Genomic DNA, 72,089 nt, shown 5'->3' on the forward strand with positions numbered 1-72,089 from the left:
TGGTTTCCACGTATAAGTGATGCCACACAGTATCTGTCTTTCTGTGTCCGATTTACTGTACTAAGCATAATACCCTCCAGATCTATCTTTGTAGTTGCAAATGGCAATATTTCACTCTTTTTTATCTAGGAGTAATAATCCATTGGGGCTTCCCTGGCGTCTCAGATAATAAAGAATCTGCCTGCAATGCAGGAGACCCTGGAGAAGGGAATGGCTACCCACTCCAGTATTCTTGCCTGGAGAATTCCATGGATGGAGGACCCTGATGGGCTACGGTCCATGGGGTTGCAGAGTCAGACATGACTCAGTGACTAACACTTTCTCTTACAATAATCCATGGTATACATTTACCATATCCTCTATATCCATTCACTGGTCAGTGAACACAGGTTGCTTATATAACTTGCTATTGTAAATATTGCTGCTATGAACATTTGAAAAGTTCCTCTTTTCAAATTAGAGTTTTTGTTTTCTTTGGATATATGCCCTGGAGTGGAATTCCTGGATCAGGAAAGGACAGTCTCTTCAATAAGTGGTGCTGGGAAAACTGGATAACTACATGTTAAATAAGGAAATTGGAACATTTTTTCATGTCATATACAAATATAAACTCAGAATGGATTAAAGACCTAAACATAAGACCAGAAATCCTAAAAATCCTAGAAGCAAACATAGGCACAACACTCTTTGACATAAGCCATATCAAAATCTTCTTGGATCTGTCTCTTAAGGGCTTCCCAGTTGGTGCTAGTGGTAAAGAACCTGCCCGCCAAAGCAGGAGATGCAAGAGACTCAGGTTTGATCCCTGGGTCAGGAATATCTCCTGGAGGAGGGCATGGCAATCCACTCCAGTATTCTTACCTAGAGAATCCCATGGATAGAGGAGCCTGGTGGGATCTAGTCCAAAGAGTCAGACACGGCTGAAGTGACTTAGCAAGCATGCCTAAGGCAAAGGAAACAAAGCAAAAGTACATAAATGGAACGTAATTAAAATTGAAAGGTTTGCACAGCAAAGGGAGCCATCAGCAAAATGAAGGGCAACCTACCGAACGAGATAAAATGTTTGAAAATGATACGGCTGAGAAAGGATTTACGTCCAAAATATATAAACACCTCATACCAGTCAGTACAGAAAAACAAACAATCCAATTAAAAATGGGCAGAAGACCTGAGTAGACATGCTTTCCAAAGAAGAGACACAGATGGCCAGTAGCATATGAAAAGATGGTCAACATTACTAATCATGTGGTAAACGTAAATCAAAACCATACTGAGATACCACCTCACACCTGCCAGAATGGCTATCACCAAACGGACCACAGTTAATAAGGCTGGTGAGGATGTGGAGAAAAGGGGACCCAAGTACACTGTTGGTGGGATGTGATCTGGTGCAGCTACTTCAGAAGGCAATATGGAAGTTCCTCAAGACATTAGAAACAGAACTACAATATGGTCCAGCTCACTCTTTATTGGTGAATTTAAAACATGAAAGTTGGGAATTAAAGCATGTGAGGAGAAAAAACAAGTAGTTTAAACAGTTAATGAAATCAACCAAGATTTCTTTAAAAAAAAAAAAATCTCAGTGGTTGACAAAGTGTTTATTTGAAATAGCCTTTTTTTTTTTTTTTTAATGAATGCCTTTTTGAAATGAATGCCTAGGCAGTTAAAGCTTAATCAGGCACTTGCATTACACACACATGCACACACACACCTGTTAGGACTTAAACTACAATTCACCCTGTGATGCCAAAACATCAGGGTCAATGGTGAGTACACTAACTGCCTGGGTAGTTGATACGTTGAAAGTCAAGAAGAGTAAGGTATGCTATAACTCAGAAAATACACATCTAAATAGATTACAACAGCAAATTCTGTAATAGTTATACAGGCAATAGCCTGAAATCCAGTCTGTTCCAAACTTGAAAATATTCAGCCATGAAAACTAACTTAGTGATTTTAGGGGCCCTAGAAATCTAATCAAAGATTTGAGTAACATTGTGGACTATTTTAACATCTTGGATCTTCTGGTATAAGTAGGTCTGAACCAGAACCAGTCCTGAGTTGGTGGATGACTCCTTATTTCATTGAACCAGTCTCTTAGTTACAAGAATAACTAGTTTTGTTAAGGTTGTATCTCATTTCAGGAGGCAGTGATGCAGGTGGCCTCCCAAAATTAGACACACAATGTATTTGCTTCAAGTTATTTTAAAATATTTATTTATATGGTTGTGCCAGGTCTTACCTGCAGCACACAGGATCTTCGATCTTCCTCGCTGTATGCAAGATCTTTAGTTAAGGCATGCAAACTCTTGATTGCAGCGTGTGGGATCCAGTTCCCTGACCAGGGACTAAACCCAGGCTCCCTGCATTGGGAGCTCAGAGTCTTAGCCACTGGATCACCAAGGAAGTCCCGGCTTCAGATTATTTAATAAGAGGGGTTTCTATGGAAATAAAAGGAAAACAATGGTTAGATGATTGGAGCAGAACATAATCCCAGCTTCTGAGTTCTGAAGGCAGGGAGTCAAGAAGATTTTTAGATGTCTGAGTTGAATAATTTTCAGATGGAGTGAGGACAAGAAATGACAGCTTGATAGATTTTTCTGATTTGCAGTTTGAATGTCTCTGGTGATTTTTCTGAGAGGTCCACACGGCAATAGCCATAAATATTGTTCACAGATGCGCTATTGTGGAGGGTGCTCTGAAGTTTATATCACATTGTTCAAGTTTACCTTGCATGACTCTGGAGAAAAGACAGTTTTAGCTTTTTAATAATTCTAAGTCAAAAATGAGAAAAATTAGTTTGGACAGTGGTAGTGAAATACTGCAGGGAACTAGAAGAATTCAGGATCCAGTCTCATTTATAGGTAGACAACATTGTCATTAAGACAATGACCAGAAGTAGAATCTGATATCCACAAATGTGCCTTATAATTTCTATTGAAACACAAGTTTTGTCTCTAAATGTATTTCTATCAAAGATAGCCATAGTAGGACTACTTTGTTTGCAAAATAAGTTTAGCTTCCAATAAAATTGGCCTGTTTATTTACATAAGTACAGCAAGGTGAATCTTTAATACTTTGGCCACCTGATGCAAAGAACTGACTCATTTGAAAAGACCCTGATGCTGGGAAAGACTGAAGGTGAGAGGAGAAGGGGACGACAGAGGAAGAGATGGTTGGATGGCATCACCAACTCAATGGACATGAGTTTGAGTAAACTCTGGGAGTTGGTGATGGACAGAGAGGCCTGGCGTGCTGCAGTCCATGGGGTCACAAAGAGTCGGACACGACTGAGCAACTGAACTGAACTGAACAGCAAGAATAGCCTTTGACCATATAGGCTCTTTTATTCTGCTTTGTTGATATTTTTCAGATTAGACTTTAAAATGCCTCTTGAGACTAGAAAGCCAGTATAAGGATTGCTATCAGACTCATCCACAATACCCAGATAAATTTCTCTATTCTCAGGGTCCCCCAAATATCCTGAGTTTTTTGCACCTGCCTGGAAGTGACCTTCCTCATTCACCTGGTAAGACTGCTGGGAACCCTGTAAGCAATGAACCAGGCTGCTTTTCCAAGGGGCTTTATGACTCCATGAAGTCAACCTTAGATCCTTAAAGCTGTCTGGTCATATCTTGGTCTATGCATGTCTCCCTGAAAAATGATAATCCAAGCAAAGTCTTGGTAATATAATCAATGCTTTCAATGGTGTCCTGTTAATGCAAAAGACTTTTAAGATTTGTTATCTGTTCTTGACCAATCTTAAGGAGACTTTGGTTTAGGATTTGGGCAAGAGAGCCCTTTTAGCATTTTGTATTTTAAAAGACCTCTTTCCCTCTTTTTCCCTTCAATTTCAAGAGAGTTTTAATTACTTCCTGGGGTGTTTACATCTCAAAAACATGATAAGATTTACATTCTCAAGGAACTGAGAAAAAAATGTAAGCTTTCTCTTAGGAGTTTTAGTGCTTTTGGGGTGGTTTTGGCAGTCCCAATAAAATACACTAGGGCTTCTCTGTGATTAGGGGAGTACCCTGTAAAAATGATTCTGTGAACACAAGGTCAACTGGGGCCTCTTCAGGGTTGGAAACGAAGAAGGGGTCACTATGAATATAGAAATGATAAGCCAAATTGAACCACATTGGTTCATGCCAATTTTGTGCAATAGAAGATGGGCTTCATCTTTAAGTTTTTCGTTCCCTGTGAGCTTTAGCAGTGATTACTGTTATGAAAGGATCGGCAGAGGCCAGGCAATAAATATCCAAGTGAAGAGAGGCAGGGCTCTGACACAAATATTAGTGGCTCATAGGGGCTTTGCTTTCTCATTTCCCTCATCCCCTGATAGCTCACTTGGTAAAGAATCCTCCTGCAATGCAGAAGACCCTGATTTGATTCCTGGGTCAGGAAGATCTGCTGGAGAAGGGAAAGGCTACCCACTCCAGTATATTTGGGCTTCCCTTGTGTCTCAGGTGGTAAAGAATCTGCCTGCAATGTGGAAAACCTGGTTTCAGTCCCTGGGTTGGGAAGATCCCCTGGAGAAGGGGAAGGCTACCCACTCCAGTATTCTGGCCTGGAGAATTCCATGGATCTTATAGTCCATGGGGTCACAAAGAGTTAGACATGACTGAGCGACTTTCATTTTTCTTCCTCCTCCACCTAGAGGTCTTGATAACACCATCAGCTTTTCCCTTAGCATCAGGCTTGCCTCTTGAGGTGTGTTTCTTAGTTTTGTACAGTTCAAGGGAAGGCTGGGCCAGGGTTGGGGGGTGGCAAGGGGTGGGGTTTGTGGTGGGCGCTAAAGATCTCTGGTATCTCAGAGACTGTAGCCTAGGTGGATTTTTTGAAGTTATGAAATTTAGAGGCTTTAGAGATACTGGCCAGTTGATGCATTCTGGCAGTTGTGAATAACAATTCAAAGCTCATAACAAACAAATCACCACCACCACCACCCCAAAATAGCCAGCTAATTCCCCCTCTATTTCCTGCTACATAAAATCTTTAAGAAAGGTCCAAATTTCAATTAATGCAGATTTTGATATTAGTTTCTGATTTCTGATTTTATCCTGTTACCTTTACCTTAAATAGTTACTGGAAAATCTTGGATGATGTCACTATGAGCCCTCTTTACAGGTGGCCAGTTTCCTTTCTCAGGATTCCCAGGATTGGGGCTTATCTGCACTACCAAGGTATACAGTAATGTCACACCGGGAATTGGGCCCACCATATCCCATCGGATCAGGAGATGAAGAGTGAAAGGAGAGTGAAGTCATGACACAGAAACCAGAGACCTCTGTTACATTTTCATGCTGCCTTAGGTTCTGGGCTGGTGTCTCAAAGAAGCCAATTCTGACTCCATGTTGGAACTGTTTCTTTGACTTCCTTTCCATTGCTTTTGTTATTACATCATACATAATGGGCTACCTCAAAGGACCCTGCCCTCTACTTGCCTATTAAATTAAAGAGCCTTTTTTCAGCTCATAGAGAGATAATCTGACCTTGCCCACCCATGAATGACTACAAAAAGATATTAACACACTCCTTCCAAAGGCTTGTCCTTCCTGGAGATGTTTTGCAAGACTGAAGATTCTTTTCATGTTACTTCCTCACTGCCTCTCCCTCTCTATTCTCCCTCTTGACTTTAGTTTCTCATTGCTTCTCTCTCTGCATCATAAAAGAACCTGGCATCCAGACCCCAACAAGATGGTTACTTTGAGACATTAGTCTGCCATCTTCTTGGTAAGCCGGGTTTCTAAATAAAGTCACATTCCTTGTGTCAACACCTCATCTCTCAGATCCATTAGCCTGTCGTGCAGTGGACTCAGTAACACCAGGACATATGATGTGACTCAGTCATTGCAGGTGGAGGTCTCCCATCCTACTTACCTATAAGAATCTTCTCCTCATGCCTTTTGCCCAGATCCTCTCCATAGGCAGCGACAATAGCTTTGCAATCCAACCCACCCTCCTTAGCTCCCTGTCCCTGAGGGGCAGAGGACACTTACGTACATTAATAGTCAATCAAGGAGTTTTAGACCATATGGTCTTGATCATGCTGATCTGGGGAGATTGTTAGATTATTGTGGCAGCTGTGACTTTTGCAGATTGGATACCACAGGCAACACATGACAGATAAAACATGTCAAAGCACAGAGGAGCACAACAGACACCCAGTAAGCAGTGCTCTTCTCCCAGATGGAGCTACCTGCCTGGGTTAGGCAGTTAGTAAGCAAGTTACAGGTAAAGGGCATTCTCCTCAGCTAACTGCAAGGGCAATCATGAAATCCTGTCAACTATGCTAATTGTTTTGTGCTAGTCTCAGCCTATCAGCAATCAGTGATGTGATTGGGCCAGCTGTGTAGTTCTTACTATAACTGTAAGATGCTCTCCATCAATAACCATCAGGAAACTTTTTTTTTTTCTTACGGGCAGTTTTATTACTTATAAACCTGAGTATTACAGAGCACATCTGAGGCCACATAGCAAGGTCATGGAGAAAGAGAGAGAGAATTTGGGACTGGGGTTGATGGTGGGTTCATAGTTAGTGAATTTTAAACTTTGATTTTTCAAGCATGAGAAGGAAAAAACAAACTGAGTAGTCCAGATGGTCAATTATTGAATCAATGTGCTCAGTCACATCAATGCTCAGTCACATCTGACTATTTTTGACCCCATGGACTGTAGCCCACCACACTCCTCTGTCCAAGGAATTTTCCAGGCAAGAACACTGGAGCGGGTTGCCATTTCCTGCTCCAGGAGATCTTCCTGACCCAGCAATCCAACCCTCACCTCCTGACATTGTCAGGCAGATCCTTTACCGCTCTGCCACCTGGAAAACCCATTGAAATCAATCAAGATCTCTGAAACAGAGGAACTTCAGTGGGGGAAGACAGCCCATCCCTTTATCTAGTTGTCTGGTTGCCTCTTTCAAATGGGTGCCTCAGCAATCAAAGCATATGTAAGACACTTGCATTACAAAACAACAACAGCAAAAAAGCCAACTGTGAGAGCTTACACTACATTCTCTTTAGGTACTAACTCTTGCCATGGTGCTAGGATGACCAACTTGTCCCAGTTGCCTGGGATTTTTCTATATTGGTAGGGACAGAAAATCTGGGAACTTTCTGTGAAATCTGGGGAAAATCTGGAAAATCAGGGACAGAAAACCTAGGAAATCCCTCAGTCCCAGGACTGGTCTTCATACCTGCTATTGATACCTCTTCACTCTCCTTTAATTCCTTTTTCTTCCTTTATTTTTTATCCTCAATGCCTCAGAATTCTTTTCATTTCTTAAGGTTTAGCAATCCTTGTGTTAGGTAGTTAGAATAGGAAAAAGGAGTCCAAAATGGCAGTGGCTAAAAGACAAAGAAAGGGAAAAGCCTGCAGAAATGAAACAAAGGAAAACCTGTGGGCTGGAGTGAGAACTTCAGGTGAAACATGCACACCCCCTTCTTGGTTGGCCCAATTTGCATCAGGCAGGCTCAGCGGGGAGGAGACAGAGGAATAGAAGGAGGAAGCCAAGACGGACTGAGGCCTCTCCTTTGGGGTCAGCCCATCCTCATGCCTCGAGGTGTTTGCTTAATAAAACTGAGCTGTAACCAGGCTGTAACCCTGGCCCACCATTTCAAATCTTTGCTGCAATGAGACAGAACTGAGGGAATTACACACTCCCCCAACACTTGTTTCACTCAAGCCCATCCAAGTTATGTCTAGGGCTCATCCTCAGAATAATTCCACCCATAATAATGTGGTTCTTAAGTTAGGAGAATTCCTACTCTAAAAGGAACTTTAAACTCAGCTCTGAAAATTAACAACTAACATTCCTGTTAAGTTTTTAACTATCAGGGAATGCGGGTATTTGGGTTCCCATTCTACATATAAGAAAACTAATCTAAGTAACATGTCAAGAGAAGTGACAAATAATAGTTGATTACAAAAATGGTGAGTATTTCAGTGCAAAAAAGAAAATGATAGGATATAAAGCTAAATTAAAGTAGATAGTTAAGGATCTTTTCTTGATAAAAAAAAAAAAAAAAACCCTCTTTTTTGTTAAAGAATTTGAACCCTACTGCTGAGGACTGAATTGTGTCTCCCCAAAATTTGTATGCTAAAGCTAAAGCTCTAACCTGGAATGCGGCTGTTGTGACCATAAGATTTTTAGGGGGTCTCACCAGAAGTTGACCATGCTGGCACCCTGATCTAGGACTCCCAGTATCCAGAACTGTGAGAAAGCAAATTTCTATTCCTTAAGCTACCCAGTCTATGGTATTTTCCTATGGCAGCCCAAGAAAATGAATACATTTACTTTACAGTGGTGGTGGTTTAGCCACTAAGTTGTGTCCAACTCTTGTGTCCCCATGGACTGTAGCCCACCAGTCTCCTCTGTCCATGGGATTGTCCAGACAAGAATACTGAAGTAGATTGCCATTTCCTCCTCCAGGGAATCTTCTTGACCCAAGGATTGAATCTGGGTCTCCTGCATTTCAGGCAGTCTCTTGCATTGCAGGCAGATTCTTTACAGACTGAGCCCCCAGGGAAGCCCACCTTATAGATAATGGTGAATTACTGAAAGATTTTAATAATGAAAGTAACATGATGAGACTAGTATTTACAGAGGGAGGATTGGTGGCAATGTAGAGGGTGAACACAAGTTTGAAAGAGTTAAAGGCAAGAAGATAAGTGAGTAGCCTAAACAAACCAGACACATACAAGATAACTGGGCTCTAGAATGACTCATTATGCATCTTTTTCTGAAATGTATCCTTAGGTAAGAGATCACTGACACCCCACATCCAAGTATTGGGGTGGTTAGCTAAGGTATCAGAACCCATCTCTTCAACACTTCTAAAGGGAAGATTTGTAATGATACATCTCATGCTCCCTGTACTGTTAATACAGATTCAGTTATCACAAGAGAAACTTTACAGAATTCACAGTATCATATGGTCAAACCTGTTATGTACAGTTGAGAGGAAAAAGCCTTGTTATAGGAAGGGACTTACTCAAACTTAGAAATTGGAACCAAAATTCTCTTTTAAGCTCATTGCTCTCTTCACCAAAATTTTGAGAAGCAAATAGGTCCACACCAACATTAACCAGCGGATGAGTGAGCCTGACCTACAAAGTACAAGGGAGGTACTTTAGAAGAGGCCAGGAGAGAAGCTGGTTAAAAGGCACAGTTTTTCAATCCTATCCTCACTCAAGACTAAGCACCCCATCATCTTTGCTGTAAGGGAGAGGGTGTCTAGAAGGAAAAAGGAGAGCGTTAGTCATAAAAAGGAACTTGCATTCCAGCTAATTCCATTCTCTACTGAGGTTCAAAGAGAATTAACCTTGGTTATGCACATAGCTTATAGCAGAGCTGAGAATTGTACTTATGCCTCTAGAAGCCCATACCAACATTCTATCTGCACGTGCATTCTATACTCCTCTTTTCCTGTCTGATGCATGAGGAAGAGAAGCACATTGGGCTACTCTAAATGTGACTGGCATTCAATTTCCCCCAAAGAGACTCAGTCTCTCTTCCCTCTTCATGTTGCAGTTCCTCATATAACACACACACACACACACGCGCACACACCCACATTCACGCACACTCACACCATGAAGACTGCCAGTTATTTTCTGCTTGCAAAGAGTTTTAGGGTAAGAGCTTTCTGATTGGGGAAAGCATTAATCTATACACAAAACACAAATTACTGGGCTCTTTGACTTCTTTGGAAGTTTTCTGAGTGCATTTAAAAATATTTCTCTATTGCTAAGTCACTCCTATACTATATCACATAGCAAGAAGGTGCAAAGGAGTATGAGTTCTTGGTGAATCACAGCTGAATTGAAGACCATCTTGCTGGGCATCTCCCTTCACCAGAGACAGTACCATAGGTGGCTAAGCACATGGGTTATGGTCAGTGGAAACAAAATGCCTGGTTTCAAATTTCAGCATCACAAGTTACTAGATATGACTTTGGACATGTTACCTAAAATATCTGTACTTTAATTTTTTATCTGCAAATAAGAATGACTTTTTAAAACAGCCTGTCTTCTAGGACTGTTGTAAGGATTAAATAAGATAACCCAAGTTATGTAGGCACTGTGTACAGATTCTGGCTCTCAAGTCAATAGCTTGTTTCACTTTAAATGTAAAAAAAAAAAGCAGAGACAGCTTCCCTTTGATAAGGGCAAGAACCAAGACTGAGTTTCTGTAAAATACATTGCTTAAAGAAAGATGTCATGGCAATAGATTTAATACATTTGATTTTAAAGTAGAAAATTATAGAGGAAAAACATTTATCTTCTAGTGTTTAGTCCTGAAGCTCACATCTTCTTTGAATACTCTCCAACCCTTAGTACAGGGGTTATTGCCAGGGACTGGATTCAGTGATATCATCTCTCATTACCATGGTAACATCAAGGCCAATAACTTGAACTTGGGTCATAGCAGCTAAAAAGAAGAGAAATCAATTTGGAAATAATTAGACTGAAACCACAGCTACTTTAGACTTGACCAAGATTCTTGAGGATAGTTTGGAATCAAATTAAATCAAGATATATCTCCATAAAGAAGACAGAGTTAAAAATTGAAAACAAGAAAATAATTAAATTATCCTATCTCTTTGGTTCATTTAATATTCTTGTGAGTCATAGGAAAATAGTACTCCAGAGCCCAAAGACATAGGCTAAAATCCTTTCATTTAATGGACTTGTGATGAGTCTCAAACCTTTTTTTTTTTTTTTTTTTAGTAAAACAAGACAAAGTCACTCATTTTTTTATGTTGAAAGCAAAATATCAATGCATTATATTTTCCTTCTATAATATTATAAATCTCAGAATTATAAAATGTTAAAATTAGAAATCTTCTAACTTAATTTTACAGATCAAGTAAAGGCTAGTATTCAGAAAGGTGATGTGACATGACCAAGGACACAGGTGAAATTAGAACTCAAGTAATTTTCAAGTCATTATTGTCTGCCTTTTCTATTACACTGAGCTAACTTTACTGAGAATCTGACATTTTGTCATGTTCTGCTTCAATAGAATTTTTCTATGTGATGAGTGTGTAGAATTTATTATTGACTTGCTTTCAGCTGTCCCACATCTAGGGAAAAACAAATAGTGATGTGTGGGAGTTGAGAGCATCTCAGAAGTTTTCCAAGATGCCTATGATCTGAGGGAGGCTGTAATCCTTGTTATCTTTCACTCCAAAGCATATTTCCATTCCCATTCCACAATTATCTCCTCGCTGTCTAACTTTTGCTGATGGGGACCCCTTTGTATATACCATTTTCTTTCCAAATTTTCTCTTTTCCCCCATTGCATTTTCAAGCATCTTACTAAGCAGAAATCCTGATTAAGAGAGTCCTGCCTGTTTCAAAGCAGTTGAAGGGTTCATGCTTGATTCAGGCCTCTCTCCTCTTGAGCCACAAAGGATCCCTGGAGCTTTCATTCTGATTCTTCATTATGTTGCTTACCTAGTTCTGCAAACCTCAGATTCATTGATAGATACAAAGGAGACCTTTCTGGAAACCTCTGTTTGCACAATATTCTTGGAATGGAATAAAAACCAACATAGGCCAGGAAGGAATCTCAGTCTAACTCCCAACGACCAGTCCTGCCCCAAATCCAGCCAGGGTTCTGGCTGCTTTATTTTCATGCTTTAGAACTAATGGCAGTATCTTCCCTTATCTTACCGTTTGCAGTCTCTTATTGTTCATCATCCCTACAATTCTAATCCATCTTATAATCATTAAAATAGTTTTCATCAAGCCTGGTTTTTCATTGTCTCTCTCTTTCCTATTTTCTCTATAACTACAATGCTGCCCAACTCTGTTTAATAAAATCCAAACGTCTCCACCTTGAGACACTCTTCTCCTCTCCAGCCAAGCTAACTGACTTGTTCGTCCCTCCTACATGGCTCGCTGCAACACTCCCCTTTGCTCTTAGCATTCCTTCCAGCTACAAATATCTCCCTACTGGGCCCACTTCCTTGCCTCAGTCTCTCTCTTCAATTGGGCCCACTTAGCTCCACACCAGAAGGGAAGGTGCTCACAGTGAGGCAAGACAATATTGAAACAGCTCTATCCCACTCCTCCCTCCCCACATAAATCCCAGAAATGCACTCTCTGATGTGGGCTGGTGGGTCTGCCCACACATCACAGCTTCTTAACTGCCATATTGATCCCATCCCTAGAATTGATCATTTGTCTTGGTCCTTGCTCTTAGGATCTGGCTGAGTCATCCTGCTCACAAGGTTTTGCCACCCCTCATTTTTCCCTATTCCTCAACTTCAACTAATACCTAAAGCTCTGCTCTCTGTAGACTGATCTTCTAGGCCCCAAGTTCCTGCTCAACCTGCACACGCCACCTACCCCAGTGTACTTAGGCTGTTTGATGCTCATTATTATAAGGGCTCCCGTGTATTGTGCTTCTTAATTTAATATTTTATTTGTACTACTTAATTTATGTGTAGATGTTCTTTGTGCATTTGTGCTTTTAATACATGCTCCTTACTAAGTATGTTACCAACATTATCCTCTTCAAGCCGCTTGATAACACTGATCAGAATATATTCATATTTTAACTTTTCCTATGAAGAACTCAATACTCAGAGAAGTTGAGTAATTTGCCCTAGGTCACATAGCTTATGAGTTTCCACAACCTCTTTTCAAACTTAGCCTAAAGTCCACCTCTCAGGTGAAGGCTTTCTCAATTAATACTTTAATGCACGCCCCCTGTGCTCAGACTATGCTGCAACTTTATGGCCTCAGTGCTTCAGGTGCTTTTACTATCTGTGTCTCAGTCCTTATGGGTCCTATCCCCAAGGACAAGTACCTTTCCAAAACAAGATCATGCTGATTCCTATGAAAAACAGAGAATAGATTCATAGGAAGTGGTGTTGGTTAATTCATTCTACCCTCATGCACCCCTGGATGAATTGGGAAGCAGAATGATATGGTGTTCAGAAGGAAAGACTAACCCCCAGGGGGGCCTCTCTGATCAGTGACTCAAGCTTTATTTCTGGGAGCCAGCACAGGAGATCCCACCCATGACAAGGTCATGAGGAGAAGACCTGACAAGCAAGGCAGATCAGGACTTCAGGAATTTCAAAAAGCTGCCCCGGCGCTCACCTTAAAGATGATCTCTGTCTTTCTGATACTTGCTATATTAGACTACTCCCTAATTTCTCTGACACGGGTAGAAGGCCTTCCCCAATTTCTCTCCAAACAGAATCAACTTAGAACTTTAATTAATATGTCTGCCAGACAGTGGTATCCTATAAGATTATCCAGGATGAAAGGAGTGTTTCAATTTAGACCCCTTTGCTGGCATTCTAGCCTTGCTTGGCAAATGTGTACTAATGTACATGACTGCTCACAACACCTTAATCATAAGCAGCATAAAGAACCTGATCACATAAAGGCCCTAATAGGCACAGAGCCCTTCGGGGGTGAGGAAGCCCTATTAGAGAACATAAAAATATTCTTCTAAAAGTGGTTATAGTTAAAGATTTAGAAAAATAAGAGTTTAGAATTGTTAATTTTAACCAGGAATGCTAAACAGGGGCTGCCTCACTGGAGCTGCAGTCTTTGTGTGGTAAACCTTTTAGATAAATTTAACTGATAACTTCTGCAAAAGGACTGACCTTTGTGTTCATTAAAGAATAGATTAAGGAAAACAGCTTTGCATTCACCTGACCTGCATAAAATGTTAATAGGCCCCAAGGCCAGAAGATAATGTACAAGACCCTCATAAACAAAAAAGTATGCAGTAAACACCCTGGTTTCATGAAGGACAAGCTGACGTAATGTCAAACTATCTTCCCCTTAGAAATGTACTAACTTAGGGTATAAAAGCCACGGTAAAAAATAAAGGATTGCCAGACTCTGCCAGACCCTGAAAACACCCTCGTCTGGTCATTCTCTCTCTCTCTCTCTCTTTCTCTTTCTCTCCCTCGCAGACTTGGCTCTATCAAGGCTGGTCTCACGTGTCTTCTCTCTCTGTCTCTCTCTTGCCAACGCCGTTCATCCTGAGGGTACCCCCTGGAGCCTGCCGAGGCTGGACCCCGGCACTTTATCATTTGATGGGCACAGTAATGCCCAAGGCCTTGCTACCTCGTATGCACAGAGGGTATCCCACGAGAAAAAGCATGACAGGAGAGAAGAGTGCTTCACAACCCCAAAGAGGGAAGCATTTTGATCCTTAAAACAACTTTTTGTAGAGGGCAAACATGTCATTTACCACTTATAGAAAACGAAATGGAATTTCATGGCATTTAAGTAATTTGTTTGAGTCACTCATTAAGAAAAACGCAGAGGGACTTTCCTGATAGTCGAGTGGTGAAGACTGCACCTTCCAATGCAGGGGGTGTGGGTTTGATCCCTGGCCAGGGAGCTAAGATCCCACATACCTCATGGCCAAAAAGCAAAACATAAACAGCAGAAGCAATATTGTAACAAATTCAATAAAGACCTTTAAAATGATCCACATTAAAAAAGAAAAATCCTTAAAAATGTTCTAAAAAAAGAAAGAGGCAGAATTAGTTATCAAACCCAAATCCCCTTACTCACACCCAGTGTTTTCTGTTACATCATGTGGCTGCCTCGTCGCACAAAAGAATTCAGTGATGCATGATCCAGATATAAGAGGAAATCAGCAAAAGAATTTTCCATTTCTAAAGATAAATAGACGCCAACAACTTCCAAATTCCTAGCTAAAAACACTCTGGAAAAACTGTGACTGGACCACATTCTAACACAGTCTTCCTGGAAAACTCACATTATTCTTCAGGTTTCTAAATCCTTTTGTTCCATCTAATGCGCATCTCCCTTTTCCTTACTTCCCCCAGTTCCCAGGAATTACACAGACAGTGGCTAAATGACTGAGGCACCAGGGATCTATAATAACTCAAATACACAAATACAAGACCTAATTTTAGATTTTCCCAGGATAGTGGGCATTCTGGGGGTCTAAAGTGTTTCTGTTTTGGTTGCTGGGTCTATGACTTTTTGCTAATTATCAGCATTGTCTTAAAGGTCTCCCAGAGTAGTCAGTCCCATTATCTGGAATGTAACAAGGGCAGGGTAGTAAAAATAACTCAAGCTCAAATAATGAATTGTATTTGGAAATTGCATGTTTACTAACAGATGGAATCTCTCTATGTCTTTCTGTCTGAGCTCTGACAAAGATGTTTCATTTGCTGACCTTTTCAAGGACAAAGAAAACCTCTTTCTTAATTGCAGAAAGGGTAAATGAGTATCTGCTGCCCTGCAAAGGGGCAGGCAGTCTATCACACTAAAAGTATCTTCCTTACCTTCACATTAGTCACTGGCATTCTACCTCTGGTCTTTGCAACCTTTGAAAACATTTCTCTATGGACCCAAGGACAACAATGATCTTCATGCATTTTGACGGGGCTGCTACAACATAAGAAGCCAGAATGTTAGTGGTGGGAAAGTCTCTACTAGAAGAAAAGAACCTATATATACTAAGATACCTCTATATAAAGAGACTTTCCAGGGAGGGAACATACAGCGAACAGAAGGGAAGTATCCACAACAGTCACCAGCAGCACAGTAAAATAAATACCCCTGAAGAGAGCCAACTCAGGCCATGATAAGAATCTGTTTAACACATTTTGCTAAACCTCCCTTGTATGGCAGAAACTGTAGTTGTTGTTGTTCAGTTGCTAAATCGTGTCTGACTCTTTGGGTCCCCATGGACTACAGCACACCAGGCTCCTCTGTCTTTCACTATCTCCTGGAGTTTGTTCAAATTCATGTCCATTGAATTGGTGATGCTAACTATCTCATCCTCTGCCATCCCCTTCTCTTTTTGCCTTCTATATTTAACAACATCAGGGTCTTTTCTAATGAGACAGCTCTTTCCATCAGGTGGATAAAGAATTGGAGCTTCAGCATCAGAACTTCCAATGAATATTCAGGGTTGATTTCCTTTAGGACTGACTCATTTGATCTCCTTGCAGTCCAAGGGACCCTCTAGTAGGGAGCGTGAAAGCAAAAACAATTGGTCACAGCCTCTATCTTCATAGGTGGAATGGTCTAAGGGAAAAATTAGATATATACTTCCAAAACTTATTTTAATGTTATTTATAAAATGCTCTGGGAGTACAAAGCCAAGAGCAATCGATTTCTATATGGGGTTGGATGGAGAAGTCAGAAAGTCTTCGCCAATAGAGGGTCATTGGAACATGGCATTTAGAAATGAATATAAACTCATTCCAGGCACAGAAGAACAACAGGAAAGGCAGATCAAACAAAGGAAAAGTATGAACAAAGGCAAAAAGATGCAAAAGTACATACTTGGAAGATAATGAGCACTCTGCTAATAGCTTCAGCCAACAAAGACTAGGTTTTAGGAAGGGGATTCTGATGGTAGTGTGGGAGGGAAGTGGGTTAGAAGAAGTTAGCATATGAGCCAGGGGTGTCTATTCAGAAAATTGCTCCAATAGGCTGGATGAGAGGAGATGAAGCCTGCACCAGGACAAAGGCCATGGGGATAGGAGGAGAGAACTGTCTGCTGTAGACACCGGATTCTTTGGATAGATTTTTTTAAATCACATTTTAAAAATGAACTAAATGTATTATGGTTTCAAAGTTTACAAAGCAGTTCACCTTCATGATTGTGAAGCTAAACAAGACCCTGAAGGGCCCTTCCAGATACAAAAGCTCCTCTGTGTCTCCTGTTTCTTTTTTTGTAGGAAAAGAACCTTTAGTCTGCTAAGCCTTCTCTGAGTTCCAAAGAGCAGACTCAAGTAGTCACGAATTAGGGAAGTGAGGGAATGCAGAAACACGGGAAAATATCAAGAAATTATAGTTCAGCCACCTACTTCCTCCTCAAAGGATATACATACAATTGGCACATCTTTGACTTGTTCTGCAGGAACTAAGATCCTCTACCCAGGTGGAGGATAATGACTATGTGCTGAGTACAAATGCTAGACCCCAGGCTGGTTGGAATCAGGAGACTGAAGATTAAAAGTCCTAAAACATCACCTTGTTACCTCACCACCAACCAATCAGAAGAAAGCCATACACCCTGCAGCCCTCACCCCAAATGTTGCCTTTAAAAACCATTCCCTGAAAGCTATTGAGGAGAACAGGTCTTTTGAACATAAACCACCCATTCTCCTCTCCAGATTCTGCAATAAATTCTATACTTTCCTTCATCAAAACCAAACATCAGTAAGCCAACTTTACTGCACATTGGCTGAGGGGACCCAAGTTTGGTTTGGAAAAAATTTGATGTCAGTCATTCTTAAACTTTTTGAGATAGGCAGAGAAATTATCTAATGATGCTAATTTAGAGAGAATGCTCAGAAGAAACTGAAAAAACAAATAAAAGGAAGTGGTAGTCTAATGCATGGGCCATTTATCCAGATAGTCAACCTAAGAGATAAGGATAAAGCAAGGATGCCTCAGTAAGGGGATGTGGAAGAATCAGGATAGCAAAGAGATAATCAGAAAAGGAGATGGGATTAACTTCTTCTAATCATTGCATCAGTAGATAAAGATGCTGCTATGTTTCCACCTATTAAAAAAAAAAAATAAGAAGAAGAAAGAAAACCTCTTTTGACCCCACTGTCCCTTTGTGCTATTTCATTATCTATGCTTGCTATCTCTACATACTCTTCCCATTTTCTCTTGAACCTGTTCTAAAAAGGCTTTCTTCATCAGCACTCCATAGCAATTCTCATCAAGGTCATGAAAACACATGTTTCTAAACCTAATGGTCAATTCTCAGTCTCCATTTCACCTAAACTATCTGAAGTTTTTAAAACAACTGATCACTTTCCCCTACTTTGCTCCACTTTCTTCACTTGGCTTCTAGGATCCCCTGCTCTTTTTTTTTTTCCTCCTACCTCACTTGTTACCCGCCCCCCTCTTTTTTTTCTCTTTTTTAAATTGAAGTATAATTGCTTTACAATGTTTTGTTAGTTTCTGTTGTAAAGCGAAGTGAATCAGATGTATGTATACATATATCGCCTCCCTCTTGGACCTCCCTCCCACCTTATCCCCATCTCACCCCTCTAGGTCATCACAGAATACTGAGCTGAGCTTCCTGTGTCATACAACAGCTTGCCAGTAGCGAGCTATTTCACCCACGGTAGTGTTTTAATGTCAAACTTAATCTCCCAATTTCTGCTGATTCTTCTTCAAAATCCAACCATTCCTCACCAGGCCCCATGGTCTGAGCCTCCATCACTTTCTACCAAGATCAATGCATATTATAGGGTGAATTTTGTCCCCACTCTGAAAAAAAAAAAAAATCAAAGTCCTAACCCCTGTACCTCGGAACATGACCTTATTTGGAAAAAAAGCTCCTTGCAACTGTAATCAAATTAAGGTCATTTGAATGGGACCTTAATTCAATATGACTGACATTCTCATTAAGAAGGGCAAATTTGGACACAAAGACTGACGCACACAGAAGGAAGATGATGTAGAGACACACACAGAGAGAATGGTCATGTGAAGACAATCAGAGACTGGAGTTATGCTGCCATAAGCCAAGAAGCACACAGAGCTACTAGAAGCTGTAAGACACAAAAGAAGTATCCTGGATCCTATTCTTGAAGTTACAGAAAGAACATAGTCCAACGTCTTGCTTTCAGATATCTAGTCTCTGGGACTGTGAGAGAATACATTTCTGTTTAAAGTCATTCCATTTGTGGTACTTCATTACACTAGCTCTAGAAAATCAATGCACTGCAATAGTAGCCTCCTAACCCATCTCCCTGATTGTTACTCTTTCCTTAAATTTATTCCCAATAGAGCAGCCAGGATAATCCTTTAAATGTAAATCACACTCTGTCATTCCTCTATGCAGAACCCTCCCATGGTGCTCCATCTTTTTTTTCTTTTTTTATTCTATTCTTTTGTGTAGACCAATCTTGGCTATTTTTGTACCAATTTTATGCTATTTAAATTAATATAGATTTATATCTTGATTTTGCTAGCTCAAGCAACCCTTTATGATTTTTTTCTTAAATAGTCTTGTCTATTTTGATACTACATCTTACTTAGAAGAATATTAAGTCCTCATAATGTAGTGATCTCTGTGTCTCTTTATGTCTTATGTTACCTCTGACCTCATCTGCCTTCTCTCTTATGTACTCTGATCCAGACACCCTGCTGTTCTTCGCGTGTGTCAGGCATTTTTGACTTTACAACCAGGCTGTAGATGTTTCCTGTGCCTTAAAGATTATTTTTCCACATATTCACATCCTTCAAGCCATATCCTAAATCTCTCCTTAAAGTGTCCTACCCTGACCATTCTACTTAATACTGAAATCTGCCCTGCCCCGGTGATCCTAATTCCCTTAATCTTAATCTAAATTTACCTCTCCCTTTATTCTATTGCACTTGCTATCTCCTAGCATACTTTACAATTTTTTAAAATTTATTTTTAATTTTTAGCTAATTAATTAATTAATTTTAATTATAACATAATTAGTTTACAATATCATGATGGGTTTTGCATATTGGAGAAGATAAACAAAATAGACAAACCATTAGCCAGACTCATCAAGATAAAAGGAAGATTCAAATCATTAAAATTAGAAATTAAAATGGAGAAATTACAGCAGACAACACAGAAATACAATCATAAGAGACCACTATGAGCAACTACATGCCAATAAATTGAACAACTTGGAAGAAATGGACAAATTATTTGAAAAGTATAACCTTCCAAAACTGAACGAGGAAGAAATAGAAATTTGAACAAACCAAGCACAAGCATGAAAATCAAAAATGTTATCAAAAATCTTCCAATAAACAAAAGCCCAGGACCGGATGGCTTCACAGGTGAATTTTACCAAAAATTCAGAGAAGAGCTAACACCTATCCTACTCAAACTCTTTCAGAAAATTACAGAGGAAGGAAAACTCCCAAACTCATTCTATAAGGCCACCATCACCCTGACACCAAAATCAGACAAAAATGCCACAAAAAAGAAAACTACAGGCTGATATTACCGATGAACATAGATGCAAAAATTCTCAACAAAATTCTAGCAAACAGAATTCAATAACATATTAAAGAGATCATATATCATACATAATCAAGTGGGCTTTATTCCAGGGATGCAGGGATTCAATATTTGCAGATCAATCAGTGTGATACACCATATTAACAAATTGAAAGGTAAAAACTAAATGAGTATTTCAATAGATGCTGAGAAAGTCTTTGACAAAATTCAGCACCCATTTATGATAAAAACTCTCCAGAAAGTAGAGCATACCTCAATATAATAAAAGTCATATACAACAAACCCACAGCAAACATTATCTTCAATGGCAAAAAATTGAAAGCCTTTCCTCTAAAATCAGGAACAAGACAAGGGTGTCCACTCTCACCACTACTACTCAACATAGTTTTAGAAGTCCTAGCCACAGAAATCAGAGAAGAAAAAGAAACAAAGAATACAGATTGGAAAAGAAGTGAAGCTCTCACTGTTTGCCAATGACATGATCCTCTACACAGAAATCCCTAAAGATGCTGCCAGAAAATTGCTAGAACTAATTGATTACTATAATAAAGTCACAGGATATAAAGTTAATACACAGAAATCCCTTACATTCCTATACACTAACAATGAAAATTCAGAAAGAGAAATTAAGGAAACAATCTCATTCACCACTGCAACAAAAAGAATAAAGTACTTAGGAATAAATTTACCTAAAGAGACAAAAGACCTGTACACAGAAAACTATAAAACACTGATGAAAGAAATTAAAGATGAGACACATAGATGGAGAAATATACCATGTTCTTGGATTGAAAGAGCCAATATAGTGAAAATGAGTATAGTACCCAAAGCAATCTATAGATTCAATACAATCTCTATCAAATTACCAATGGCATTTTTAACAGAACTAGAACAAATAATTTCACAATTTATATGGAAACACGAAAGACCCTGAATAGCCAAAGCAACCTTGAGAAAGAAGAATGGAACTGAAGGAATCAAACTTACCAACTTCAGACTATACTACAAAGCCACAGTCATCAAAAGAATACAATGCTGGCACAAAGGCAGAAATATAGATCAATGAAACAAAATAGAAAGTCTGGAGATAAATCCATGCACCTATGAACACCTTATCTTTGACAAATGAGGCAAAAGTATACAATGGAGAAAAGATACTCTCTTCAACAACTGGTGCTGGAAAAACTGGTCAACTACAAATAAAAGAATGATACTAGAACACTTTCTAACACTATACACAAAAATAAATTCAAAATAGATTAAAGACCTAAATGGAAGGCCAGAAACTATAAAACTCTTAGATGAAAACATAGGCAGAACACTCTCCTACATAAATTATCATTTCTTTATTGCATTTATTTTTGCTATCTATCTTTACCCACTGGAGTATAAGTTTCAGGAAGCAGAGATTTTTGTTTCTTTTGTTCACTGTTTTATCCCAAGCATCTAAAACAGTACATAGCACATAATGGAGCTAAATAAATAGTGCTTGAAATCAAGTGAAATTTTTATCTCATTATTTTTCCTAGAGATAGCCCTAAGTTGAACATTGACAAAAACAGTGGTGTGAGTGTGTGTATGTGTGTGTGTGTGTGTGTGTGTGTGTGTGTTGAGGAAGAGATGCAATTTACAATTGGGTTTAAATCCCAATCCTGCCAATTTCTAGCTAGATAATTTAAAGTGAGTTATATGAAATGACTCAATTCTGTAATAGAAGGCATAGAATAATCCCTATGTCACAGACATTGTTGTGTGTTTAGTCGCTAAGTCATGTCTGACTCTTTTACGACACCATGAACTATAGCCCACCAGGCTCCTCTGTCCATGGGATTTCACAGGCAAGAATACTGGAGTGGGTTTCCATTTCCTTCTCAATATCACATAGCTACAAAAAGTAAATTAAATAATATATATGAAAGTACATTAAAAATACTTTAAAAATACTGTATTTTGTAGCATTTTGTGTGTTGATTTTTTTTTTCTTTATAGTTCTATTTGTAGTCAACATGCTCCTATTAACTTTGGAATTTAATTAGGCAAGAAGACATGATGTGCAAGAAATATAATCTGGATTGGCATTAGGCCTGTTCTGACTTATAGACTTGAACTTGTGGACAGAGTATTTAAAGCCCCTTGACATAAAGGAAGGCAGTGAGGAGCCTGTAGAACAAAGCTAAGTAACTAGGCAATGTAATATTGCTTCCTCCTACTTTACCGCTGACATGCATAGCACAATTATCTTTATCCTTCTATTTTTTATAGCACTTTTGACTAACTGGGAATGAACCTAAGCAAACGATTTCTATTTGTGTTTTTTATTTAGCTTCAAATTCAAACATTCAGTCTAAAGAAACCTTGGCTGAAGTCAAAGAGTCATTTAAAATCATGTGTTCTGAACATTATTTTGCTCAACTATATTCTTGCCAGACAAGGGAGAAAGTCAAACTGATAAGGAGGAGCAGTGCCAAAGAATTCCAAACTCATAATTAAAAATCTGGTACTAGTTCTGTTTCCAGTAAGTTGTCTTCAAATAATTTGCCCTCTGAGATTAGGTATGTTGAATCTTATTTTTATGGAGGGGAAAAAATGTTATTTTCATTTTCTCTAAACCTTAAGATTGCCATGCTGGCAGTAAAGTCCCTTTTTGGATTTAGAGTCTTGGCAAATTCCACATGTATATATTTCAGGAATAAGGGTTGGATAATAGGAACTGTAGGAGTACGGTCTAGGCAACCAGCTTTGAGAGGCCATCCACATTTAGTTGATGGATGTCTGAGCTGGATGACCTCTTGCTCTAAAACACAGTTCATTCTTACGTAAAAGAGAAAAATAATACACACCTCATGACAGAAGGATCAAACAATGCAATATGTGTGACATATCCACTATAGGCCTTAACCCATAGCAAGATTCCCTAGAACGTTAACAATTACTGTAACTGAAATGACCTTAGCTCATATTTGTTATCACCATTAACCAAGTTCAGTTCACTTCAGTCACATAGTCGTGTCCAACTCTTGGCGACCCCATGGACTGCAGTACACCAGGCCTCCCTCTCCATCACCAACTCCTGGAGTTATTCAAACTTATGTCCATTGAGTCAGTGAAGCCATCCAGTCATCTCATCTTCTCTTGTCCCCTTCTCCTTCTGCCTTCAATCTTTCCCAGCATCCAGGTCTTTTCCAATAAGTCAGTTCTTCATATCATGTGCCCAAAGTATTGTAACTTCAGCTGAAACATCAGTACTTCCAATGAATATTCAGGACTGATTTCCTTTAGGATTGACTGGTTAGATCTTACAGTAAAAGGAACTCTCAAGAGTCTTCTTCAACACCACAGTACAAGTGCATCAATTCTTTGGTGCTCAGCTTTCTTTATAGTCTGATTCTCACATCCATACATGACTACTGGAAAAACCATCATTTTGACTAGATGAAACTTTGTTGGCAAAGTAACGTCTCTGCTTTTTAATATGCTGTCTAGGTTGGTCATACCTTTTCTTCCAAGGAGCAAGGATCTTTTAATTTCATGGCTGTAGTAACTATATGCAGTGATTTTGGAGCCCAAGAGAATAAAATCTGTTACTGTTTCCATTGTTTCCCCATCTATTTGCCATGAAGTGATGGGATGAATGCCATGATCTTAGTCTTTTGAATGTTGAGTTTTAAACCAACTTTTTCACTCTCCTCTCTCACTTTCGTCAAGAAGCTCTCTAGTTCTTCACTTTCTGCCATAAGGGCAGTGTCATCTGCATATCTGAGGTTACTGATATTTCTCCCAGCAATCTTGATTCCAACTTGTGCTTCATCCAGCCCAGCATTTCACACGATGTACTCTGCATATAAGTTAAACAAGCAGGGTGACAATATACAGCCTTGACATTCTTCTCCTTGCCCAATTTGGAGCTATTGTTCCATGTCCAGTTCTAATTGTTGCTTCTTGACACGCATACAGATTTCTCAGGAGGCAGGTCAGGTCATCTGATATTCCCATCTCTTGAAGAATTTTCTGCAGTTTGTCCTGATCCACAGTCAAAGGATTTGGTGTAGTCAATAAACCAGAGTAGATGCTTTTCGGGTATTCTTTTGCTTTTTCAATGATACAATGGATGCTGGCAATTTGATCTCTGATTCCTCTGCCTTTTCTCAATCCAGTTTGAACATCTAAAATTTCTCGGTTTATGTACTATTGACCTGGCTTGGAGAATTTAGAGCATTACTTTACTAGTATGTGAAATGAGTGCAGTTGTGCAAAAGTATAAACATTCTTTGAATTGCCTTTCTCTGGGATTGGAATGAAAACTGACCCTTTCCAGTCTTGTGGCCACCACTGACTTTTCCAAATTTGCTGGCATATTGAGTGCAGCACTTTCACAGCATCTTCTTTTAGAATTTGAAATAGCTCAACTGGAATTCCATCGCCTCTACTAGCTGTGTTCATAGTGATGTTTCCTAAGGCCCACTTGACTTCACATTCCAGGATGTCTGACTCTAGGTGAGTGATCACACCATCGTGGTTATCTGGGTCATGAAGATCTTTTTCATATAGTTCTTTGGTGTATTCTTGCCACCCCTTCTTAATATCTTCTACTTCTGTTAGATCCATGATGTTTCTGTCCTTTATTGTGCCCATCTTTGCATGAAATGTTTCCTTGGTATCTTTAATTTTCTTGAAGAGATCACTAGTCTTTCCCATTTTATTGTTTCCCTCTATTTCATTGCAATTATCACTAAGGAAGGCTTTCTTATCTCTCCTTGCTACTCTTTGGAACTCTGCATTCAAATAGGTATATCTTTCCTTTTCTCCTTTGCCTTTCACTTCTCTTCTTTTCTCAGCTATTTTTAAGGCCTCGTCAGACAACCATTTTTCCTTTTGCATTTATTTTTCTTGGGGATGGTCTTGATCCCTGTCTCCTGTACAATGTCACAAACCTCCGTACATAGTTCTTCAGGCACTCTGTTTATCAGATCTAATCCCTTGAACCTATTTGCCGCTTCCACTCTATAATCATAAGGGATTTGATTTAGGTCATAGCTGAATGATATAGAGTTTTTCCCTACTTTCTTCAATTTAAGCCTGAATTTTGCAATAAGGAGTTCATGATCTGAGCCACAGCCAGTTCCTGGTCTTTTTTTTTTTTTTTTTTCTTTTGCTGATTTTCATCTTCTGCAGCAAAGGACGTAATCAACCTGATTTCAGTATTGATCCCATAGAATGGTAGCAATTATTGTAATCGAAATGCCCTTGAGCTCATATTTGTTATCATCATTAACCAATAATTAGCCATCATTAACTGTGTTGTTGAAGAAGACTCTTGAGAATCCCTTGGACTGCAAGGAGATCCAACCAGTCCATCCTAAAGTAGATCAGTCCTGAATATTCATTGGAAGTATTGATGCTAAAGCTGAAACATCAATACTTTGGCCACCTGATGTGAAGAACTGACTCATTTGAAAAGACCCTGATGCTGGGAAAGATTGAAGGCAGGAGAAGAGGACGACAGAGGATGAGATGGTTGGATGGCATCACCAACTCAATGGACATGTGTTTGAGTAAACTCCGGGAGCAACTGAACTGAACTGAACTGATTAACCAAAAAGAACCATATTAACTAAAAGAGATAAAATGGTTAGGAATATATATTTTTAAAGAGGTGAGTCTTGTGTTAGACCTGGAGGTTATATAGGACTTTTACAGGCAGAAAGAAGAAAAAATGACCTTTCAAAGTCAGATAATCACCGTGAACAGTGCTATGAAGGTAGAAAGGATAACAAGGTCTTTCAAGGGAAAAATGTAGAAAATTTGAAGAGTAATTAATAGAATCATTTGGTTCAGTTCAGTCGCTCAGTCGTGTCTGCCTCTTTGTGACCCCATGAACCGCAGCACTACAGGCCTCCCTGTCTATCACCAATTCCCAGAGTTTACCCAAACTCATGTCCATTGAGTTGGTGATGCCATCCAACCATCTCGTTCTTTGTCGTCCCTTTCTCCTCCTTTTTATTTTTTCTGTTCCCCACCACCACCACCCTTCTCCTCCTGCCTTCAAATTTTTCCCAGCATCAGGGCCTTTTCAGTGAGTCAGCTCTTTGCATCAGGTGGCCAAAGTATTGGAGTTTCAGCTTCAACATCAGTCCTTCCAATGAATATTCAGGACTGATTTCCTTTAGGATGGACTGGTTGGATCTCCTTGCAGTCCAAGGGACTCTCAAGAGACTTCTCCAACACCACAGTTCAAAAGCATCAATTCTTCAGTGCTCAGCTTTCTTTATAGTCCAACTCTCACATCCATACATAACTACCGGAAAAACCACAGCCTTGAGTAGATGAACCTTTGTTGGCAAAGTAGTGTCTCTGTTTTTTAATATGCTATCTAGGTTGGTCATAACTTTCCTTCCAAGGAGTAAGTGTCTTTTAATTTCATGGCTGCAGTCACCATCTGCAGTGATTTTGGAGCCCCTAAAAATATAGTCTGCCACTGTTTCCACTGTTTGCCACCTATTTACCATGAAGTGATGGGACCAGATGCCATGATCTTCATTTTCTGAATGTTGAGCTTTAAGCCAACCTTTTCACTCTCTTCTTTCACTTTCATCAAGAGACTCTTTAGTTCTTCTTCACTTTCTGCCATAAGGGTGGTGTCATCTGCATATCTGAGGTAACAGAATCATTAGAAGACAATATCTGATATTGTGGTAGGTATTTTCTTTTATTGTCTATCCAGCTCTCATCCTGACCAGTTAGTCAAGTAAAATAACACTGGTTTATTTGTGAAAAACCCATTTCAGACTATTCAGGAAGGAATGACACCTCCCTCAAGTTAAAGAGAAATTCTAAAATGCAAAAGTGCAATCAGCTACCAGAAAACACTTGAAGAAACTAAAACCATTAAAGAGAGAAAAAGATCCCCACTCTGAAGAACTAAATACTTGGCAGAATAAAAGCAAACTGAAGTAGTTGTTAGAATAAATATGAATATCTCCAGAGAAACATGAAAGGGTTTACATTTATGCCAAATCAAGTTTAGAGAAATCAGATATTACAGGTTAAAAATGAAAGAAAAATACCAGTAGAGAGTTAAAGAGTTAGAGGATTAGAACATTAAATGACTCTTAAGGGACCACACAAGAAATGGAACAGAGGACATAAATTGGGAACGTTAAAAAAACCAGCAAACTAGAATCATCATCAGAATTTTTCTTTGGAGCTTATAAGAGAGAATTTCTGATGAATTTGGATTTGGGGGAGGATGAAATTCATAGCTTCCCACTGTCGTTTGATCCATCACATGGAAGATGAAGCCAAGCAAATAAAAGCAGAAATATAAGCAATTAGAAAGGAAAACACTAGGGAGACAGTTCAAGATGGCAGTATAGGAGGATCCTGAACTCACTTCCTCCCACAAACACAACAAAGCTGAAACTATATGTGGAAAATTTTCCATGGAAATAAACCTGAAAAGTGAATGGACACAGCTTCTACAGCCATAGGCAGAAGGACAACATCGAGATGCATGGGAGATGTGCTTGCCAAAGGAAAACCCTAGAGATAGCAATCCACCAACAGGAGGGATCACAAAGATATGAATCATTTCCCTGAGGAGTGAGGGATTCAAGCTCCACATAAGGCACCGCAACTCCCTAGAACCTGCATAGGAGAGATGAACCTCCAAAATACCTGACTTTGAAACCCAGTGAAGAATACACCCAGGAAAGCTATAAAACTGCAGAGAGCAACAACAAAAACTGCCCTTAAAAGGCTTGTGCGTAGAATTACTTGACCTAAAATCAGAACAGAAACACTGTATTAAAAAGTGTAGGGAGCCTATGTGAAGGCAATCTACTTATTAATCTGGAAGTATCTACCAGAGAGCCATGAATCAGTTAGGAACCTCCCTGGGGACTGAGTCACTGGTGGTAGTCTTTTATGCAGTCTCAGGCTACCTTGCTAGTATTGGCCCTGTTGGGCACTATTTTTGACTTCTCCACCTAAAATTTCAGCACCAGTGGGCATGCTGGGCTGAGAGCCCTGTCCACCTAAGCACTTTGGCTGGGCTTAACAGCCCATCAAATGATAGCCTTACCCACCAGCACCCTGCAGCAGCTTTGGCTTACCTACAATGATCGGGCACACTCGGTTTACATGGGGGATGGTCTTTGAGTGCCTGGCTCTGGTAATTAGGTGGGATTGTGCTTCTGAGCCCCACAGAACATCTCTTAAACAAGTCCTCTCTTTGAGGACTGGGAGGCAGAGCTGATATACCTAACACAGAGAAACAAATACAAAGAGCTAGGCAAAATAAGGATACAGAGGAACATATTCCAATCAAAAGAACAAGATAAAACCTCAGAAAAAGAACTAAACAATAGGGAGATAAGCAATCTACATAATAAATGATCCAAAGTAATAGCCATAAATGCTCACCAAACTCAGGAGAAGAACACAACAAAAATATCAACAAAGACATAAAAAATATGAGAATATTAAATAAAAGTTATCAATAAACAGAACACACCAGATGACTTTTTAAAAATTATAAAGTTTTTCAAAAAGGCAGTAGCAGAGCATTCAACCAAGTGCAGGACCCTCTGAGTATTATGCCTTGCACACCCATGACTTGCACACCCATGACGTTGGCCCTGCTTCCATACATCGCTTCTCTTTTAAATCACTGTGCTTAGCAAGGAAACATTTGGTCAACAAGGATGTGACTGGAGGAGAGAAACGGAGACCATCAGGGGAAATTGACCCACAATTCTGGGTGACACTTTGCCAATGCTTACTTCCGTTTCTATGTGTTTGTATCACACAGGATCTCAGAAGAAACAGACAGAATCCTCCCAAAAGGGTGGTATAAGAAAACGTAATGAAGGGACTTTACACATGAGTAGGGCAGAGTAAAGAGAAAATGGGAAACCACTACCCTTCTTGGGCCTGAAAGAGCAGAGGGAAGGCATGGTTAGTAGAGCTCAGGGATGCCTGTAGCTGTGAGTGAGGACCAAGGACATGATCAACTGTATTAAGTAAAAGAAATCAAGCCCCTGTCAATCAAAGGCCCTGGGAAGTGGGGTCATGAGAAAAATATCCCAACTACTCTCTCCTCCTGCTCTCAGATCTCCTGCCAGGGCTTCCCACTGGTGGACTTAGAAGCTGGAGGGCAAGGGACCTGGACAACGCTGCTCATCACAGTCTGCCTTCAGGGCACAGAATACAGTAGAGAAGGGCTCTGGAAAGACAGATGGATCCGGTGAGACAGGAAGGACAAAGGTAGCCCTCTGAAGCTTCTGAAAAGAGCTAGAAAAGAATACCAAAGTTACTTCTAGGCCTTCATAGGCATAAATATGCAACACATTCTCTTTCCTATCTTAAATTATACCCAATATCCTACTTAGTTCACTATGAAGGTTATACACTGAGCACCAAATGGCACAAGAAATCAAATAATATAATGCCAGCCTTGTAAAAATGCCTCAGATTTAGACAATACAAGCTCCATTCCTGAAATAAGGAAGTCAGAGTCTAGAATATAAAAAGCATGGTGAGAGGAAGTAGTAGCATGGGGACATTCATCTGAGAAAAGGTGAATTTAAGGGATCGCTCAGTGAGCATGGCCTCTTTAAGAAATATTTAAGATGCAAGGATGGCAGAGATTCCCAGTAGGTGATTTCAGAGAAGAGCAGTCAATTAAGCAATTCCAGGGGCTTGGCATCATTTTGCATCCTATAAACACTGTCAATGTTCCCCTATGTGGTAACAATCTGTGCTGAAAATCTAAAGCAATTACTTTTGTCCTCTGAGCATTTGAACATTTACTTCAATCAGATGAAAAGGTTAAAACAAGGGCTGAATATGCCCCTTTGTCACCACGAGGGCAGTGTTGTACTTGAAGGAAGCATTCATGAAGTCAATTCATTCGAGCCTTTTTGGGGACAGGTGACAGAGATGGTCAATTGGGATACTCAAAAACAGTAATTGCCCAAAGAACTGGGGACAGGAACATTTGCAATCAATATCCCTTGAAAAATAAAGTGCAGTGCATTGCGTTCCTATTATAATTTTACTTTGCCTTTACTTTAGCCAGGAAACAGTAATGACAGTTGAAAAACATTTATTTACTCATTCTTTCCCTCATAATATTTTGTTTTGTTGGTTTCATTTTGCTGCCGTTTCATCTCTAGCTATATATGGGACATTTTTATTAAAAAAGCCAAGGGAAAATATTTCACTGTAATGTCATCCTTTAGCTGTGTGACCCCAGGCAAATCAATTCACAGAAAAGTAGCCTTTCAAAGCTGAAATAAATTTTTAAAATTAATTTTTCTTGAAATATAGTTGCTTTATGATGTTGTTAGATTCTACTGTACAGCAAAGTAAATCACCTATGCATATACATATATCCTTTCTCTTTTTTTTTCTTTATTTTTATTAGTTGGAAGCTAATTACTTTACAATATTGTAGTGGTTTTTGTCATACAGTGACATGAATCAGCCATGGATTTACACGTATTCCCCATCCCAATCCCCGCTCCCACCTCCCTCTCCACATGATCCCTCTGGGTCTTCCCAGTGCACCAGGCCCGAGCACTTGTCTCATGCATCCAGCCTGGGCTGGTGATCTGTTTCACCCTAGATAATATACATGTTTCGGTGCTGTTCTCTCGAAACATCCCACCCTCGCCTTCTCCCACAGAGTCCAAAATTAATTTCCTGCTCATTTAGTTCACCACAGAGCACTGAGTATAGTTCCCTGAGCTATACAATAGGTTCTCATTAGTTATCTATTTTATGTATAGTATCAATAGAATATATATATATATTCTATGTATAGAATATATATATATGACTTATATATACATACATACATATACATATATACATATATATATGACATACATTATATACATATGACATATATATAGACATATATATATATGACATATGTATATATGTCAATCCCAATCTCGCAATTCATCCCACCTCCCCCTTTCTCTCCTTGTTGTCTATACATTTTTCTCTGCGTCTCTGTCTTTATTTCTGTTTTGCAAATAAGACCATCTAGAAAAATGGTATAGATGAATTTATGTGAAATGAATTTTAGCATCATCTCCAAACACTCACTTTACCAATGGACATGGAGAGATAGAGAATATCAAGATCTTCAGGAAGAAGAAGATAGAACTTTATCCCCTCTAGAACAACCCTCTCTTAGTGATGGCTCAATTCAATTCATTTTGGTCCAACTCAATTCCATTTGTTTCAATGAAATTAACATCTGAGGAGTGTAAATCACACACAGGATGCTCTTTTAATTGGCATAGAGTTTAAATAAGTGAAGCAATGCCTATCATAGTGGAGTAGAAGATATGTGGATTTTGACACTGGAATAATTTCTATTCCCAACTCAGCTGCTTATGAACTGGAGGATTCTGGAAAGTTACTGGGTCATTCTTAGTTCAGTTTTCACATTTGTAAAATGACATTCAAACAACCTACCTCATAAGAGTTGCAGAAGGTGACTGCAGCCTTGAAATTAAAAGACACTTGCTCCTTGGAAGAAAAGTCATGACAAACCTAGACTGCATATTAAAAAAGCAGAGACATTACTTTGCCAACAAATATCTGTATAGTCAAAACTATGATTTTCCCAGCAGTAATATATGGATGTAAGAGTTGGACCATAAAAGATGGTGAACGCTGAAGAATTGATGCTTTTGAACTGTGGTGTTGGAGAAGACTCTTGAGAGTCCCTTGGACTGCAAGGAGACCAAACCAGTCAATCCTAAAGGAAATCAGTCCTGAATATTCATTAGAAGGACTGAGGCTTAAGCTGAAGCTCTAATACTTCCACATGATGTGAAGAGCCAACTCATTAGAAAAGACCCCAATGCTGGGAAAGTTTGAAGGCAGGAGGAGAGGGGAAGACAGAGGATGAGATAGAGGGATGGCATCACTGACTCAACAGACATGAGTTTGAGCAAGCTCCAGGACATGAAGAAGGACAGAGAAGCCTGGAGTACTGCAGTCCATGGGATCACAAAGAGTTGGACACGACTGAGTGACTGAACAAAAACCACCTCATCGAGTTGTAAGAATTTAAAATCCCAGCACCATGCTAAAATGATTGTTTTATGTTTAATCCCATTTTCTTCCCTACCAGTCTCCTGGTTGGTCTTCTGTGTTCCCGTAACACTTTGTAATAACTCTATTATAACATCAGTGAAACCATCTGCCAATAAAGCTGTAGTGCTTTAAGAGGCAGACCATGTCTCATTTATGACTGTTGATTGAAAGTGATAAGATATAAGAAAGTGCTTCATTATAAAACACCTGTGGTGGTTAATTTCATGTGACATGAAACCTTGGATTGGCAAATAGAAGCCTGAGGCAGGGCTGAGGTGGGGCGGGTGGTCAGTGTACCTTAGTTTCCTCCTCAACAACAACAGAATATTTATAGTGTCTGAAACCAGGGAGATATTTGATAGCACAAATGTAGACTTTGTATCCATCTCGACGTCCTAAAGAAAACAAGAAGAGGACAGGCAGTACCTGGTAAGAAAGATGGTTTTTCTCTCCTCGCTCCATCCCCTCTGGAAATCTTGGGCCTTCAGTGCCTGCAACAGTTCAGTTCAGTTCAGTTCAGTTGCTCAGTCATGTCCAACTCTTTGCGACCCCATGAACCACAGCACGCCAGGCCTCCCTGTCCATCGCCAACTCCTGGATTCCACCCAAAACCATGCCCATTGAGTCGGTGATGCCATCCAACCATCTCATCCTCTGTCATCCCCTTCTCCTCCTGCCCTCATTCTTTCCCAGCATCAGGGCCTTTTCAAATGAGTCAGCTCTTCACATCAGGTGACCAAAGTAATGGAGTTTCAGATGCAACATCGGTCCTTCCAATGAACACCCAGGATTAATCTGCCTTAGGATGGACTAGTTGCTTTCATCAAGAGACTAGTTCTTCTTCACTTTCTGTCATAAGGGTGGTGTCATCTGCATATCTGAAGTTATTGATATTTCTCCCAGCAATGTTGATTCCAGCTTGTGCTTCCTCCAGCCCAGCGTTTCTCATGATGTACTCTGCATGTAAGTTAAATAAGCAGGGTGACAATATACAGCCTTGAAGTACTCCTTTTCCTATTTGGAACCAGTCTGTTGTTCCTTGTCCAGTTCTAACTGTTGCTTCCTGACCTGCATACAGGTTTCTCAAGAGGCAGGTCAGGTGGTCTGGTATTCCCATCTCTTTCAGAATTTTCCACAGTTTATTGTGATCCACACAGTCAAAGGCTATGGCATAGTCAATAAAGCAGAAACAGATGTTTTTCTGGAACTCTCTTGCTTTTTCAATGATGCAGCAGATGTTGTCAATTTGATCTCTTGTTCCTCTGCCTTTTCTAAAACCAGACTGAACATCTGGAGGTTCATGGCTCACGTATTGCTGAAGCCTGGCTTGGAGAATTTTGAGCATTACTTTACTAGCATGAGAGATGAGTGCAATTGTGCGGTAGTTTGAGCATTCTTTGGGATTGGAATTAAAACTGACCTTTTCCAGTCCTGTGGTCACTGCTGAGTTTTCCAAATTTGCTGGCATATTGAGTGCAGCACTTTCACAGCATCATCTTTCAGGATTTGAAATAGCTCAACTGGAATTTCATCACATCCACTAGCTTTGTTCGCAGTGATGCTTCCTAAGGCCCACTTGACTTCACATTCCAGGATGTCTGGCTCTAGGTGAGTGTGAGTGATCACACCATCATGATTATCTGGGTCGTGAAGATCTTTTTTGTACAGTTCTTTTGTGTATTCTTGCCACCTCTTCTTAATATCTTCTGCTTCTGTTAGGTCCATACCATTTCTGTCCTTTATTGAGCCCATTTTTACATGAAATATTCCCTTGGTATCTCTAATTTTCTTAAAGAGATCCTAGTCTTTCCCATTCTATTGTTTTCCTTTATTTCTTTGCACTGATCACTGAGGAAGGCTTTCTTATCTCTCCATGCTACTCTTTGGAACTCTGCATTCAAATGGGAATATCTTCCCCTTTCTCCTTTGCTTTTCTCTTTTCGTCTTTTCACAGCTATTTGTAAGGCCTCCTCAGACAACCATTTTGCCTTTTTGCATTTCTTTTTCTTGGAGATGGTCTTGATTCCTATCTCCTGAACAATGTCACACACCTCCATCCAGGTTCATCAGGCACTCTATCAGATCTAGTCCCTTAAATCTATTCCTCACTTCCACTGTGTAGTCATAAGGGGTTTGAATTAGGTCATACCTGAATGGTCTAGTGGTTTTCCCTACTTTCTTCAATTTAAGTATGAATTTGGCAATAAGGAGTTCATGATCTGAGCCACAGTCAGCTCCTAGTGTTGCTTTTGCTGACTGTATAGAGCTTCTCCATCTTTGCCTGCAAAGAATAAAATCAATCTGATTTTGATGTTGACCATCTGGTGATGTCCATGTGTAGAGTCTTCTCTTGTGTTTTTGGAAGAGGGTGTTTGCTATGACCAGTGCATTCTCTTGGCAGAACTCTATTAGCCTTTGCCTTGCTTCATTCTATACTCCAAGGCCGAATTTGCCTGTTACTCCAGGTGTTTCTTGATTTCCTACTTTTGTATTCCAGTCCCCTATAATGAAAAGGACATCTTTTTTGTGTTAGTTTTAGAAGGTCTTGTAGGTCTTCATAGAACCATTCAACTTCAGTTTCTTCAGCATTACTGGCTGGGGCATAGACTTGGATTACCATGATATTGAATGGTTTGCCTTGGAAATGAACAGAGATCATGCTGTCGTTTTTGAGATTGCATCCAAATACTGCATTTCAGAGTCTTTTGTTGACTATGAGGGCTACTCCATTTCTTCTAAGGAATTCCTGCCCACAGTAGTAGATATAATGGTCATCTGAGTTAAATTCACCCATCCCAGTCCATCTTAGTTCACTGATTCCTGGAATGTCAATGTTTACTCTTGCCATCTCCTGTTTGACCACTTCTAATTTGCCTTGATTCATGGGCCTGACATTCCAGGTTCCTATGCAATATTGCTCTTTACAGCATCGAACCTTGCTTCTATCACCAGTCCCATCCACAACTCGGTGTTATTTTTGCTTTGGCTCCATCCCTGCTTTCTTTCTGGAGTTATTTATCCACTGATCTCCAGTAGTATGTTGGGCACCTACCGACCTGGTGAGTTCCCCTTTCAGTATCCTATCATTTTGCCTTTTCATATTGTTCATGGGGCTCTCAAGGCAAGAATACTGAAGTGCTTTGCCAGTCCCTTCAGTGGGCCACATTCTGTCAGACCTCTCCACCACGACTCGTCCACTTTGGGTGGCCCCACATGGCATGGCTTAGTTTCATTGAGTTAGACAAGCTGTGGTCCATGTGATCAGATTGGCTAGTTATCTGTGGTTGTGGTTTCAGTCTGTCTGCCCTTTGACGCCCTCTCTCAGCGCCTACCGTCTTACTGTCTTACTTGGGTTTCTCTTACCTTGGACATGGGGTATCTCATGTGGGATATCTGCAACAGTTGGCTTTAAGCAAATGAAAGATGAAGTTGTTTACTAAAAACAAATAAACTTTTAAAATTATAATATATTGATGTAATTAGTGTCAAAACAAGAAATACTGATCATAAAAGCTATAAAACTCAGAGAAGAAGTAGAGAAATGAGGACAAGAACGTGTATTCACTGAAGTAACACATGTATTGAATATGTTCTGTGTGCTCAGCAATGTGAGATAATTAATTCTGTGACTAACTGATGTTGGGAAAGATTGAAGGCAGGAGGAGAAGGGGACGACAGAGGATGAGATGGTTAGATGGCATCACTGACTCAATGGACATGAGTTTGGGTAAACTCTGGGAGTTGGTGATGGACATGGAGGCCTGGCATGCTGCGGTTCATGGGGTCACAAAGAGTTGGACATGACTGAGTGACTGAACTGAACTGAACAAGTAGAGGCTTCTATATGTGAAGGGTTTGAGATGAACTTGTAAAGAGATGTTAGGTTGATGAAAGGACAGTGACTTTCTGAAGAAGTAAAGATTTTAAACCAGCAAACTTATTATAGATTTAAACACTTAAAATACATTAATCATCACTTGGCTAGGTGATGATGGTACCCTGTTATTTAATTAAACATTAATATAAGTATTGGTGTGAACATGCTTTTATAGATATGGTTAATATCTTAAGTCAGTAGCAGCTGACTTTAAGTAAAGAGACTTACCTTCCATATGGATGGGCTTCATCCAATCAATTGAAAGGACTTAAGAGGAAAACTGAAGTTTCCCAGAAGTAGAAGAAATTCTTCCTTTGGGAGCAATGCTGGCTCTTCCCTTTAGTTTGGAATTGGAAACTATCATCTGCCCTACAGATTTAGGGCTATCCAGCCTCCACTATCATATAAGCCAATTTCTTGAAATAAGTCTTTTGATATCAATAAGATATGAATATAAATACATATGGCATTCTAATACATATACATACATACATACATACATGTGTACCTCTTCATACACCCACGTGCATATATATCCTACTAGTTTTGTTTCTTTATTAGAACCCTGGCTGATACAGATTTACCCTGACTGCTAACAACATCACACAAATATTTGTTGTTACCTACAGTCCTTGTCCTTATCCATGACCTAATCCTCAATTCAGTCTCTCTCCACTTCTCATTACTCCTCAGTAAATCTTAATAAGACACTCACTTTGTCTAATTACCCTCATTGTGCAACAAACTGTATGTGTGATTTTTAGCAAATTATTCAAACTTTCAAATCCTTAGTTTATGCTGTTGTTTAGTCACTAAGTCATGTCCAACTCTTCTGCAACACTGTGGACTGTAACCCACCAGGTTCTTCTGCCCATGGGATTTTCCAGGCAAGAGTACTGGAGTGGGTTGCCACTTCCTTCTCCAGGGCATCTCCCTGAGCTAGGGATCGAAGCTGAGTCTCCTGCATTGGCAGGTGGATTCTTTAACACTGAGCCACCAGAGAAGCCATATGCACACACATAAACGTGTCCAACACACACTAGGAGCCACCTAAACTAAAACAACAACAATAAAGCCATAAATTAGGCAGCTCCAAGCTCTACAGATAGTGACACAGACCAGATGTGGAAGAGCCCATACTGGAAATGAGGTAACCCAGAGAGGAAGGCAACTAAAAGGATTCCACTCTGAGCCACGGAAGGCAGCTCAGCCAGCTTGATTTCTAGAGTGTGTGATGCAATGGATTCAGGCAAACCACACCAGAAAAGGGCAGCAAGAGACACAGGTAGCATGGAGGTGGATAGTGGATGAAGAGTTGGAGAAGATGGAAGAAGGAGGTTGAGAGTGGGAGGTTAAAGGAGGAGGGTAGGGAGAAGTCGGTACAAATTTGAGTCAGCATCTCCTGGGAGTCTTGAAATAGAATCCTAGATTCTTTCCTGAACTGAGAATATCAGTCTCTCTGAGATCAAACTGTCCTTCTCTCTTTTTTCCCCAAGCATTCATTGTCATCCACTTACCGCTGTCACTTTATTTACTGCCCTGGTAGTCTCATGTCTTTCCAGAGTGTCAGCTATTACTTACATGCCCATTGCTCACGTTATCTGTCATTTTAATCCAGACCTACCTTCAGAGCCATCTAACTGATTACTGACCATTTTCATCTATAGGTCCTGCAGTCATCTTCAATACGCTGTTTCCAGTGTGAATAAGTCCTATTTCTCCAACTGCATTTTCTTTCTGATTGGGTAGCATCATCCACCTATTTACTCCAGTCCGGGTCATTTCTGTCTACTTCATTTCTTTCACCACTTTTGGTTTCCCCACATAGGCACTAGGTCATCTCCCCACCCAGGGACATTTCTATTGTAACACTTAATGCGTTGACCTGTAGTTACTCATTCATCTGTTTTACTCCCTCACTAGTCCATGAGCTTTTCAAAGATAGAGAGTTAAGCATGTAGCAAGCGCTTAATGAGTATTTGCTAAATACAATCCCAAATTTTACTGGGGGCTTTAAACAGCTCAGAGCTGAATTGGTTGACACTGAGTTGCCCTATGTAACCCCTGATATAGAACAATTGGGGTTGCAGGATGCCATTCCTGTCATAATTCCTTTTATCTGCTTGACAGTAGACAGCAAAGTTGTAAAACCTGCCTGTCTAGGCTCAGCGTTCGCCAGAAAGCAAGCAGGACCTACGTGCAGTTAGAGAAGCGGCATTTAGCTGAGTGCATGGTAGTGCCAGTTTGGCCCCATCCAAAATCCTAAGCAACAGAAAACCTCAGGGAGGAACGTGAGACCTAAGGAGCGTCTTGCTAACTCAGAAAATGTTAGAGTTTAAAAGGACATAGATACGTACTTTATTTCTAAAATGGAATTTTCCTTTATACATTTAGCTGAGTCATCATATAGGCTGGCAACTGATTTGTATCCCTGTTATTTGTTATTTGATTCAAGATAAATAATCTCATTTTCTTCTGCCTCAAAAGCTCCATTTAGTAAAAGGAATAATCTGTGCACATTATTTAATCTAGCATTTCCTATCACTTGGTTTAATCTTTTCTCTAAGTGCAAGTGACATGTCAATGGACATGAGTTTGAGCAAACTCCAGGAGATGGTGAAGGATAGGGAAGCCTTAGGCGTGCTGCACTCCATGGGGTCGCAAAGAGTTGCACCTGACTGAACAATAACAACAAATAAGTGTAAGACCAAGATCAACATCAACTTTAAAACAGACTACAGATTTTTGATAAAATGCTAATCTGCATCACAATAAACATATCCTAGAAGATCTTTCTTTTTTTTAAGAGGAACTCTCTTTTAAAGGAAAGAAATATATATTAATAGGAAAGATTTGATTAGACCTAGGATAAACTTCTCGAACAAAGGTTTCTCAACATTTGGGAGGGGCTCATCCAAGTCACTGTCAGTTTTTGAGGCTATCAATATATTAAAAATTAAATATGTATGTCAAAATGGGATTATAAACATTGTGGCACATTTATATTTAAAATTCCAATTATACAAACACAAAAATATAAGATCTGTATATATAACTGCCTTTGTGAATTTGATAACTTGTCAAATGGCCCTTCTTATGCTCTTCCTTAGATCACTCACCACATGGGAGTTTCTGCTAAAGATTATTCCATCCTTTTAAAGAGCAGAACAAATTTGATCCTCTTTCTCTTCCTTATTAGTTCCATATTAAAACCAACTAAAGTAAAAAAAAAAATGAGACTAAATTTAATGTATTTGTTAATAATTACTGGTATCATTTTTCAGTAGATTTCAAACCAGCCACCTCCAGAGAGTTTTAAAATAAAATATTTTATTTTTAATAAGGCCATATTCACCTCACACTTCACACTTAAGGACATAATCATGACTTCCTCTGTTGGCTATGATGGAGTATAATGCAACAACCTATTGCTGCCAATTGTTCTCTAATTGAGAACAACTAGACAAGCCAGACAAACTTTTTTAAAGTAGAAAAATTAATTTCTTTTAAAGCATTGCTAGACCACTAAGGCCAATATCCAAAACAAGAAGGAAAGTTCATTGAAGTTAGCTCGATTCTTTTCCCTTGGAATATCTGCCAACTTTTAGCTCAGGATGGAAAGCTGAGGAGCTAGGCAGAGGGCAACTGCTAAGAAGGAGAGAGACAGCAGAACTTGAAGGAATTGTAGGATGCTGAAAAGATGAAAATAGAAGTTCTTGCCTGTCAAAAGAAACAAGGACTTGAGGGCCTGAAATGTCTGAGGGAAGGGAGGTGAAGCAAAGTGAGTCCAACATTTACCACCGGTTTTCTCCTTGAGAAACTGTGTGATTCTTAAGCTACATAAGGCAAGAGATCAAGAAATTAATAGAAAGTAACTGAAAAGCACAGGAGAGTTTATGGAGTGGGGGAAGTTATAGTGCTTTGGAGACAAATATGAGAGCTCAAAAAATACTCTTGAATGGGAGTAAACAGCACCGGCTCTCATAATGGATCCCTGGAGTGTTATATTCTAGGAGTGGGAGTGAACTGAGGCTGACCACACATTAAAAAGATTGGCATTTCTACTTCCACCTAGGGTGTAAAAATTTAACATAACATTGCTTCCACACTAGCAATAAGGAAGAGCTGAAGAAACTACAAAATTGCTTTTCCAAGCACATAAGGAAGCTGAGGTCTCAGAGCAAGCAAGTGGCCTGAGTTGCAAGAAGAGATGGATCCCTCCAAAGATAAATGAGTTAAAGGTTCTGTGGCAGAGCATGAGTGGAATGGGTGGCTGAGCTGTTGAAGGCCAGTGTGGACCAGCATGTCCATCTGGAATAGCTGACGGCCTCAGAATCAGTAGGAGTCCATACTCAGTCAAGGGTTCTTTTTCATGGACCTCCACTGGGTACTCATGGAAAAGACTGGGGAAAGGAATTGTGGCGGGGAGGCAGAAACTAAAGAGAACATCCCTAATCAGTTCCAAGTTGGGGAGTTAATTGGTTGTCTGACACTTCAGAAACTTCTTACCACTGAATACTTCTCTTAAAGGAAGGAAAACACTTAAGCTCACTAAGAACTTAAGTTCTTACTTAACCAGGACTCTTCTAGTTACATATATATTAATACATACTATCAAACAATATTAGTAATGTCATTTTGGAAAATTATATCTAATAGAACTGTACAAGTGCATTCCACTGTGATCTGGCATTCTACTTCTAGATAAATACTCAATAAAAATGAATACATAAAGTATTCACCAAAAATATATATATAAAGAAATGTTCAAAACTGACTGACTTATAGTGACGCAAAACTAGAACTAACCCAAATATTCATCAACTGTAGGTCAGTATGTTTCATGGTGCATTCCTACAACAGAACATCATATAGCAATAAGAATAGACAAATTACTACTATTATATGCAACCACAAGAATAAATCTCATAAACATGACTTTGATTAAAGCAATCAGACATAAAATATAGTGCATATTATGTGATTCTACTTACATAAAGTTCAAAAACAGGAAAAATTAATGAAAAGTGATTATCAACTTCAAGAATGGGCATAGCAACAGGGAACAAATAGAAATTTGTTCTTGTTAGAAATATTTTATTTAATGATCTGAGAGATAGTTAGAAAGGCATTTACTTTGTATAAATTCACTGAGCTACACCTTTGTAATTTGTGCACTTTCCTGGTATATGTCTTACTTCAACAAAAAGTCTACATTAAAAATGTTTACACGTACACAGTTGGTGGGAATGCAAATTAGTACAGCCACTACGGAGAACAGTGTGGAGATTCCTTAAAAAACTAGAAATAGAACTGCCATACGACCCAGAAATCCCACTGCTGGGGATACACACCTAGGAAACCAGAATTGAAAGAGACATGTATACCCCCAAAGTTCATTGCAGCACTGTTTACAATAGCTAGGACTTGGAAGCAACCTGGATGTCCATCGGTAGATGAATGGATAAGAAAGCTATGGTACGTATACACAATGGAATATTACTCAGCTATTAAAAAGAATGCATTTGAATCCATTCTAATGAGGTGGATGAAACTGGAGCCTATTATACAGAGTGAAGTAAGTCAGAAAAAAAAAATACCAACACAGTATATTAACGCATATATGGAATTAGAAAGATGTTAACGATGACCATATATGTGAGACAGTGAAAGAGACACAGATGTGAAGAACAGACTTTTGGACTCTGTGGGAGAAGGCAAGGCTGGGATGATTTGAGAGAATAGCATTGAAACGTGCATATTGCCATATGTGAAATAGATCGCCAGTCCAGGTTTGATGCATGAGACAGGGTGCTCAGGGCTGGTGCAATGGGATGATCCAGAGGGATGGGATGGGGAGGGAGGGGGGAGGGGTGTTCAGGATGGGGAACACATGTACAGCCATGGCTGATTCATGTCAATGTATAGCAAAAACCACTACAATACTGAAAAGTAATTAGCTTCCAATTAAAATAAATACATTTTAAAAAATGTTTACAAGCAGAACATAGTATTTTATTTTAAAATACAGATAAATACTACTTTTAAACTTTATTTAGCAAACTTAAATTATACTTACATTGAGCAAGCTCTATATTAACTGCTTTATGAATTGTGACATATTTCAAAATAGCAACCATATAATTTATTGTCTTCATTTTACAAATGAGAAGATTGAGACTTAGAAATATTAGGAAACTTTCCCAAGTACTCAGCCAGCAGATGTCAGAACAGGAATTTTAACCCAGACAGTTTGTGGTCTTAACTAGCAGCTTTTGTTGCAGGAGAAACTTATCTTCTGCCTATTCTCTTCTTCCTGCTCTAAATAAATGTACTCACTTGGACATTTTTTAAGTTATTTTGTATGTGTGTGTGTATATTTAGATTATAATGTCATAAATATTACAAATAGCTGCCATTTCTTTTTTAATCCTCCTTTGTAACATTTTGGATGTTCTGAGATAATTAATGATGGATTGATAAACAGTGAATGAGTTACCTATATAAATTTAGACAATTCCATCCATCTTAAATTAAGGAAGAGAGACGGAGGTTGATTTTTCAGCTCTCCGCTAGTTCTATGATTTTATGAATCATGTCTCAGAGTAGGTCATTCCCAGTTTAAATGAGTTAGGTCTAATCTGAAAGCATTGACTCATTCATTTATTTGTTCACTCGACACACAGCATTTGAGTACCTGCCATGTTCCAGGCACCCTTTAAGATGTAGAGGATATTGTGAAAAATTGGACAAAGAGCTTAATTTCAGTGGAGGATGTGCTGACAAAATAACACACACATAATATCATGCCAAATAATAACAGCTGTCAAGGAGAAAAATCAGAGGGAAGGCTCAGAAGGTGGCAAAAATGATTGTGCAGACAGTGCTGTGCTGTTTTATATAGGATATTCAGGGAAGTCCTCTCTGAGGAAACAATCTGAGTGAAGGACTAAAGAAAGCGAGGGATTAAAGCTTTAACCTCTAGGGAAGGAAATCTACAAAAGAGGGGATACATGTGTATGTATGCCGCTGCTGCTGCTGCTAAGTTGCTTCAGTGGGGTCCGACTCTGTGCGACCCCACAGAGCCCCCACCAGGCTCCCCCGTCCCTGGGATTCTCCAGGCAAGAACACTGGAGAGGGTATGTGTATGTATGTGATTCATTTTGCTGTAGAGCAGAAATTAACACAATATTATAAAGCAACTATACCCCCAATAAACATTAATTTTTTTTCATTTATTTTTATTAGTTGGAGGCTAATTACTTCACAACATTGCAGTGGGTTTTGTCATACATTGACATGAATCAGCCATGGAGTTACATGTATTCCCCATCCCGATCCCCCCTCCCACCTCCCTCTCCACCCGATTCCTCTGGGTCTTCCCAGTGCACCAGGCTCGAGCACTTGTCTCATGCATCCCACCTGGGCTGATGATCTGTTTCACTATAGATAATATACATGCTGTTCTCTCAAAACATCCCACCCTTGCCTTCTCCCACAGAGTCCAAAAGTCTGTTCTGTACATCTGTGTCTCTTTTACTGTTTTGCATATAGGGAAGAATCAATATTGTCAAAATGGCTATACTACCCAAAGCAATCTATAGATTCAATGCAATCCCTATCAAGCTACCAATGGTATTTTTCACAGAACTAGAACAAATAATTTCACAATTTGTATGGAAATACAAGAAACCTCAAATAGCCAAAGTAATCTTGAGAAAGAAGAATGGAACTGGAGGAATCAAACTGCCTGACTTCAGACTCTACTACAAAGCCACAGTCATCAAGACAGTATGGTACTGGCACAAAGACAGAAATATAGATCAACGGAACAGAATAGAAAGCCCAGAGATAAATCCACAAACCTATGGACACCTTATCTTTGACAAAGGAGGCAAGGATATACAATGGAAAAAAGACAACCTCTTTAACAAGTGGTGCTGGGGAAACTGGTCAACCACTTGTAAAGAATGAAACTAGAACATTTTCTAACACCATACACAAAAATAAACTCAAAATGGATTAAAGATCTAAATGTAATACCAGAAACTATAAAACTCCTAGAGGAGAACATAGGCAAAACACTCTCCGACATGAATCACAGCAGGATCCTCTATGACCCACCTCCCAGAATATTGGAAATATAAGCAAAAATAAACAAATGGGACCTAATGAAACTTAAAAGCTTTTGCACAACAAAGGAAACTATAAGTAAGGTGAAAAGACAGCCCTCAGATTGGGAGAAAATAATAGCAAATGAAGAAACAGACAAAGGATTAATCTCAAAAATATACAAGCAACTCCTGCAGCTCAATTCCAGAAAAATAAATGACCCAATCAAAAAATGGGCCAAAGAACTAAACAGACATTTCTCCAAAGAAGACATACAGATGGCTAACAAACACATGAAAAGATGCTCAACATCACTCATTATCAGAGAAATGCAAATCAAAACCACAATGAGGTACCATTACATGCCAGTCAGGATGGCTGCTATCCAAAAGTCTACAAGCAATAAATGCTGGAGAGGGTGTGGAGAAAAGGGAACCCTCTTACACTGTTGGTGGGAACGCAAACTAGTACAGCCACTATGGAGAACAGTGTGGAGATTTCTTAAAAAACTAGAAATAGAACTGCCATATGACCCAGCAATACCACTTCTGGGCATACACACTGATAAACATTAATTTTTAAAAAAAAGACTAAAGAATATTTTTGGTACATATACACCATGGAATATTACTCAGCCATTAAAAAGAATTCATTTGAATCAGTTCTAATGAGATGGATGAAACTGGAGCCCATTATACAGAGTGAAGTAAGCCAGAAAGATAAAGACCAATACAGTATACTAACACATATATATGGAATTTAGAAAGATGGTAGCGATAACCCTATATGCAAAACAGAAAAAGAGACACAGATGTACAGAACAGAATTTTGGACTTTGTGGGAGAAGGTGAGGGTGGGATGTTTCGAGAGAACAGCATCGAAACATGTATATTATCTAGGGTGAAACAGATCACCAGCCCAGGCTGGATGCATGAGACAAGTGCTCAGGCCTGGTGCACTGGGAAGACCCAGAGGAATCAGGTGGAGAGGGAGGTGGGAGGGGGGATCGGGATGGGGAATACATGTAAATCCATGGCTGATTCACGTCAATGTGTGACAAAAACCATACAACATTGTATGACAACATACAACATATGTCATACAATGTATGACAACAACCACTACAATATTGTAAAGTAATTAGCCTCCAACTAATAAAAATAAATGAAAAAATAAATAAATAAAATAAAAGCTTTAACATCTAACCTTAGATTAGATAGAGATGTATACACAAATCTGATTTGTACATACATTCTAGATTTGTATCTCCATCTCAATTCCTATTATTTTTCAGTCTGGTCCTGCCGAAGAGACCAGAAAGTGCAAACATTCTGAGGTAGGAAAAAAAATATTATATAGCAATTACAACAGAAAGTATGAACACTAGATAGAATCACAAATATATTACAAGTAATATTAAAAAGTAGAATTCAAAATCATTTACATACTATAATGGTATTTATGAAAAAATTATCTGTATATCTAAGTAAACATTGAAAGATATCAGAGGGTAAGATAACTTTTGGAAGTGTGGATAGGTGGATTATAGTATGATTTTCTTCTTAACGTCATAAATGCTAATGTTAGCATTTTGAAGGTAAAAGTATAATTTAAATGTTAATATATTAATCCATTTTCCATATTCATTAACTAGAATTCAAATGCCAGCATATATCTCCTCAATGAAATTATTTTAGGCCTTCGAGGATTTAAAACTATTTTAACCTCAGCATCCAAACAATTCATAATGTTGCTTTTCACTTCATCCTGACTTTAAGGTCTACACCAGAAAATCTGAAAGTCTTCAAGGGCTGTCTGCTCTATGAACTCTGTAAGTATTGGAGATCAATTCTCATGAATGAAATTGGCATAAATTCACACCTAATTAGATGTGGCAGAAAGGGCAACCAACCATCTGGCTTTGATTATATGAGGGGAAATTCAGCTGAGGTACAGCATCAACTTAGGGGGCCACCCAGCCAAGTTTGTTTCATCTCTCTTCATCCACCTCCACCCCTTCCCCTGCTCTGTGCCTCATAGAGACAGAACTTGGAAAGAGAAGCAGCACTCTTTTCCAGAGAACTCCTTGAGGACTGTCTGGAGATCCATTTGCTATTTGCTGAATATTCATGGAAATTCCCTGACTATTAATATTTATGACAATTCCCTGAATATGTGTCTGGTGTGTGACTGTGAAAGAATGATAGAAATTAATTATTTTCTTTGAGTTACCACTCATTAGATCAAATTTGCATGCTGCTGGAAGAGCTGGTGGAAGTCAACCTCTGGCAGAGAGGAGCTTTTGAGTTACCACTCACTAGATCAAATTTGCATGCTGCTGGAAGAGCTGGTGGAAGTCATCCTCTGGCAGAGAGGAGCTGCATCTAGCACCCCAGTTCTGATTCATCTCCCTGAAGGGCATAAGCTAGTTTTAGTTGATACTGACATCTCTAAAATTTGAGTGAAGGAGAGCTCCCTTAGCCTCATCTGATCATCACTTTAGGAGCTGATTTCTCCTCGCATCAAGGGGCTAGGGAAACTGGCATGGTCACATTCTTAGGATAAGGAGAAAAGCCTCCAATGGGGCAAGGGAGAGTGGGTCCTGGGGAAGGGCATGTTGGAAGGACTGAGACGTACCCAATCAAACTCAGAACTGTCAAATGATGACAGAGGAACGTTTGACAATTCCAAGGCTCACTAGTTATGTCTCAGTTCTTCCAACATTTCCTCCCAACCAAAATGTCAGTCTTTTTCATCTGCACTCATCCAAATCCCACCCTCTTCAAAGTCCAGGTCACATCCAGCATTATCCTCAAGATCTCTCCTTATTGCTCTGATCATAATGAATTCCTTATGCAGTTATAGCAGAGGAGACGTCTGCATGGAGAGACAAAGCAGATCAGTGAGAATGGGATCAGAACAAGTTAGATGCTGACAACACTAAGAGCCTAGAACATATATTTTTGTGTGGTTCATTGCCAACAGGACTGCATTGGCCAGATAGGGCAGTCTGTCCTCTGCACCAGGCTGGAGATAATATAGTAAATTTCTTTTCTTTTCTCTAGGCTCCTAACAAACCAGTCCACTTCTCAAAATGAATTGTTCTTCACATAAGTTCCAACTCTTGGACTGAAGATGTTTTCAAAGTATCACCTTATGCAAAATATTTGTCCATATTATTGATTAGGTTAACTTTCTCCCTGACATTCTTTCCTCTTGGCTGCTTGTAACTATCCTATGTGATTTATTAAGGCCCATACTTCTAGACAGTTTCTCAGGATAAATTCTTTTAACCACAGCTCAGCTTATCCATTGAGTTTAATTTAACTCATCCCATTCTCAGACTTAAGCTTATTTTTGAATTCTGAAGGCAACATACTCTAGTTCTCTCTGTGACCTTCTACACTTCTGATGACTGTATCACTCTACTTTGCATTGGTTTTATTCTATGCCGTTTTGTTGGTTATTGGTTCTGAACAAGTAAACACTTATCTCCTTGATTTTATTTTAAACATACAGAGGCAAGGAGATCACTGGCACGTCTTTGCTCCCCTACAGGGACTAGTAGACTTTGGCGCCAAAGAAGTATTTTTTTAATTTATTTATTTTTAATTGAAGGATAATTGCTTTACAATATTGGCTTGATTTCTGCCATACACCTTTAATAAACACTCGGACTTAGGTTTTTCCTTTAAGATGGGACATGCTGAGACCATTGGCAAGCAACTCTGAACATGGGAAGCCATTCCAAAAATAAATAAATAAATCAGATTATGTGAGCATCTCCTTCCTGCACCCCTTTCTCTGTTTACTACCCCTGCTTCACCAATCTTTATCCTCACCTACATAATTTGGAGCATAGGGTTCAGTATGCAACACTGGCTACACACCACAATTTACTTCTTTGGTCTTAGCCTAAATCTGGCATCTGTTTCTTTCTTGTAGATACTTGCTTTTCTCTGTTGTTATTCTGCCAAGACCTGAATCACACAAGCCATGATACCTTTTGTTAACTAAATAGTGAAAATTTAGCAGCTGTGACTGAATCAAATTCATCTCTTTATTGCCTGGTATCATTACTTGCACACATTGCAGTTCTCCACAAACATGATTGAATAAGTTGAGGAAATGAATGAACGAGAGAATGATTACTTCTCTTGTCCTGAGCGCTAAAGATACTGATTACAATTTCCTTAAGATCAGGTTTTTTGGTCCTGAAGTCAACACGGTCTCAGACAGAGAGACACACACAACACACCAGCTAAGTGTTCATTGATGTAAGTCATCATTACAATGCTCACTGGTCCCCGCATCCTCATCTTTTTCCTATATCATATTCCACAGCTGCATCCCTGACCTGCTTTCTAAAAGTTTAGCTTACAACTATATGTGATTAATGAGTCTGATCTCTCCTTATTCCACTGTATGTAAAATAGGATTGATAATTATGTCTTATTTCAACTTTTAAGGCTAAATGAAAATACTTCAAAAGTCAGTGAACTCAGTTCCTGGTACATTTTAAGTGCTCAAAAGATATTGCCAATGCTTTTATTTTTATTAATATATCATGACCTACTTTATAGATGGAGCTACAGTCTTAAATCCAATAATATTTTAAAAATCATTTATAATCCTTCCTGAAGAAGTTCTATTCCACTACTACTTCTCAATTTCTGCCACTGTCCCTTAGACCTTAGCAATTAGCACCATAAACTGTGGTGCTGGAGAAGGTTCCTGAGAGTCCCTTCAACTGCAAGGAGATCAAACCAGTCAATCCCAAAGGAAACCAGTCCTGAATGTTCATTGGAAGGACTCATGCTGAAGCTGAAGCTCCAATATTTTGGCCCCCTGATGTGAAAAACTGAATCCTTAGAAAAGACTCTGATGCTGGGAAAGATTCAAGGCCAGAGGAGAGGGGATGACAGCGGATGAGATGGTTGGATAGCATCCCTGACTCGATGGACGTGAGTCTGAGCAAGCTCCGGGAGTAGGTGATAGACAGGGAAGCCTGGTGTGCTGCAGTCTGTGGGGTCGCAAAGAGTTGGACTGAGCAACTGAACTGAATTGAACTTGATGTCTTCTACAATTTTAATTCTCTTATCTCACAATCCTGTCTTGTCTGGTTTTTCTAGCTACAGGCTCTATTCCCTTTGGTATATGCTGATATTACATCTAAAGGAATTTTCCTAAAATACCACTCTGATGATATAATTCTCATCCTTAGAAAACTTTCATGGCTCCTCACTGATAATAGAAAAAGTTCAAACTCCTTAAATTCCCAGTCTCTGCATTATAAGGCTCTGATGTTCCCCATCTATCATCAGTGACTCCCCTAAATATTCCACAATTGCAAGAAAATGGAACTGCCTTTAACACCTGCACAGACTCTGGTATCGTCTTTCCTGTCTGAGTTTGCAACTGAGAGTAGGACCCAGCTGCTCACTGCTCAAGCCAGTAAAGAGGCCAGGCAGGTAGAAAGGAAAGTTTGCTTTATTTTATTTTTCATTTTATTTACTTACTTAAATTGGAGCAGAATTGCTTTGCAGTGTTCTGTTTATTTCTGCCTTGCTGCTGCTGCTGCTGCTGCTAAGTCATTTCAGTCGTGTCCGACTCTGTGCGACCCCACAGACGGCAGCCCACCAGGCTCCCCTGTCCCTGGGATTCTCCAGGCAAGAACACTGGAGTGGAAAGTGAAAGTGAAGTCGCTCAGTCCTGTCCGACTCTTCACGACCCCATGGACTGCAGCCTACCAGGCTCCTCCATCCGTGGGATTTTCCAGGCAAGAGCACTGGAGTGGGCTGCCATTGCCTTCTCCATATTTCTGCCTTACAATAGTGTAAATCAGTCATAACTATATATAGTTGAGCATCCCTTCCACTCACCCCCAACCCTCCCCTCCAGTTGTTAGGAGGTGTCCCTGTATTACATAGCAGCTTCCTGCCAGCTATTTATTTTACACATGGCAGTCTATATATCTCAATGTTATTTTCTCAGTTTGTTCCAACTTCTCCTTCCTCTACTAGATGAGAAGTCCATTCTCTATGTATGTGTCTCTATTCCTGCCCTGAAAGTATGTTCATCAGTACCATTTTTATAGATTCCATATATTTGTGTTAATATATGCTATTTGTTTTTCTTTTTCTGACTTTCTTCACTGTGTATAACAGGCTCTAGCTTTATCCACCTCAGTTCAACTGATTCACATTTGTTCCTTTTTATGGCTGAGTAATATTCCATTGTATATATGTACCATGATTTGTTATTCATTCACCTGTGGATCAACATCTAGGTTCCTTCTATGTGCTGGCTGTTGTAAATAGTGCTGCGATGCACATTGGCATACATGTGTCTTTTTCAATTATGGTTTCTTCAGGGTATATGCCCAGTAATGGGATTTATGGTACTGGGTTGTGTGGTAGTCTTATTCCTAGTTTTTTAAGGAATGTCCATACTATTCTCCATAGTGGCTGCATCAATTTATGTTCCCACCAACAGTACAAGAGAGTTCCCTTTCTCCACATCCTCTCCAGCATTTATTGTTTGCAGATTTTTTTGATGATGGCCCTTCTCACCACTGTGAGGTGATGCCTCACTGTAGTTTTGATGTGCATTTTTCTAATAATGAACAATGTTGAGCATCTTTTCAGGTATTTGTTGGCCATCTATATGTCTTCTTTTGACAAATGTCTGTTTAGGTTTTCTGCCCATTTTTTGATTAGGTTGTCTTTCTGATATTGAGTCACATAAGCTGCTTGTATTAATATATTTTGATGATTAATCTTTTGTCAGTTGCTTCCTTTGCAATTATTTTCTTCCACTCTGAGGGTTGTCTTTTTATCTTGTTTATAGTTTCATGTACTGTGCAAAAGCTTTTAAGTTTAATTATGCCCTTTTTTTTATTTTTGTTTTTATTTTCATTACTCTAAGAGGTGGTCAAAGACGACCTTGCTGAATTTATGTCAAAGAGTGTTCTGCCTATGCTTTCCTGTAAGAGTTTTATAGTTTTGGCCTTACATTTAAGTCTTCAACTCATTTTGAGTTTGTTTTTGTGTATGGTATTAGGAAGTGTTCTAATTTCCTTTTTTTATGCATAGCTGTCCAGTTTTACCAGCATCAATTATTGAAGAGGCTGTCTTTTCTCCATTGTATATTTTCGCCTCCTTTGTCAAAGATAAGTTGCCCATAGGTGCAAGAGTTTATCTTTGGGCCTTCTATTCTGTTCCACTGGTCTATACTTCTGTTTTTGTGCCAGTATCATACTGTCGTGATGACTGCACCTTTGTAGCAGAATCTGAAGTCAGGAAGGCTGATTCATCCAGCTCTGTTTTTCTTTCACAAGATTGCTTCTGCTATTGAGGGTCTTTTGTGGTTTCACACAAATTATATATTCTTTGCTCTAGGTTTGTGAAAAGTGTCATTGGTAATCTGATAGGAATTTGATTGAATTTGCAGATTGCTTTGAGTAGTATAGTCCTTTTCACAATATTGATTCTTCCAATTCAAGAACATCATCTATCTTTCCATCTCTTTGTGTCATCTTTGATTTCTTTTATTAGTTTCTTATAGTTTTCTGTCTTTTTCAGTAGATTTTTTCCTGTGTATTTTATTCTTTTTGTTACAGTGGTAAATGGGATTGTTTCCTTCATTTCTCTTTCTGATTTTTCATTGCTGGTGTATAGGAATTCAAGGGATTTCTGTGCATTAATTTTATATCCTGAGACTTTACTATATTCATCGATTAGCTCTGGTAATTTTCTGGTGGCATGATATATGTATAGCATCATGTCATCTGCAATCAGCGAGACTTTTACTTCTTCTTTTCCAATTCAGATTCATTTTATTTCTTTTTCTTCTTTGATTTCTGTGGCTAGGACTTCCAATACTATGTTAAGTAATAGTGGTGAGAATGAGCACCCTTGCCTTGTTCCTAATTTTAGAGGAAAGGTTTTCAGTTTTTCACTGTTGATAATAATGTTTGCTGTGGGTTTGTCATACATTGCCTTTATTATCTTGAGGTAGGTTCCTTCTATGCCGATTTTCTAGAGAGTTTTTATCATAAATGGGTGTTGAATTTTGTCAAAAGCTTTCTCTGCATCTATTGAGATAATCATATTTTTTTTTTTTTATTTTTTAGTTTGTTAATATGGTGTATCACATTGATCAATGTGCTTGTATTAAAGAATCTTAGCATCCTTGGGATAAACTCCACTTGATCATGGTGTATGATCCTTCTAATGTGTTGTTGAATTCTGTTTGCTAGAATTTTGTTGAGGATTTTTGCACCCATGTTCATCAGTGATATTGGCCTTTGATTTTCTTCCTCTGTGATCTCTTTGCCTAGTTTTGGTATCAAGGTGGTGGTGGCCTTGTAGGATGAGTTTGGGAGTATTCCTCCCCGTGCAGTCTTTTGGAAGAGTTTGAGCAGGATGAGTGTTACCTCTTCTCTAAAGTTTGATAGAATTTATGAAGCCATCTGGACCTGGACTTTTGCTTGTTGAAAGGTTTTTGGTCACAGTTTCAATTTCAGTGCTGTGATCGGCCTATCCATAGTTTCTCTTTCTCCATGTTCAGTCTTGGGAGGTTATACTTTTTGAAGAATTTGCCCATTTCTTCCAGTTTGTCCTTTTTATTGACACCCAGTTGCTTCTAGTAGTCTCTTAGGATCACATTTCTGCATTGTCTGTTGTACTCCTTTTTCATTTCTCATTTTATTGAGCACTGTTTTTTCCATGATGAGTCTGGCTATTGGTTTAGTTTGTCAATTTTGTTAAGAACCAGCTTTTAATTTTATTGATCTTTGCTATTGTTTTCTTCATTTCTTTTTCATTTATTTCTTCTCTGAAATTTATCATTTATTTCCTTCTACTAACTGTGGGGGTTATTTGTTTTTTTTTCTAGCTGCTTTAGGTGTAGGGTTAAGTTGTTTATTTGATGTTTTTCTCATTTCTTGATGTAGGGTTGTATTGTTATAAACTTCCCTCTTAGCACTACTTTTGCTGCATCCCATAGGTTTGGGGTTGTTGTGTTTTCATTGTCATTTGTTTCTAGGTATTTTTAAATTTCCTCATTGATTTCTTCAGTGACCTCTTGGTTATTTGGAAGTGTATTGTTTAGGATCCATGTGTTTCTGCTTTTCATAGTTTTTCTTATAATTGATATCTAATCTCATAGCATTGAGATCAGAAAAATATGCTTGATACTATTTCAATTTTCTTAAATTTACCAAGGCTTGATTTGTGACCCATGATGTGGTCTATACTGGAGAATGTTACAGGTGCAATTGAGAAAAAAGGTGTATTCTGCTGCTTTTGGATGGAATGTCCTATAAGTACCAATTAGGCCCATTTGGTCTGAAGTATTATATAAGGTTTGTGCGTCCTTACTAATCTTCAGTTCCTGGGTCAGTTTGTTCCCATTTCCTTGATTCCATAATTCTTGATTTCCATAATTCTTTGAATTATGGCAGGTTATGTCATGGCTATGGCCTGGTCACCATGCAGTTAACTTCTTCCAGCTGGTGGGTGTTTAGTATCTGCAAAACAGCTCAGAGGATATGGCTCAGAATATTATCTATAGCCCTTGAGAAGGAATCAATGATACTTGACTATGCTTAATGACTACATTATTGTTGTTATCATTTGATCTCCTTTATTTTTCTTTGTTTCTGCATTTTTTCACTTCTCTGATTAAACTTATTCTTTGGCTAAACTTTTTCCACAGGCAAAGGGCAGGGAGAGGACTTGGTGGGCAAGAACCATAGGGTCCTGCTCCATTTCAAATTGTTTATTCTCTTTCTATTATCTAATATTATTTTTTCCCTCAGTAAGCTTTCCTAGTCTACCACTGCCTGTATAAGCAATCTGTTTTACTTTAACACTTGTACTTAGTGAGTAAGTCCTAATTTGGCCAGCATATATTACTTCTAGTGTTTTTCTTAATACAAAAAAACTCATGATTCATATCTTCATGAGAATATTAAGTTGAACACATGAACTTGACATTTACTAGGTCACATTGGCTAAATACTGACAATGTCATATGTTTTAATACAAAAATGCAATTAAAAATACAAATCTAATTCTATTATCCCCACATCTAGTGCTTCAGACACAGAATCTTTGTTTCTTTCCAGAAACATATTTTTTAAACTCACCAAACAATTTTTGCAGATTTTTAAGCCTTATCATTGTGAGAGAGTTTAGGGACTGCTAATATTTCTTTTTCTCAACAACTTTTTTTTAATCCAATCAAGAAATATATGTCTGTAGCATGCCTGAGTCCCTCTAGCCAACACATTATTCTTTGGTTCTGAATTCCTTAATTTCTCTGTTTCTGAGGCTCTGCAAAGATAAAACTTTCAGGTTTCTTAGTCTGTTCAGGCAGTTAAAAAATACCACAGATGGAATATCTTATATGCAACAAAAAATTTATTTTGCACAACTCTGGAAGCTGAGAAGTCCAAGATCAAGTCTTGGCCACATTTAAAGGCTGTATCCTCACAGGGTGGAAAGTGTGGAGATATCTCTCTGGAGCCTCTTTTATAAAAACACTAATAACTTCTCAAAGGCCCCATCTCCTGTATCATCACAGTGGGCATTAGGATTTCAGTATATGAATTCAGAGGAACACAAACATTCAGACTCAATGTATGCTTCTTCTCAACATCATAGTTGTATACTTGCAAGAGTAAAAAGCCTAGTAAAAGAAATATTAGATCAGACTACTGTATTCCCAACATGGAGGCAGGAGAAATACTGTCATAGCCTTTCCTTTCACTGTCAGCTCTTTGAGAATTGAGGATGACACACTCTGTTCCGAAAGGTAATACAACACCTAGTTCAATGACTTTTTCTGAATTGAAAAGTTGAAGTACTCACATCAGCTCTAGAACAAGATACCGAGTTAAAGAACTTTATTGTGTTTCACTTTATTAAATTACTATCATTAATATGCTTTTGACTGGCATTCCTTGATTGTCAGTTTTCAATTTTGTCTCTACTATTTTCTATTCTTAAGTATGCTCATATTCATGTTTTCCTTGAATTTTATGCTGTTTTTCAACCATTGGGTATTCAGACCTGTGTATAAGAATAATTTGATAGATAGCTTAAATGAGAAATTTCTTTACTTAATTGGGTTTTTTAAATAACTTTTCTGTATTTGTAGTGATTTTTCTGCATTATAATTGCTTTTTGTTTGCTTGTTTTGTTTTTGTTTTTGGCTGTACAGTTTGGGTGATCTTAGCTCCTGGACCAGGGATCAAACCCAGGCTCCCTGCAGTGGAAGCATGAAGTCCTAATCACTGGACCACCAAATAATGTTTCCTAACATTTCCTTTAATGTGCTAAAGAGCAAGAATCATATTATATTTCTGCAAATTTAAAAGAGTTTTGTTTCAAGTTTCTAGAACTAATAAATGATATTTGCATATTTTTTGCTTTTAAATGTTATTTTCTTTTTATGAGACAATAATAATTTGTAGCACTTCTAACTATATGCATTTAACTTCTACATTCAAAAATCTAGTGATCTGAAACTTGTTAATGATAATTAAAGCTAGTTAACTGAGCATTTATAATATGCCAGGCATTATTCTAAATACTGTGATATATATTTAACTTTTCTGAGTCTGAGATTCAGAGTGATTAATAATTAACTCAAGGCACTACAACTATTGTCATCAATGTTTGGATAGCTCTTCAAGTTTGAACCACCTGTACTTAACCATACACTATTCTAAACTTCTGGTGTTCTGAGGGCTCCTAAAGTCTATTTGGTTGCAAAATAAGTCTGTGGATTGTGCAGTTGTCCTTGCATGATGTTACCGTAGGTTAGGACTTTCCGACACCCTGTGCCAACAGAAAGCATGGAACCGGGAGTTTCTGTTCCCATGGCCACACAGAGATCTAGTTAAAAATTGTTACATCTGGTGTCTCCTGTAGATTTTGTAGACTTAGGAATAAAAAAAGCTGGTGTGCTGGAAAGCATATTTTCATTTTAAAACACAGATGCATTTTGTGGGAATGGAAACTTCCCACAATTTTTTAAGTTGGAACATGGAACAATTTTTTAAGATGGAACATGCAACTTCAAAGAAATGTCTTGCTCTTGGCCTACTCTCATCCAACCCCCTGGAGTGTCCAACCACTTCCTTTGCAGTTAGGAGAGTGGAAAAGTTTGAGATACACTATTTGATCTATTTTAAAGTCTCTGCCATAATGTAATGACCTTTGGCTCTTCAGAGCTAGTCAATTTCTTTGAGAGGAAAGAGAATACTTATGAAAGGAAAACCTCTGCAGGTAAATTGTGTACAATTAGCACTTTTTCTGAAGCTTTACAAGGGAAGTCCAATACAAAGCTGTAGCTGTGTCAAAAAAAAAAAGTCTCCTTCCATTGTATACAGAACAACCTGTTTAAGTCTCAGGCTCAGCCAGAAACATATCACGCCAAGATGTTTTTAGCCCAGGCAGAGAAATTAACACCTGATCTAGTACTCATAGGTACAGGACGCCTAGACAAGAGAAATGTTAGCAGTCACTGCTGGTTCTTCTCTCCAAGTGCTGTTAGCTGGTTTTATGTGGGATGCTGTGCCAATTAGAATATTCTGCCTTTGCTCCTGAGTGAGAAGGAGAATGGTGAGCAGCAGCAGGGTATAAGTGAAAGCTCAAGGGCTGATGAATAACATCCACTGAATGCTGGCCATGACAGTTGTTATTTGTCCTTCAGAGAGCTAGCCACTCTGAACTTCAATCTCCTTGCTTGTAAAATGTGTGTGATGATAATAATACTTTATAAAGTAATTGGGAATACTCAAGGTAAATATCTATGAAGTACCTTGATCACAGTTAGGTATATAGCCAGTTACCAAAAAAAGAAAAAAACAGCAACCATTGCCATCATCATTAATTAGAAGAGACTAAAGAAGACCACCCCACCCCTGCCAGGCCAGTCACCCAGTTTCCAGTCACTCTCCTTTTTTCTGTCTTCTACACAGAGTAAAGTGATCTTTTAGCACTTTATTTTCCCATGTCACAATTATGCTCAAGATCACAAGGTAGATTCCCAAGTCCAGAAGTATCAAAACCAACACCTGAGTTTTGACCTTAAGACCCATCAGTTACTTCCTCCCCCAATGCTTCTACCTCCTTCCTTAGTTGTACCTTTTGAACTTGGTGTTTCAGCTGATCAATTTTTTGTTTTGTCTTTTGTTTATGACTTATTGCTCCACTCTTTCTCTAGTACGCCTGAAATTCCAAAATTCCTTTCTGCCACCTCTGTGAAAGCCACACCCTTTGGGAACAGGCTGGGTTGGAACCCATGCTTTGGTCCCTAGTAACTGTGAGACCATCCTATTCAATTTTCCTTCTTAACCTTTCATTTCCTAATACTAAAATGAATATTGCAGTATTAAATTCCATAAGATTAGAGGACCTAAATGAGATATCATATACATAAAATAACCAATAGTCACATAATAGGCACCTGGTGAAAGTTATATTTACTTTTATAACTATCAAAACAGTGCAAAATTCTTCTTCAGTGTGAAGATATATGTCCTCATTATTCCAGTCATACTTATATTCTTCAGCTATAATGGACTCAACTTAAGGGTAGTACAAGATTTCCATGGATATTGAAGTTTCAATTTCAGCTCTAGAACTTATTTGCTATGTATAACATTGGATGAGTTCCATTTCTCTAAATCTTAATTTCCACATCTGTTAAAAAATTACAAATCACATACATGTGGTGTGAAAATTAAATAATATAATGCATATAATCACAGCATACTATTTTAGAAATATATTAAAAATGTGTGTGTGTTAGTCACGCAGCTGTGTCTGACTCTTTGCAACACCAGGTACTGTAGTCTGCCAGGCTCCTCTGTCCATGGCATTCTCCAGGCAAGAATACTAGTGTGGGTTTCCATTTCCTCCTCCAGGAGATCTTCCTGACCCAGGGATTGGGCCCAGGTCTTCTGCATTGCAGGCTGATTTTTTACTGTCTGAGTCACAAGGGAAAATAGTGCCTACCAACTGTTAATTTTTCCCTAGAATTTATTCACTACAGGTATATTCTGTGGACTTCCCTGCTGGCTCAGCAGTAAAGAAATCAGCCTGCAATGAGGAAGCTGAAGGGGATGCAGGTTCAATCCCTAGGCTGGGAAGATCCCCTGGAGGAGAGCATGGCAACCCAGTCCAGGATTCTTGCCTGGAGAATACCATGGACAGAGGAGCCTGACAAGCTAAAGTCCATTGGATCACAAAGAGTCAGACATGACTGATGTGATTTAGAATGCACGCACATATATATTCTGTGCTTACAGCTGATCTGTTTAAAAGTATGGGGTTTTATTTTATAGTTTTAGCACAATTTTAATATTGTTGTAAGTGAAGTCCCCAAGTTTTATGGTAATTCTTATGGATAAAGAGGATGTGTTCCATTGGAAAGGCTTGTTGCAGATTTAGAACTAAGTAAGTAATCAAATGATACTAGAAGAGAAAGCTTATGGAAAAGCCTGGAAAATGGTCTCAAAAGAAAAAGCAAAAAGAGATAGACTTCCTTTCAGAAGAGTTAGGTTGAGGATCCTTGTCCTCTCAGACCAGGGGTAATTGCTCTCAAGTTCTTCCTATCAAAATCCCATGACAATATAGACTTCCACTTCCAATGCCATCCTTCAATGCTCAAGACTTTTCCTCCACAGCTGGATCTCAGATAAATGTAGACGCTTCTATTTCAGCCTAATTGTGTTCACAAGACCTCTGCCTGCCTGCTCATGTTGGGAGGATTGATCAGAGGAGCTGGACTGAGAAGCCCTCTTGAAAAAATCCAACCTAAGTCAAACTCCAAGAACATAGCTCAAATCCTGGGTTAGGGGAGGGCAATGACTGAGTGACAACTACAGGGGGCTGATCCATAGCAAAACAAATATGGAGATCTTTTTTTCTTTTTCAATAAGCATTTCTTTAGTAACCCTTTATACAAAGATGATAATAAAATCTGAAAATGAGGCTATTGTCACAACAGGCTTCCATTCTAACAATCAGAAGATCTAAATTCAGAGTCTCATTTCTCCTTCTGAATTTGAGTATATCCGTTAACTTTTCTTGGATCTTAACTTCTTCCTCTGTCAAAGGAGAGGGTTCAGCTAGATGGTTTTGAGTCTCTCCCAAGTCCAGTGTTATCTGGCCATAGTCTCTAACCCAGATAGACTAAGGGTAGCTACAGACCCACAGACCCTGGTTGTGGAAATCATGGCCCTGTGGCATGACTCACATTTGCTCTGTGAATTTCTTATCCTGGCTACTTTGGTCTTCCATGATTTTCCTCCTCTTGTGTTTGGATTTGGAGGCTATGCCTTCTGTATTTGCACATGCTGGTGACACATGTGACTGTCATGTCGCCAGAACCCACTACTTTGCCACGCACCTAAGATTGCTAGTGACACTGAAACACCTCTGATTAAACCACCTCTGCTCCTGCTACACTCACGGGCCGCACTTTGTGATACTTTGAAGGTCCATGCCCCAGTACTCCTCATGCCTTGGCCCCCCAGTGCACCACAGAGATATTAGGAAAATAGCTCTTTCACCCATACTTGTATTATATCTAGTTTACTCTAAAACTAAGGCAGGGGTCTTCGTGAGCTAGAGTGGTTTGCAACCTCCACCTCTCAGAGTCATGCCTCTCTCGGGCCCTGGCTGACTGGTCTCAAACAAGAAGTGGGAAACACTACTCTCCTCCTTTAGGATTAGTTCTGTCTAACATCTGTTTCATGAAGGCTACTGAGTCTCGTTGAATAGAGCTTCTCCACAGCCCCACCTCATCATCACAGCTTATCTAAATAATTAATGTAATGTAATGCAATGATGATTAGAAATTAGATTCAAGCAGAGACTCCTCTCCTCTCATATAATTATATAAAATTGAGGCTGGATAATCTGAGCATGGGAAGCAAAAACTGAGCCTGGTTGGAGGCAGTTCATTATCATAAAATATACATACAGATGTGAGTACTTTTCCTTGTGTTAAAAAGACTAGGATTCATAGCCTATCTATGTTAGGTGAGATGAAAAGAGAGAAGGAAGAAAGGGAGGGAGAGAGGGAAGAACGAAGGGAAAGGAAGGAGGAAGAAAGGAAGGGAGGAAGGATGGAAGTCTTCTTCTTCTCTCTCTTTTGCCATTCTATTGTATTCCTTCTCTTCCACTTTTATCTCTCTCTTGAAATGACTAAAGAGCCATAGCTTGCCGGTTAATAAATATTTTCTTCTGGAATTTCAAACTATTACAATTTATTTTACTAAACACTTCTAAGTGAGAAAACAAGCCAATTAGCATTTCATCAATGTTGCTACCACTAGGTAAGTTAAGGCCTCTATTTGTTCTCAGCTTCTAATCTCATTAGGATTTACCTTCTCAGGGCTAAGAGTGTTCACTAAGATCAAAGAACAGTTTATCTGATTACTCTTTCCTAGTTAGTCTCCTGTCTAGTGTAAATTCTTGATGCCCTCATTCCAAGAGTGCCAGATAATGCCCCTGAGTCTATAGGTTAATGTGATTCTTAGCAAGCTTCTCACGTTTTAGCTCTTCATCTCCATGTTCACCTCTGCTTACTCCCAGCGTAACTCCAAAAGACCACACACACACACAAATACACATATTGTACATACATAGGCACATATATATAAATTATCATGTGTAAAATCTCGTGGTGTAAGCTTTACTTGTTACTAGAGTTCAAAAAAAAGATTTATTGGGAATACAGGGAAAAGAGGGAGAAGATGTTTCCGGACAGTGTGTTCAAGAAACATGTGTTAGCAAAGCGAGTTAAGGCTGGAGGGCAAAGGTGAGAAGTGGAAAGGCCTTTATTGCTTCATACAAGTTTGACTCAAGACAGGGGTTTGGCCCAAGGAGCAACACAGTACAATTATATTCAGGAGACTGATAGAAAATAACGGCATGAATACAATTCTGTCATAAAGAAGTCCTGAATTAGGATTGCAGCATGAACACAGGGGAGACATGTTATGAGTAACCAAGAAAACAGATGAAACAGAAAAGGGGTAAAGAACAGATATCTCCATTGCTTACAGTCTGGTACTTTTTCTGAAACCAAGTCTTCTCTGAGGGGCCACATGATAGACATTCTTGTCTTCTTCCAATGAAGAGGGGTCTTGATTTTTAGCTACACACATGACCCATCAGAATATATTAATTGAGCACATTCTCCAGCCCTCATGGCCCCTAGGCGTGGCCATATAACTAAGCTCTGGCCAATCGGACAGAAGTGTAAGTGATGGAGCAAGCTCCAGATCCTGCCCTTAAAAGTAAGGACCCTGCCATCTGTTTCCATTTCCTCCCATGGAATGGGATGTGGCAGAGGGCCATCATGGAGTGTGGAGACAACAGCTACACCCCAGGAATGTCAGAGTAACTGAAAGAGGAACCTTGGACCCCTATTTTTCTCAGAATGGAGCCACCATACTAGCTCAGAGGTTTGAGACTGAGAAAACTCATTTTATTTCAGTCACTGGGATTTTATATCTCTGTTTTGTATTGCTGAATCTATGGCCTAAATTTTCTATCTTATGGCCATGAAACCTTTCAAAAGCTTTTAACTTAACATAAAAATAACAAACATTTTGAAAACAAGGAAATTTTATACGCCAGGAATTATCCCAGAGATACCACTATCTTATTTTGAGAACAGTCTTGAAAAGTATTAGTATTAGTTGGTAAGCCTCAAAATCCTCATCATCCCCCAAGTACCAGCTTTTAAGCAACCAGGGGATATCAAAGCTTCAGATAAGGAGGAAGTTGCTTCTTTTTAACAAAGAGTAAAGAATCTGGAGTTCTTAGAGGCTAACTCAAGAGAGATAGGATGGGAACAAAGATACAAGAGATAAAAGAATAAGACCGCATTGTGCAATGCAATGCCCTCTCTATGATTTCTCAGAAAGTGTGATAAATCCAAGAATGTCTGATATGAGTGTCCTTTTGCAGGTAAACCTATTCAGAGACTGAGTGTCAAGCCTAGACTAATGCAAAGTGAAGTAGACAGACGCTTTAGGGGGAAAAAGGCAGGAAGCAGAGAAAAATATGAGCGTATAAAGCCCTAGGTATTTACAGAAACCTGGGGAAGAGGGTTATGTATTCCACAGTCTATGGATAAAAGCAACACCATCTGCATTTCTCAGAATTGGCCTTCCCAGCAGATTTCTGGGTAGTCTTCAAGCGTAAGTTCCTGTTACTATCACTGATCAAAATAAGAAAAGTAGGTTGGAGTTTGGTTCTGAAGTAACACGATGTAAAATCCAAACAGAAATGTCTCAGACACAAATGAAACTGAAGAACTGGCACTTGAGTGAATGGGTCTATAAAGCAGGTTTTTAAACCCTGGCACTATCAACATTTTGGGCTAAATAACTCTTTGTGGTTGGGGGCTGTTCTGTGTCTTGTATTATGTTCATCAGCATCTCTGGTCACTACCCACTACCACTAGCCACGCATGCACACACACACACACGTTGCCATGTGACAATCAGAAATGTCTCCAAGTGTAGCAAAATGTCCCCCAGGAGGCAAAACCACACTCAGATGAAAATCACTGCCATATAGATTAATGGGTCACCAATATAGAGATCATTTATAAAAGTGGGACTAACTTTGGTTCATTGGAGGAAAGGACAGACACTTAACCTTGGAGCAGTCTCAAGAATAACCAACCCCCAAAATGGGTTCTATATTACTTAGAGACCACACCAGGAGATTTGTTGTTTAACATTCTTCCATCTGGGGATTCCCAGGTGGCGCCAGTGGTAAAGAAACTGCCTGCCAATGCAGGAGACATAAGAGACATCGGTTTGATCCCTGGGTGGGGGAGATTCCCTGGAGGAGGGCATGCAGCCCATTCCAGTATTCTTGCCTGGAGAAGCCCATAGACAGAGAAGGTTAGTGGGCTATAGTCCACACGGTCATAGGGAGTCGGACATGACTAAAACAACTTAGCGCGCACACACACACACTCTTCCATGTGAAGAAGGAAGAAATGTGAGAAAGAGAGCAGCAATAAGACATCGGTGCTTAACAGAAGGGACAAAGAACAGGGTGGTATTCCACCTGCATCGGTTCCTTATCCAGCCAGCTCTACCTATTTGCATCTCTTGTTTGTCTTTCTAGAACCCATCCCCCAAACTTATATAAGGTCTCCCTGCCATGTACTTGAATACATTTTCCCTTTAATAGAGAAATTACTTCATTCTATGGCACCTGCTTATGTAATTATCTCCCATCTAGATCCATGAGCGGAGAAAGCATACCTGCCTTACTTACCCTTGTATGCCTAACACCTAGCATATGCCTAGGACTTCGTAGATGTTCAAAAATCAATTTTGAATGAACAACTGTAAAAATCAACAACTGTACAAAATAAACTGATCTAATAAGATAGACTTTACCACCTTCACCTTATAGGTAAGAAAACTGAAATTCCTAAAGGTTAAGTGACTTTTATCTAGGGTAAGGCAAATTACTAGTCAATAGCAAAATATGACGGAAACCCAAGCTTGTCTGATTCTAAATTCCATGTCCTTTCCTTGCCACATCACATGTGCCCTCGTTGTGTAGTGGCATTTTGAGCATCTCCATGGCTTCTGTACTGCATAATTCCAGGAGATACAATTCTCATAGAATACACCATGAGTGGTGTCCCTGCGGAAGTGTAATTCTGGAAACCCTGGGGTACTTGCTTTTAAAACTTCCAATACAGGTGCTATCTCTGTTCCTGAGAATCTAGGTCATATAAAGTTCTGCTCTGCCATCCAAATATGATTCACATTCCAATTAAAATTCTATATCTACACAGCTGAGTCCTTTCAGTGTCTTCTCTTCCCTGAAACTTCCTCCTAGTGGAAAATTGGGTTGACAAGTAGCAAACAGAAAGTACAAGCAGTCTCTGATTAACTATTTTCCCAGAAGTTATTTAAATAAGTTGTTGGAATTTAGCATATTTCTTTTTTCTATTTGAAAAAAAAAATGTTATGGAGAGTAGACAGATTTCCAGGTTAGGCCACTGAAGAAAATCTAACAAAATAAGCAATACATTTCAATACAAGTAGCCTTTATTCAGTTTCCTGGAAGTTGGAATAAAGGTACTTTGTTGTTGTTGTTCAGTTGCTAAGTCGTGTCCAGCTCTTTGCGACCCCAGGCACTGCGGCATGCAAGGCTCCTCTGTCCTTCACTATCTCCTGGAGTTTGCTCAAGTTCATGTTCATTGAGGTGGGGACGCTGTCCAACCATCTCATCCTCCGCTTCCTCTTTCTCTTTTTGCCCTCAATCTTTCCCAGCATCAGGGTCTTTTCCAATGAGTCAGCTCTTCGCATCAGGTGGCCAAAGTATTGGAACTTCAGTATCAGTCCTTCGAATGTACATTCAGAGTTGATTTCCTTTAGGATTGGCGGTTTGATCTCCTTGCAGTCCAAGAGACTCTCAGGAATCTTCTCCAGCACCACAATTCAAAATCATCAATTCTCCAGTGCTCAGCCTTCTTTATGGTCCAACTCTCACATCCGTACATGACTATGGGAAAAACCATAAGAGGCAGTGACCAAAACCATCCCAAAAAAAAACAAATGCAAGAAGCAAAGTGGTTGTCTGAAGAGGCTTTAGAAATAGCTGAGAAAAGAAGAGAAATGAAAGGTGAGGAGGAAAAGGGAAAGATATACACAACTGAATGCAGAGTTACAGAAAATAGCAAAGAGAAACAAGAAAGCCTTCTTAAATGAACAATGCAGAGAAATACAGGAAAACAATAGAATAAGAAAGAATAGAGATCTCTTCAAGAAAATAGGAGCGATCAAGGGAACATTTCATGCAAGAATGGGCACAATAAAGTATAGAAAGAGTATGGACCTAACAGAAGCAAAAGAGATTCAGAAGAGGTGACAAGGATACACAGAACAACTATACAAAAAAGATCTTAATGACCTGGGTAATCTCAATGGTGTGGTCACTCACCTAGAGTCAAATATCCTGGAGTGTGAAGGCAAGAGGGTCTTAGGAAGCACTTCTACTGACAAAGCTAGAGAAGGTGATGGAATTCCAGCTGAGCCACTTAAAATCCTAAAGGATGATGCTTTTAAAGTGCTGCACTCAATGTGCCAGTAAACTTGGAAAATTCACCAGTGGCCAAACAAGACTGGAAAAGGTCAGTTTTCATTCCAATCTCAAAGAATGAATGTTCAAACTACTGTATGACTGTTCTCATTTCACATGCTGTAAGATTATGCTCAAAATCCTTCAAGCTAGTCTCCAGCAGTACATGAACCGAGAACCACCAGATGTACAAGCTGATTTAGAAAAGGCAGAGGTACCAGAAATCAAATTGGCCACATTTACTGGATCATAGAGAAAGCAAAGCTGCTTCAGGAAAACATCTACTTCTGCTTCATTGACTACGCTAAAGCCTTTGACTGTGTGGAGCACAACAAACTGCGGGAAATTCTTAACCAGGAATACCAGACCATCTTACCTGTCTCCTGAGAAGCCTGTAGGCAGGTCAAGAACCAACAGTTAGAACTGGGTATGGAACAATGAACGGACTGGTTCAAAACTGAGAAAGGAATACAATAAGACTGTATGTTGTCATCCTGCTTATTTAACTTCTACGCAGAGTACATCATGCGAAATGCGGGGATGAATGATGCTCCAGTTGGAATCAAGATTGCCAGGAGAAATATCTACAACCTTAGATATGCAGATAATACCACTTTAATGGCAGAAAATAAAGAGGAACTAAACAGTCTCTTCATGAAGGTGAAAGAGGAGAGTGAAAAAGTTGGTTAAAACTTAACACTCAAAAAGCTAAGATCATGGCATCTGGTCCCATCACTTCATGGCAAATAGAAGGTGGAAAAGTTGAAGCAAAGACAGACTTTATTTTCTTGGGCTCTGCAATCACCGTGAATGGTGACTACAGCCATGAAATTCAAAGACGTTTACGACTTGGAAGAAAAGTTATGACCAACCTAGACAGCATATTTAATTTAAAAGGCTGACCTTCCTAAGACACTACTACCAATAGTTCAGCTCATTATGTCTTATTAACTTAGGAGATTTTGCTAATCAACATGATGGGTTATAAAAATAGGCTTTAATTGGTGAAAATAGTGACGGTTATTTCGCTTGTGTGCATGTGTGCGTGCTAAGTCGCTTCAGTGGTATCCAACTCTTTGCAACTCTATGTATTGTAGCCCTCCGGCTCTCCTGTCCATGGGATTTTCCTGGCAAGAATACTGGAGTGGGTTGCCATTCCCTTCCCAGGGTATCTTCCCAACCCAAGGATCCATCAAAACCATGCCTCTTGGTCGCTTACATCTCCCTCACCGGCTGAGGGGTTCTTTACCGCTAGTGCCACCTAGCAAGCCCTTTAGTTTGCTTGTGTGTGTGTGTGTTCTTAGTCTCTCAGAGGTGTCGGACTCTTGGCGACCACACAGACTAGTCTGCCAGGTTCCTCTGTCTATAGGGATTCTCTAGGCAAAAACATTGGAGTGGGCTGCCATGCCCTCCTCCAGGGGATCTTCCCAACCCTGGGATGGAACCCAGGTCTCCCACATCGCAGGCGGATTCTTTACCGTCCGAGCCACCAGGGAAGCCATTAAGAGATATTAAAACAAGTTGCTATAGAGGAAAATTGGTGCTCAAAGCCTCTGGATTGTTTATAATATTATAAACAATATTATAAATAGTATTTCCCTCACTTGTACGAAAAGAGGTAAAAGAATTGAATAAGATCTGTGCCCTTAAGGATAGTGAGGTTTGCTCCCTAAACAATCCTATGTTGAGCCATTAGTCTGAAAAATTCTGATTCTCTAATGCTGACTTTAATCTTGCTTCTAAAATGTTGCTGGTGCAGTTACATCATTCAAAAGAACAGATGCTGGATCCCGATTGAGCTTACAGAATAGATGCTATGAACTGGTATGCCTCCCTTGCTAAATATATATTTATTTAATAGTGTGTATGTGGAAGTTTCAGACAGAATTTGGTCTGCTTTTTTGCTTTCCTTATTATATGATAGCAAAATTTTTTAAACATAGTTTATCTCAACCCCTGCTAACCATTCATGTCTACTATTCATAGCCAAATTAGCTCATATATGTAACAATATGGAGAGTTTATGAATATTTCAAGTTAGTCCCCATACCCCAGCTTCATAACACAAAGGGAAGCACAAAGGGTTCAGAAAGTGTATTATATTCACTCTAGTAGGCTGGAGAGTCATATGATAATTTCTAAGTCAGAGATCGGGGCTTCCCTGGTGGCTCAGTGATAAAGAATCCACCTGCCAATGCAGGAGACAGAAGTTCGATTCCTGAGTCAGGAAGATCTCTTGGAGAAGGAAATGGCAACCCACTCCAGTATTCTTGCCTGGAAAATCCCATGGACAGAGGAGCCTGGCGGGCTACAGTCCATGGGGTCTCAAAAGTGTTAGACGTAACTTAGTGACTAGCCAACAATAAAGCTGAGGATCGTCTGTAGAGACACAGGTCACTGAGAAGCTTGTGAAAGGCAGAGGGTAGTGAGGGTTGGCTAAAGCTGATGATAGAGGCAGAAGGGAGACAGCAGTGGTTGAATAAAGCTTGCTGAAAGATCCTTTCTGTATGAGGTATGGATAGGGGATGCTGCAAAACTGAAAGCTAGGGATACCAAGAAGGGTGCCTATTCAATATTACATTCCAGTCACGCACACAGCACTTGTTGCATCAGCCATCCCTGTGACAGAGATGTAGGTGCTGACTGCTCCGACAAAGAAGAGTAATACCAATGTGTTGTATTGGTGTGGTGTGCCTTCTAAACAGCAAAGGATAGGTACACATGCGCAGGAGTGCATACATGTGCAGATACTTGATGTGACATTGGCAGACCATGTGCATGAGTTTGAGGCAAATATATGTGGAAGCTTGGAGATCCCTGGCTGTTGAAAATTTACAGCAAAACAAAAGAGCTCAGTGCAGCTCTAAGCTAATGAATTATTTAATTCTCCAGTCCTTGCTCCTGACCTCCATCATGGAAAGAATTTCCTGTCCTGAGATATTAAGGAATATAGAGCAGCTTGTGCTGCTATTTCTGTTTTACCCTCCACAATATTTCAAATACTCTCCATGGCAGCCTAGAATCAGAATCTCTGGGGAAAGGTGGGGAATGTGTGCTAGTAAAAAATCCCACATATGATTCAATCCAACAAAGTTTAAGAACTAGTGGCTTCTGTGTATGCCTGAAGATTTGCCTTTGATCCTCTTCTGAAAGACTTAGGACAAAAGTCAATCAACCCTCCCTCTCTTACGTCCTTCATCCCACAGAGTAAAAATAAAGTCATGCATGGGTTGCAGAGTTTACAGGTGCAATTAGGGGCCTTTGCACACTTTCACTTGCTCCAGTAGAACCAGAGCAGCCACCACTGAGTGCTTATTAATGGACAGGTGAGAATATGAAAGTTGAGAGAGAGGTAGGAGGAAGTAGGTGAGTGAAGTTTGGCAGCAAAGAGAAAACATAATATGCAGAAATGTTGTAAGGATTTCTGCTTCCATAAAACTGGGAGTTAAATTCACTTCTCATGGGCACTCTGTTCCTTTGCCTGGCTGGGAGAATAACCCAAAGGGGCCCAATATATACATGAGTTTTAACAGAAATGTAACTTCACAGTATATGGATGAAGTTTGGAAAATATTGTTTATTCTAAATGGCTTGGTTTTTCAGAGCACATTTTGAGCATTGCCTTCAAATATAAATATTTAAGATCAACTATTTAGACAAATGGGGTCTTCACTGATAGCTCAGTTGGTAAAGAATCTGCCTGCAATGCAGGACATTCTGGTTCAATTCCTGGGTCAAGAAGATCCACTGGAGAAGGGACAGGCTACCCACTACAGTATTGTTGGGCTGCCTAGTGGCTCAGCTGGTAAAGAATCCACCTTCAGTGCAGGAGACCTGGGTTTGATCCATGGGTTGGGAAGATCCCTTGGAGAAGGAAAAGGCTACCCACTCCAGTATTCTGGCCTGAAGAATTCCATGGACTCTACAGTCCATGGGCTCACAAAGAGTCGGACATGACTGAGCAAATTTCCCTTTTCATTTAGACAAATATTTGAGATCAACTATTTAGTCAAGGATTTAGTCCACAGGACTGGAAAAGTTCCGTTTTCATTCCAATCCCAAAAAAGAGCAATGCCAAGGAATATTCAAACTACCACACAATTACACTCATTTCACATGCTAGCAAGGTAATGCTCAAAATCCTTTGAGCTAGGCTTCAACAGCACGTGAACTGAGAACTTCCAGATGTACAAGCTGGATTTAGAAAACACAGAGAAACCAGAGATCAAATAGCCAACATCCATTGGATCATAGAAAAAGCAAGGAAATTCCAGAAAAACATCTACTTCTGCTTTATTGACTACATTAAAACCTTTGATTGCATGGATCACAGCAAACTGTGGAAAATTCTTAAAGAGATGAGAATACCAGACCACCTTACCTGCTTCCTAAGAAATCTGTATGCAGATCAAGAAGCAACAGTTAGAATTGGACATGGAAAAACAGATCGGTTCCAAAATGGGAAAGGAGTATGTCAAGCCCGTATATTGTTACCCTACTTATTTAACTTCTATGCAGAGTACATCATGGGCTTCCCTGGTAGCTCAGGTGGTAAAGAATCTGCCTGCAATGCAGGAGACCCTGGTTTGATTCCTGGGTCAGGAAGATTCCCTGGAGAAGGCATAGGCTACCCACTCCAGTGTTCTTGGGTTTCCCTGGTAGTTCAGACAGTAAAGAATCTGCCTACAGTGCAGGAGACCTGGGTTCAATCCCTGGGTTGGGAAGATCCCCTCGAGGAGGGCATGGTAACCCACTCCAGTATTCTTGCTTGGAGAATCCCCATGGACAGAGGAGCCTGGTGGGCTCCAGTCCAAGGGGTTGCAAAGAGTCAGACACAACTGAGTGACTAAGCACAGCACAGCACGGAGTGAAATTTCCCATCATGTGAAATGCTGGGCTGGATGAAGCCCAGGCTGAAATCAAGTTCACGAGGAGAAATGTCAATGACCTCAGATATGCAGATGGCACCACCCTTATGGCAGAAAGTAAAGAGGGACTGTCAGTGAAGAGACTGTCAATGAAGGTGAAAGAGGAGAATGAAAAAGCTGACTTAAAACTCAACATTCACAAAACTAAGATCATGGCATCCAGTCCCATCACTTCATGGCAAATAGATGCAGAAAAAATGGAAACAGTGACAAATTTTATTTTCTTGGGCTCCAAAATCACTGCAGATGGTGACTGCAGCCAAAAATTTTAAAAGACACCTGCTCCTTGGAAGAAAAGCTATGACAAACCCAGACAGCATATTAAAAAGCAGAGACATTACTTTGCCAACAAAGGTCCATATAGTCAAAGCTATGATTTTTTCCAGTAGTCATTTACAGATGTGAGAGTTGGACCATAAAGAAGGCTGAGCACTAAAGAATTGATGCTTTTGAACTGTGGAGCTAGAGAAGACTCTTGAAAGTCCCTTGGTCAGCAAGGAGATCACACCAGTCAATCCTAAAAGAAATCAACCCTGAATATTCATTAGAAGGACTGATGCTGAAGGTCCAATACTTTGACCACCTAATGCAAAATGCTGGCACTGGAAAAGACTCTGATACTGGGAAGGATTGAGGACAAGGAGAATGCCCTCAGGGGTGACAGAGGGGGGGATGGACTCAATGGACATGACTTTGAGCAAATTCTAGGAGAGAGTGAAGGACACGAAAGCCTGGTGTGCTGCAGTCCAAGGGATTGCGGGGAGTCAGGCAGGACTGAGTGGCTGAACAACAACATTTAGACAAATGAAATTTGTCTTCAAAATGTAAAATTGACTTTATTTTTTATAAGATCATCTTCAGTAACACATCTAAAATTTTTACCACCAATGAAATGCAGAAGGCTACTTTTATGTAAGGGGAAAAGGCGGGAGCATAGAGATTTTGCATGTTGACTCATTTTTACTAACTAGTCATACCACATTATCCAGGCTTTTACTGACGAGGAGTAATTCATGAGACAGAGACCCACTGACAATTGATAGGAACTTCAAACATGTTTGCAGGTAGTATGTGCACTTCAAAATGGTCCTGAGTGCAGACAGATGATGAAATATATCCTAGGTAGAAGTTTACCTGGCACCACAAAGGGAAGAAGAACAAGGAAGAGAGGAGGGAGGAGAAAGAGATGATCTGGTCTCTTGGTATTCCTACAATCCTAAGTAAACTGTGGAGGATTAAGCTGAAAAGGAACAAGGAAATCAATCTGGAGTCTTGCAGAGCATGTTCAGAGGCTTGAACATCAATGGTGGCGGTAGTCGTTTAGTCACTAAATTATGTATTTTTTTTTTATTAGTTGGAGGCTAATTACTTCACAACATTTCAGTGGGTTTTGTCATACATTGATATGAATCAGCCATAGAGTTACACGCATTCCCCATCCCGATCCCCCCTCCCACCTCCCTCTCCACCCGATTCCTCTGGGTCTCAATTATGTATTGACTCTTGTGATTCCCTGGACTGTAGCCCGCCAGGTTCCTCTGTCCTTGGTATTATCCTGGCAAGAATACTGGAGTGGGTTGTCATTTCCTTCTTCAGAAGATCTTCCTGACCCAAGGATCGAGCCCAGGTCTCCTACATTGCAGGCAGATTCTTTACCACTCAGTCACCAGGGGAACCCTTGGACATCAATAGGCAGAGGGAAATTATGGGAAAGGTTTTAAGTAGGGAAATAGATAGGGTTTATGTTTTTGGTTGATTGTGTGGGTTGCATCTGCTCTTAACTCATGAGAAAAACATTTGGGTCATAAGAATTATAATATAGTCTATTTACTACTTAATGAACTATATAATTATATGTGTGTGTGGACACATGCACACATATACATATATGCAAAATTTAA

Source organism: Cervus canadensis, chromosome 2, assembly GCF_019320065.1.
Source record: "Cervus canadensis isolate Bull #8, Minnesota chromosome 2, ASM1932006v1, whole genome shotgun sequence".
Lineage (NCBI taxonomy): Eukaryota > Metazoa > Chordata > Mammalia > Artiodactyla > Cervidae > Cervus > Cervus canadensis.